The sequence below is a fragment of the Muscardinus avellanarius genome (genome assembly GCF_963383645.1).
Source record: "Muscardinus avellanarius genome assembly, chromosome: 16".
NCBI lineage: Eukaryota > Metazoa > Chordata > Mammalia > Rodentia > Gliridae > Muscardinus > Muscardinus avellanarius.
Genome location: NC_137802.1, coordinates 23,940,410 through 24,011,311, shown reverse-complemented (window position 1 = coordinate 24,011,311; position 70,902 = coordinate 23,940,410). Strand labels below are relative to the sequence as shown.

Sequence of the window (70,902 nt, the reverse complement as noted above, 5' to 3'; positions counted from 1 at the left end):
CCTTATTTTATTTTATTTTTTTGAAACAAAGTCTCACTAAGTTTCTGAGGCTCTGTCCTTGAAGCTGCAATCCTCCTGCCTCAGCCTCTCAAGAACTGGGGTTACAGGTATAAACTACCACACCTGGCTTAGGAGGACTTCTTTATTTCAAGGATGTACTATATTGTCATAAATTGAATGTCATTGATTGTGGCATAAAACTTTATCTCAGCCTAAAACTTCCTGAAATCCTCCATTGAAAAAGTGGCAATTTTTTAATGAATCAATCCACTAGTGGTTCAGCAGCTAAGCTTTTAAAATTATATTTTTACATCAAAATTAATGTCTGTTTATTGTAGAAAATATGGTCTATTACTCCAGTGGTCTATATGGCTGTTGTCATTGCATATTTTTATTTTAAGTGTCCCAACACATGTATAGTTGTACACACAGTTGGGACCCTATGGTACACACAGTTGGAACCCTATTCTACACACAGTTGGGACCCTATGGTACACACAGTTGGAACCCTATTCTACACACAGTTGGGACCCTATGGTACACACAGTTGGAACCCTATTGTACACACAGTTGGGACCCTATGGTACACACTATCTTGCACCTGTCTTTTTAGCACACAGCCTCCCATGGCGTCACTTTTTTTGGGAGGGGGTCTGGGGGTGGAACCCAGGGGCATTCAACCTCTGAGCTACAGCCCTTGCCCTATTTTTTATTCTTTATTTTGAAACCAGGTCTCACTGAGTTGCAGAGGGCCTCACTAAGTAACAGAGGATGCCCGCGAACCACGATCCTCCTGTCTCAGCCTCTTGAATGCTGGGATTACAAGCATGCGCCGCCATGCCCGGCAGGCGTCACATCTTCACATGCAGCGTGCTCTGCAGTGGCTGCATTGAATCTCACTAGGCAGATGCCCAACCCTGGGTTAATTAACTGTTCAAGTATAACCAGCAGCCTGTATTAACTATAGTTTCCATGAAACATTTGCTTTTGCTTTTTAAAAATCTTGAATACAATATACATTCAGCTAACTCCCAGTCTACTAAGTCTATAGCCTTATGATCTTTCTGGGCATATGGTTTTTGGTGTGTTTTGTGAATCGAAGACCCAATTGAGCTCTCCAGTTTGCCAAGAGCAATGTTTACATTATTTATTTTCTTGCTTTTTTTGGTACTAGGGAATGAACCCAGGGGTATTCTCTATTCAAGCTGTACCCTAGTCCTTTTTGTTTATATATTTTTTATGTTTTTATTATTATTTTTTGGGGTGGTACTGGGGGTGGAACCCAGAGGCTTTCTACCTCCAGGCTACACTCCCAGACCTTTTTTAAATTTTATTTGGAAACAGGGTCTCACTAAGTTGCTGAGAGCCTCACTAAGTAACTGAGGCTGGCTTCGAACCTGTACGATCCTCCTGTCTCAGCCTCCCAAGCGTGGGGATTACAAGTGTGTGCCACCACGCCCAGCATGTTTATATAATTTTTTAAATTTTGAAACAGGATCTTGCTAAGTTGCTGAGACTGGCCTCAATCTTGCAATCCTCCTGCTCCCATGTACTAGGAGTACAGGCATGTGTTGCCACGTCAGGCTAATTGTTTCTTGAATTTGTGGACATACTAAGAGAGGCCAAGAAGGATGGTCCCAAAATGGAAAAATTAGCCTTTTAGAGGGGCCAGGAATAGTTTTCATGGAAGAAAGGTGGAACAGGCAGAGCTAAATGACCTACCCTGTAAGTTTTATTTTATTTATTTATTTATTTTTATTTTTGAGGTATTGGGGATTGAACCCAGGGGCATTCTGCCTCTGAGCTACACTTCCAGCCAAATTTTTATTCTTTTATTTGAAACAGGACCTCACAAGTAGCTGAGGCTGGCCGAAAACCTGTGATCCTCCTGTGTCAGCCTCCCAAGTACTGGGATTACAAGCGTGCGCCACTACGTCCAGCTTAAGCTTTCCTTTAAACTCAGAGTCTCTGGTCCCCAGTGCTGCCTGTCTTTGGGACACTCCCCCTTCTGTTTCTAGATTCATTACTGCAATGTTCCCGATCCTTGTTACACATTAGAATCACCTGCTCAAGTGGGTCTAAAAAATAACATCAGCAATAGTGCTGGACTCTATTTCCAGGAACTCTGATCCACTTAGGATAAAATGGAGCCATGACATTGCATTTTTGGCTTGGTTTGGTTTAAGCTCTTAGGTGATTCCAACCTGCAGCCAAGTGCTTAGTTTCTAGCAGAGCCTGGGTCGCTGGCCATGGTGCTGAAGATCTCCCAGCCACAAGCTGCTCCCAAAGAGACCCCATTTCCCACCAGGCTCTGCCAAAGTCAGAAGCAGCTATTTAAAAAATGCTGACCGGATATGGTGGCTCATTCTTGTAATCCCATTACTTAGGAGGTTTAGACAGGTAGATCACTAGGTTCAAGGACAGCCTCTGCAAAGAAGTGAGATTCTCAGCAATTTAGTAAGACCCAGTTTCAAACCAAAAAATAAAATAAGACCAGGGATGTAACTCAGAGGTAGAATACCCCTGAGTTTAAACCCCAGTACCACAAGACAAACAAACAAACAAATTGAGAGAGGAAACAGGTTCAAGGCCAACCTGAGCAACTCAATGAGACCTTCAGCAACTTAGACCCTGTTTCAAAATAAAAAGAGAGCGCCAGGCATGCTAGTGCATCCTTGTAATCCCAGTACTTGGGAGGCTAAGACAGAAGGATCTCGGGTTTGAAGTCAGTTTCAGCAACTTAATGAGACTCTCCACAACTTAGGAGAAACTGTTTCAAAATAAATAATAAAAAACGTAAGCCAGGCATGGTGGCACACATTTGTAATCCCAACATTTGGGAGGCTGAGAAAGGAGGATCACAGTTCTTGAACAGCCTTAGCTATTAATAAGGTCTTTTGCAACTCAGTGAGACCCTGTTTAAAAAAAATAAAGAATAAAAAATAGGGCTGGGGTATAGTTTGGATGGGTTCTATCCTCAGTACCACAAAACAAACAAACAAAACATAAGGCTGGGGTAGCTCAGAGGTAGAACACCCTTGGGTTTTACCCCTAATACCACAAAATAAAAGTAAAAAAGAATAAAAGAGGGATGGAAGTGTAGTTCAAAGGTTGAATGCCCTGGGGTGAGCCGGGTGTGGTGGCGCACACTTGTAATCTCAACATGTGGGGGGCTAAGACAGGAGGATCGCAGTTCACGGACAGCCTCAGCTACTTAGGCCCTCTGCAACTCAGTGAGACCCTGTTTCCAAATAAAGAATAAAAAATAGGGCTGGGGGTGTAGATCAGGTAGAATCCCCCTGGCTTCTTCAATCCCCAGTACGGGGTGGGGGGGGGGATGCCCTGGGTTCCAGTACCAAAAAAAAAAAAAAAAAAACAGCAAATGACATTCTTTGAGGAAGAATAATTCTGCAGGGCTCATTCTACAATTAATTACAAGACTTCTCATAAAATTACAGTAATTAAAGACAGGCATGGTGGCGCACATCTGTGGTTGTAGTACTTGGAAGGCTGAGACAGGAGGATCACAGCTTTGAGACCACCTTCAGCCCTTCAGGAAGACATTCAGCAATTTGGCAAGACCCTCTTTTAAAATAAATAATACAGCCGGGCGTGGTGGCACACGCTTGTAATCCCCGCGCTTGGGAGGCTGAGACAGAAGGATCGCACAGGTTCAAAGCCAGCCTCAGCTACTTAGTGAGGCTCTCAGCAACTTAGTGAGACCCTGTTTCCAAATAAAATATAAAAAATGTCTGGGAGTGTAGCCCGGAGGTAGAAAGCCTCTGGGTTCTACCCCCCAGTACTACCAAATAAAATAAAATAAAATAAAATAAAATAAAATAAATAATACAAAAAGAGCTGAGGTCTACTCAGGCAGAATTTTCTAGGTTCAATCCCCAGTACCACATACAAGAAAAAGAAAAAAGAAAGAAAGAAAGAAAAATATTACAGTGATTAAGATCGAGCGAGGCCAGGTTTGGTGGCACATGCTTGTAATCCAGTAATTTGGGAGGCTGAGCCAGGAGGATCCCAGGGAAGTCTCAGCAAGTAATGAGACTCTCATCAATATAAAAATAAAATAGGGCCGGGGGTGTAACTTGGAGGTAGAATGCCCCTAGTAACACACACACACACACACACACACACACACACACACACACACGTGATAGTAAGACCAGGGTAGAAAGAAAAACAGACCAATGGAGATGAGTGAGGGCTCCAGAAAAAGACCCACGGACATGCAGATGCTTGGTGGTCACACTGCTGACTCTGGTGCAGTGAGGAAAGGATGGCCTTCCAAGTGCTGGGACAACTCACTAAGTAGCTGATGCTATCCGCGCGCGAACCACGATCCTCCAGGCTCAGCCTCCGGCATGGTGGGATTACAAGCGTGCGCCACCACGCTATGACTTCCTACCTAAAATAGAAAAGACAGACCTACGTGCCAGAGACAGCGGTGGCGGCAGTGGGGGTGGCGGCCAGTATTGCAGAGAGGTAGATAAATCCAATCCAACGCGCCTTGAATTGTTGGAGAGATCTCCCCCAAAAGACTGCTCCTGCCCCACATGCTCAGGAATTCTGGACAACATACTAAGAGAGAGTGGAAAATGGCAGACAAGACGGCAACACAACGCCTGCCACTTTCTGATCTTGTCGCGTCCCTAAGGATCCGACCTGCAGAGACCCAGGAAAGAAGACACAAACGCCGAATCTGTTGATGATGCTTCCTCTTTAATGCTTTCCCCTCAATGCTTCCCCTTTAATGCGCACAGCAGGCAAATATATATCAGTCTCATAACCCCTCCCTCATCACTCCACCAACCCCAAGCTTCCCACAGCTAGGGCATGCACATTTCTAACCCTCTCATAGGCGGGCTGGTGGTAGCATGAGGCGCTGCGTCACTGATCATCCGTAGGGCGCCTGATAGGGCTCACTGCACAGGCTCAGGGCACCCCAGCCTCTTGAGCCTCGTGACTTGGCAATATGCCTAGGCGCCATCTTGAGCCACCGCCCCATCCCGGTCTAGCCGAAAGGGCCCCGACATGATCTCTTCTGGGATATCCCTCCAAAAATCACTTTTCTTGCAGTGGCAGGCGCTGTGCTGCCGTCTTGTCTCTAATGGCCATAAATGTCTCTTTATGTTGTCCCAGTCAGATATTAAACCAAAATCTGATGTCCGGGGTTTCTCAGAGGAATACATGTTCTATTTGGCCACTGCCAGCTATCATCGCTGCGACCACGGTTTCCCTTATCCTCCCTCTTATCCCCTCAGATATGTCACCTTCATTGCTCCTCTATAGGGTCCCTTCTTCATCTAGAGTTCCTCCTGTTACCCATTTCTCCCTAATATTTTGCACATTAAGAAAAGCATCTGCCGGGTGTGATGGCACACGCTTGTAATCCCCGCGCTTGGGAGGCAGAGACAGGAGGATCGCACTGGTTTGGAGCCAGCCTCGCTGGCTTAAGAGACCCTGTTTCCAAATTAAAATATAAAATAGGTCTGGGAGTGTAGCCCGGAGGGAGAAGGGCTTCCAGGAACCCCAGTACCACCAAAAAAAAAAAAAAAAAGAAAAAGAAAGAAAAGCATATGATTTCTTATTTTTTGTGACATTTCACTGTAAATGCCATAATTTTGTTCTCCCTTATGGCTGGGAAAAATTCCATTGTGTACATATCCCATAGTTTTGAAATCCGCTCATCCATTGAAGGACATCTTGGCTGGTTCCACAGTTTGGCAGTGGTGAACTGTGCAGCTATGAACATGCTTGTTCATGCCTTCGTTTGGTATTTTGGTTTCCATTCTTTTTGGTAGATACCCAGAGGTGGCATTGCTGGGTCATATGGTAAGTTCGTTTTCCTTCTTCTGAGGATCTTCTATACTGTTCTCCAAAGTGGTTGCACCAACTTGCAATCCCACCAACAATGCATTAGGGCTTCTATTTCTCCACACTATTCCCACTTACTGAAAATCTGAGAGCCAGAAGGTGAGTCACTTTGATGATCCACTCACAACCAGTTTTTTCTAATAGAGGTCACTTTAAAGCACATGATGTACTTAAACACATCAAAGTCAATCAGGAAGCCATGCATGGGTGGGTGGGGTTAGAGATTGGGCAGGGGCTGATTGGGTGATGTGTGCATGTATATCTCCACAGGTTTTTTTTTTTAATCCCATTGAAATGACTACAATGCACCAATAAAAATTTATTAAAAATATTAATTATAAAGGGAAAAGATCTGGGAGCCAGGTGTGGTGGTGCACGCTTGTAATCCCAGTACTCAAGAGGCTGAGACAGGAGGATCACAGGTTCGTGGCCAGCCTCAGCTACTTAGTGAGGCCCTACGTAACTTAGTGAGACCCTGGTTCAAAATAAAGAATAAAAAATAGAGCTGGGGGTGTGGCTTAGAGGAAGAGTGCCCATGAGTTCCATTCCCAGTACCACAAAGTAAATAAATAAATAAATATAAAGGGAAAAGATGGGTAGATTGAGTGATACTGGCGAATTTGAGTATTTTACTGGGGATTGAACCCAGAGGACTTCTACCTCCAAGCTCCACCCTTAGCCCTTTTTTTATTTTTGGTTTTGAAACAGAGTCTTCCTAAGTTGCTGAGAGTCTGCTAAATTGCTGAAGCTGGTCTTGAACTTTTGATCCTCCTGTATCAGCCTCCCAAATACTGGGATTATAGGTACGTGCCACCACATCCAGTAGTCCTTGGCATTTTTACATAAATTGCAGAATCATTTTGCTTCCTAGAAAAAAAACGGTTGGATTTTTGCTTGGGTTGTACTCACCGTGTAGATCAGTCAGAAGAGAACGAACACAGTTACAATATAAAATCTTACAACCCATTTATTTGGATTTTGTTAATATGTTTTTTTCACTGCAGGTCCTGAGGTCTGTGTGATCAATGCGATATGTCTGTTCCCTTTATATCCTCCCTCTTATCGGGGACAATGAGCAGGATATGAAACTATGGGCTTACAACTTAGTCATTAGGATAACTATTATTAAAAATAAATCAAAGCTGGGCGTGGTGGCGCACGCTTGTAATCTCAGCATTCGGGAGGCTAAGATAGGAGGATCGCGGGTCACGGACAGCCTCAGCTACTTAGTGGCCCTCTGCAACTCAGTGAGACCCAGTTTCAAAATAAAGAATAAAGAATAAAAAAAAAAAAAATAGGCCGGGCGTGGTGGCGCACGCTTGTAATCCCCGTGCTTGGGAGGCAGAGACAGGAGGATCGTGCAGGTTCAAAGCCAGCTGCACTGGCTTAAGAGAGCCTGTTTCCAAATAAAAAAGTATAAAAATAGGTCTGGGAGTGTAACCCAGAGGTATAAGGGTTTCCAGGAACCCCAGTACCACCAAAAAAAAAAAAAAAATAGGGCAGGGGGTGTAGCTTGGAAGTCAAATGACCCTGGATTCCATCCCCAGAATTGCAAAAATAAATAAATCAAACTGGGCATAGTGGCACATGCCTATAATCCCAGTACTTGGGAGGCTGAGACAAGAAGATCTCAGGTTCATAGCCAGCCTCAGCAATTTAGTGAGGCCCTCTGCAATTTAATGAGACTCTGTTTCAAAATAAAAAATAAAATAAGACTGGGAATGTAGCTTGGAAGTAGAATCCTCCTGGGTTTAATACCCAGTACCACACACACACACCAACAACAGCCAAAAAAATTCAGCTATAATCCCAGTGGTTTTTTATTTTTATTTTTTGCGGTACTGGGGATGGAACCCAAGGGCATTCTACCTCCAAGCTATACCCCCCAGCCCTATATTTTATTCTTTACTTTGAAACAGGGTCTCACTGAGTTGCAAAGGATCTCACTAAGTAGCTGTCTATGAAGCGCAATCCTCCTATCTCAGCCTCCCAAATGCTGGGAGCTGTAATCCCAGTATTCAAGAAGCTGAGATGGGAGGATTGCGGGTTCAAGACCAGCCTCAGCAACTTGGTGAAATCCTCAGTAACTGAGCAAGACCTCTGTTTCAAGATAAAAAGGGCTGGGAGTATAGCCCAGAGGTAGGATGCCTCTGGGTTTAATCTCCAGTACTACACACACACACACACACACACACACACACACACACACACTCAGTTTCTTAAATAAATAAAATAGAGTTGGGCCTGTTGGCGCACACTTGTAATCCCAGTAATTGGGAGGCAAGACAGGAGGATTGCAGGTTTGTGGGCAGCCTCAGCTACTTAGTGAGATTCTCTGCAACTTAGTGAGATCCTGGTTCAGAATAAAGAATTAAAAAAATAGGGAGCCGGGCGTGGTGGCGCACGCTTGTAATCCCCGTGCTTGGGAGGCAGAGACAGGAGGATCGCGCAGGTTTGAAGCTAGCCCCGCGCGCTGGCTTAGGAGACCCTGTTTCCAAATAAAAATGCAAAAAATAGGTCTGGGAGTGTAGCCTGGAGGTAGAAGGGCTTCCAGGAACCCCAGTACCACCAAAATAAAAATAAAAAAAAAATAGGGATGTGGGGTGTAGCTCAGAGTTAGAATGCCCCTGGGTTCAATCCTCAGTACTGAAGAAATAATAATAAATGAATAAATAAATAGGTTTCCATGAGTGTCCAGTGAGAGACAGGAGAAAGTAAGAGGTACACAGTAGATATTCAGTAAACATTACTTGAATATGAATCTGCTAAAGCAAAGCTGCGCTTCCGAGAAAGGCGTGGCTGCGCTCCTGATCCCCGGGGCGCTGCGCTGAGTCAGGCCGCGCTCCTGAGGACCCGGGCATTGGCTTCTCGCTGTTAACTCCATACTCACCTGTCTCCCACCGCCAGCTCTATGTAGTGGGATGACTTTAATCTGTTTGTCTCCAGTCACGAGCCCAGCCGTGCCCCCAGCCCTGGGGTTTTCCTACCTCCTGCGTCACTGAACCCCTCCTTTCAGCAGGGAGAAGCTCCAGGGAGGTAGTTTTCCTTCCCCTCAGGACCACCTGGTCTCCGGGGATTAAGCCTCCAGGGCAGGCTTCCCGTGGTCTGCCCCCAGAGAGGCCTCTGAGCAAGGGCGCCAGGGGCCTGGGGCTCAGGAGGGCTGGGCCTGCTGCACCCGGGTTCCCTGGGGAGGCTCCTTGGGCAGAGGACTTGGCACTCCATGTGGGAGGGTGCTCAGTACCTCCAACGGGGCCAGGACGAGCTTAAAGAAACGTTCAGGTTCAGACTCCCCAGAAACATGAGCAAGAGGACCTCACGGCTTCTTATTAAAACTGGGCTGGGAGGTCGCTCAGTGTTAGAGCACACACTTAGCACAAAGCCCTGGGTTCAGGCACCAAACATTAAAACGATGGTTTGGCCTCTGGAGTTAAGTCCAATCCAAATATAGTTCTGACTGGGAACAGATGGCTCCAGCTGTGGGTGACTGGAGGAAGACCGGCTACATGGGGTTCAGGGAGGCTGTGGCCAACTCCAAGACTGGATCTTAAACTGGAAGCTGTGGAGGCTCTGCATTGCTGCGCACCCCATGAACCGCTGCTGGTGGAGGCAGCAAACAGCAGCTGTCGCCTCCAAAGCTGCTCTGAGCCAGCGTGGTGGTGCACACCTGCAGTACCATTACTTGGAAGACTGAAACAGGAGGATATCAGGTTCAAGGCCAGCTTCTGCAACTTAGCAAGATCCTTAGCAATTTAGCGAGACCCAGGTTCAAAATAAAAAATAAAATAGGGCTGGAGAGGTAGCTCAGAGGTAGAATGCCCCTGGATTCAATCCCCAATACCACAAAAAGAGAGTGGGGGAGGGAGGGAGGGAGGGAGGGAAGAAGGAAGGAAGGAAGGGAGGGTACCCTAAGGTATTTGTAGTTTTGAAAGAATAAAGACCAAGAAAGGTGGGATAGTTTGTTTTTAATTATCAAGTAAAAGTAATATTTAAACCAAGGTGGTGAATAGATGAACTGTTAACAGTCTCCTACCTTAACCCCAATGCTTTCACGATTATCTACAAGAAGTTTTGCAAACATAGAGCTTTACGGTTCAGATGAATAAAGGCAAATTCCTATTAAGACAGACAGCAAGAGTCCTTCCCTTCCTAGGCTGAACAAGAACAAAGGGTTGCCCATGGCCAGCTCCCCAGAGACCTCAGAGGCCTCAGTTAATTAATTGGTCAGCCACTCTATACTGAATCCACTCTTATGAAACCAGTTTTCTTCTCTCTTTCTTTCTTTCTTTCTTTCTTTCTTTCTTTCTTTCTTTCTTTCTTTCTTCTTTCTTTCTCCTTTCTTCTGTGTGTGGATGGTGGGCACTAGGGATTTAACCCAGAGGTATTCTACCACTGACTTACACCCCAGCCCTTTTGTCCCCCTATGGTACTGGGAATGGAACTCAGGGGCATTTTACCTCCAAGCTACAGCTACAGCCCTATGTTATTCTTTTATTTATTATTATTTATTTATTTTGTGGTCTTGGGGGTGGAACCCAGAGGCTTTCTATCTCCGGGCTATACTCCCAGACCTATTTTATATTTTATCTGAAAACAGGGTCTCACTAAGTTGCTGAGAGCCTCACAATCCTCTGCAATCCTCCTGTCTTCGAACCTCTGCAATCCTCCTGTCTCAGCCTCCCAAGTACTGGGATTACAAGGATGTGCCACCACACCCAGTTTTTGTTTTTGTTTTTTTTTAACAGGGTCTAAGTTACTAGGACTGCAATCCTCCTGTCTCAGCTTCCTGAGTGCCAGAGTTACAGGTGTCACCACCGTGCCTGGCAGAGGAAGATTGGAAGATTTTGACTGAACAGTATACAATCGCAAAGGGCATTCAGGTCCCCTGAGATGTGCTTCTGCGCTTTCTTGTTAATTGAAAGCCATCTTATATGCAACCCATATGTCTGATTTCATAGTTTTTTCTAAAGACAATGCTCCATCATTGCTTCTCCACTTCCCATCCTTTTTTTTTTTTTTTTTTTTTTTGAGGGTCTGGAGGTGGAACCCAGGGGCATTCGACCTCCAAGCTACAGTCCCTGCCCTATTTTTTATTCTTTATTTTGAAACCGGGTCTCACTGAATTGCAGAGGGCCTCACTAAGTAGCTGAGGCTGGCCGCGAACCGCGATCCTCCGGTCTCAGCCTCCCGAATGCTGGGATTACAAGCGTGCGCCACCACGCCCAGCCTTTCACTTCCCATTCTAACTCCACTGCTGGCCAGCTTTGAGATCTCCAGCAAGGTCCCTGAATGCCTCAAATTTCTGTTTCTTTTTTTCTTTTTTTGCGGTACTGGGGATGGAACCCAGGGTCATTCTACCTCCAAGCTACAACCCCTGCCCTATTTTTTATTCTCTCTTTTGTTTTTGTTTTTATGTTTTGCTTTGTTTTGTTTATTGGTGGTACTGGGGATGAAACCCTTCTGCCTCCGGGCTACACTCCCAGACCGATTTTATATTTTATTTGGCAACAGGGTCTCTGAAGCCAGCGCGGCTGGCATCGAACCTGCGCGATCCTCCTGTTTCCCCCTCCCATGCACGGGGATTAAAGCGTGCGCCACCACGCCCAGCTTTATTCTCTATTTTGAACCAAGGTCTCACTAAGTCGCAGAAGGCCTCACTAAGTAGTAGTGGAGGCTGGCCACGAACCCAGATCCTCCTATCTCACCTTCAAGTACTGGGATTACAAGTGTGCACCACCACTCCTGGATAATGCCTCAAATTTCTGTACAAACCCGGAAGATGAGGAACCTATGAGGAGGTGGCCTTCCCTCCTCTCGGCCTGCCCCTCCGTGGTGCGGGGTGATCCCTCGCCTCTGTGCCATGGATCCTGGAGCTCTGTGCCTCCCTGGCCCTGCCCCACCCGGCGTAAAGAACAGTCAAGTTCAGGAATAGAAATCAGAGGAGGGAGCAGGACGGGCGTCCCAGCTGAGCAAACCGTAGGCACGGCTCACTGGCTCAGCACCAAACCTGCCATAAAGCACCCACTGTGGGCTGGGCCCCTCACGCTAAATGCGCACAGACAGACATCACCCCTGCTCTCATGGGACTGAGGAGAGAAACAGACAGTAAACAAGTCAGCGGGGCGAGTTCAGACAGCAGCGATGGTGTCGGCTGCTTGTGTGAAGGGAGAGGCCCCTGTCTGTGCACGAGGGGACATTTCAATTTTCTTCTTTAGTCTTTTGCATTTTCCAGCTTTGCTCCAGTGGGGCATATTAATTGTGTAAAGACAATGAAATGAAGACAGAAATAAAATGCTCCCCAGCCCTGGAGAAAATCACTCCGCAGGTACACGCCGAGCAGAGGAACCTGGCGGTGCGGGCAACGGAGAGACGCTCCCCTTTATCCCCCCCATCCTGTGTCCTGTTGCCATGATGAGGCACTTATAATTAACCCCACTGTGCCAGGCGCTGAGTCCTTGCTCGCCTGGGTGCCTGTTTACCTCCCATCTGCTTAACCAGCCCAGCTCCCGAGGGCCAGGCCGCGATCAAAACACGAGTTCATAGAGCTTGGCTTCCCTGGGGGATGGCACCGTCTGGCACGGCGTGTTCCCCTCTCTGGGGAAGACCCTGAGACCCTAGAGGTGTCTGCCTGCAAGCTATGTGGAGGGACTCGGGCCTGGGGCCTCCCAAAGCCCCCAACAGGTGGATGAGTTTGGGGAGAGCTATGGGGTCTGCTTTTAGCAGTGAACACAAGTCACACTGGCCCGCTCTAAAACAGAGGTTCTATCTCGGTACACTGACTTTTCTTTTCCTCTTTCTGGTACTGGGGATTGACCCAAGGGGCATTCTAACTCCAAGCTACATCCCCAGCCCTATTTTATTTTTTATTTTGAAACAGGGTGTTTCTAAATTGGTGAGGCTCCTATCTCAGCCCCACAAACACATAGATTTTCCTGCTTCCATATAGCCCCATAAATGGACTTCTTGCTCCAGCCACTGGCCCTGAGGATGTCTCAGCAGGTGGGAAAGGGGCTCCGACTTCCACAGGGGAAGGAAGAGGACCGGGGGGCCCAGTGCCCCAGTTAGATGAGCAGGGGCCAAGAACCCGCCTTCAGCTCCTGCCTGTGTCTAGGGCAAGACCAGCAATTTTTGTGTGTGTGTGTGTGGTGCCAGGGACCTTCTACCTCCGGGCTATACTCCCAGACCTATTTTATATTTTATTTGGAAACAGGGTCTCGCTAAGTTGCTGAGAGCCTCACTAAGTAGCTGAGGCTGGCTTCGAACCTGTGTGATCTTCCTGTCTCAGCCTCCCAAGCGCGGGGATTACAAGCGTGCACCACCACGCCTGGCCAAGACCAGCATTTCTGAAGTGGACAGAAGGAAAGAGAAGGGGCCTGTGACTTAAAAGCTCTTCTAAGTCCGGCTGCATCGCAAAGAGCACTTAGCTGAGCCCTTTTATTATAAAGTGACTGCTGCTGTATATTAAAAACAAATTCCTTTTTGAAAGCCTGGAGGACAAATGCTCATATATTCATATTGATTGCTTCAGCTAATGGATGATGGGGAATAACTTTTCTCCCTTCTACATCCCTATTTTTAATTAATTTATGAATTATAAAAGTAATACAGAAATAAAACCTGTTGTAAAAGTTCAGTGATACAAGGTATATAAAATAAAAACCCAAGCGCTGTCTTTATCACCTTTCCAATCCCAGGGCTCACCATGTGACTACTGTTAGCAGTTTGGTGTATATAACTTGCATTGTTTTACGTAGGGTTTGGCTTGGTTTGTTCGCAATGCTGGGATGGAGCCCAGGACTTTATGCATGCTAGGCAAGTACTCTGCCATTGAGCTACGTCCCCAGCCCTTTCATTTTGTCTTAATTAAAAAATAAAGCCAGGTGTGGTGGTACATGCCTGTAATCCCAGTACTTGGGAAGCTGAGACAGGAGGATCAAGGCCAGTGTGTGGTAGAGAGACTCTGTTTCAAAATAAAAAGTAAAATAGGGCTGTGAGTATAGCTCAGATATAGAATGCCCCTGGGTTCCATCCCAGTGCTATAAGTAAATTAATAAGTAAAAATTTTTTTTTTTAACAATTTTTTTTATTGAACATAAATAGTATACATTTACACTATATTTGGTGCCCTCTCCCCCCGCCCAATAAGTAAAAATTTTAAATGACTGGCATGGGCCAGGTACACAGCAGGTTCTGGTGGAACTGGATGCAGGTCGCACCATCCAACAGGGGCCTCTGGGCCTGGCCCTTGCCCCGCAGTGCCCCGCTGGCTGCACTCCTGGGAGAGTCCCCAGAACACCAGCCTCCTTTTACCCAGAAACTCCAACAGTCAACTCTGCAAAAGAGGTCCTTGTTACAAATTCCTTAAGGAATATAGAATTCAAACCAAATCAAGACATTTCTAGAAGAAAATTTTTCACCCAGTGAGAAAGCACTGAAGGGACTTTGGAGGCAGGGTACCCACTGAGGCACTAATCGGCCCAGGCTCTGGCTTCCCAGCCTGACCTTGGTCCCAACACGCATACTTGTGGGAAGAAGGAGGCTTCTGATTGAAAACCCTGGGAGCCTAGCACTCCCTAAAGCCATGAATAAAGGCCATCATCCCCATGGGGTCCCCCAACAGTCTGGGCTGGCCAGCCCCGGGGGGCCCTAGCCACTGGGCCTGGCCCTCTTTGTCTAGTCCCATCCTATGAGCATCATTCTCATTCCTGACTCCTGTGGTTGCCATGGCAACCTAGTCAGGTGCCCCTGTGGGGGAAGGGGCTCTGTTTGTTTGTTGTTACTGGCTTGAGATGGGAGAACCCAGGTGAGCACCAACAGCAAGAGCTGCCCAGAGCCCCGTCAGAATGTGCTTTCCTAAACCAGCATGGTGGCACACATGTGTAATCCCAGGACTTGGGAGGCTGAGATGGAAGGGTTGGAGGTTCAATACCAGCCTCACCAATGTAGTGAGATTCTCAGTAACCTAGTAAAATCCTGTTTCAAAACAAAAATAATAAGGGCAGGGGTTGTATCTCAGAGGTAGAATGCCCCTGGATTCAATCCCCAGTACCACACATAAAAAAGAAAAAAGATAAAGCTTCCTTAGTACTTAAGGTCTATCTTTAAATTCTAGACAGAAAAATAATCGGAAAAAGCAAACCTGGTTGCTGAAATATTCAGCAATGGGAGAATGTCAAGTAAATAAAAAAGTTGTGACTTATACAATTTATATAGCCATTTTAGAAGGATATTCACAAAGGGTTTCAAATAACAGGAAAATGCTCAGATCAGCAAGTCTAAAGTAGGTTTAGAAGAAAATGTCCCTCAAAGAAAGGGCCTGGCAGGCCATTAAATTTAGGAAGTACAGAATAGTATCTACTGTTTCTTGGAGATCCGTGGTACGCTGTAGCTTACTCAAGGGCTGCGAGGTCTCTTGGGCACACCACTGGACCTGGCCTGCTCGCTGCAGCGTTTTCCTGGCCTGGGGATGGCAGGGCCTTTGTCTATAGAAGTCCCTTTCTCAGCCACAGGGCTGCAGCCTATCTCCTGCCTCCCTGTCCCCTGGTGGGGTGGTCACTGTGGATCCAGCAGATGGCTGGCTCCCCACACCTCCCTGGAGACTCCAGGAGCTCCTCGAAGCCGGAACTATACTTCCCACCCCTCCCTTCCCCTGTGCCCACCATGGCTGGCACAGGGGAGCTTTCAGTAGGAGCTTTTACAATTGGACTGAGTTTGAGTCCAGGTTTATTTCCAATTTAGATACTTATGATCTGACTTTTCTTTCCTTCCTTTGTTTCCCCTTCTTTTTTTTCTCTGTACTGGACTTTGAACCCAGATATGCTCTACCACTGAGCTACACCCCAGCCCTCTTTTTATTTTGAGACAGGGTTTCAGTGAATTTCTGGATCTAAGCCTCCCGAGTACTGGGATTATAGGCAAACCCCACCCTGCCTGGCTGTGTAACAAAGCTCTACAAAGGGACCCTTTGCCCCCCACACACTTTCTTGCTACCTGGAGAGGCCGGAGCTGCCGCAGCTGTCCTGTGTCTACGAGGTAGGATACAGCTGGACAAAAGCATTAGTCCAGGATGGTGCGGTGACAAGACCGAAGGCCTGGACGTGGGTGATGGCACTGTGGAGGCCGCGCCCTGGGCTGCCGCATCAGAGTGAACCCAGGGCCTGGCGCGCACTAGGCAAGCGCTCTACCACACAGCTACATCCCTAGCCCTGGACGTCTTGTTAAATGAGAAAAAGTAACCCCATCTCGTGTGTGTCTGTTGCGCTCAGCCAAATCTGTCTCCCGGTGAATTCAGTAGGAAACGACTGCTGTGTCCCTGAGCATATGGGGGGACAGAGCAGAAGCTGGGAACAAAGGCCAACTCTGGGACTAAGGTCAATGGAATGAGGACCCGGCAGTAACCACAGCGAGGACCGGCTGTTGCCGCGTTGGCCTGCTCGGACCCCAGGGAGGGAGGGAGGGGTCTGAACTGGCCACGCTGAAGCTTCTGCACCTGGCAGAATGGGAGCAAAGGACACATTAAATTTAATTATAAATAAAAGAAGTTAAACTGGGTGTGGTGGTATGTGCCTGCAATCCCAGAACTTGGGAGGCTAAGACAGGAAGATCACAAGTTCACAGCCAGCCTCAGGAGCACAGAGAGGCCCTCAGCAACTCAGCAAGACCCTGGTTCAAAATAAAAAAGTAAGTCCAGGCACAGCGAAGCACTCCTGTGATCCCAGCATTTGGGAGGCTGAGATAGAGGATCACCGGTTCAAGGACAGCCTCAGCAACAGCGACTTAATAAAGGCTTTCATCAACCTAGTGTAAGACCCTGTTTCCAAATAAAAAGTCAAACAGGGCTGGGGTGTAGCTCAGAGGTAGAATGCCCCTGGGTTTAATCCCCAGTACAGAAAAAGAAGCAAAGAAGAAAGAAAGAAAAGTGAAAGAAAGAGAGAGAAAGAAAAGAAAGAAGAAAAAAAGGAAAGAGAAAAGAAAGAAAAAGAGGAAAGAAAAAGGAAAGAAATAAAAAGAGAAAAAAGAAAGAAGAAAAAGAAGGAAGAAAAAAGAATTTCTTTCATATCATACCTGTTTGACTCTAGATTCATACTTTGTACATTACCCTTGATACATATGAGTTCAGTGGAACTGTTGAACAGAACTGAGCACACATTAGGGCTGAACTGGGTGCCAGAGCCTGCTGTCCCCATGGTGTCCCTGTGCTGTGTACGTTCTGCCTTTCCAGCCTGCTTGGAGGCTCCTGAGACTCTAGTTTGAAAAAGTCAAATGGGAAAATCACTCTAAGATTCTGGTCAGTGTGTGTGTGTGTGTGTGTGTGTGTGTGTGTGTGTTGTTGATACTGGGGATCGAACCCAGAGGCACTGCCACTCCAAGCAACACTCCCAACCCAATTTTATTTTTTTAAAACAGGGTCTCACTGAATAACTGAAGCTGGCCTGGAACCGGTGAAGCTCCTGTCTCAGCCTCCCCAGAACTAGGATTACAGGCATGCACCACCACACCCGGATGGACAATTTTTTTTGCTGTCCTCCCAATCTCCACGCCTGCTCATCTCTGCAGCTAGGTATCGCTCACCCTCACCTGCACCCACTCGCCTGAAGCCCTGACCATGCACGGGCCCCTCAGCTGCCCGGCTAGCTCTCCTTCCTAAGACCGTGGCAAGAGTGAGAGCTACCACTTGTTACAAGTCACCCACAACAGCTTGCGTTTGCAGAGCATAGGCTGTGGCCAGGAGGAGCACAGCTCAGTCCTCCTAAGGGCATTGTCCCCGATGTTTACTGATGAGGAAGTGGAGACTCAGGAGAGACAGTTCGGTGAGGCCGGGGCACCCTGGTCTAGAGACCGCAGGCAGCTTGAGCAGACTTAGGCCAGGTTCTTGCGATCCCGAGCCTGGGAGGCCGTTCCTAGGGCCTCTCAGAAGCCCATTAAGCAAAGAGGAGTGAACACTGAGCAAGATCAGGCAGAGCCGGGATGCCTCCGGCTTGCGAAACGCAGGGCTTCCTTGCCCTGATGAATTATTCACCCCACAACCAGGCAGCGGATCAATAATGCAGGAGGCAGGAGCGGTGGCAGGCCCAGCTTCCAGCCAGCGGGTTCCTGCCAGCCCTCCCCCAGCGGGCAGCCACAGGCTTGTGCCCAGGGCTTCTGAGATCCAGTTGCCCTCAGCACACCAGGCTGGCGCTCCGCTGCACGCGGCCCCAGGAGGGGGAGCCTTTTTGCAAATTCCAAGACTTCCTCTTCCTGTAGGGGACCATTCTGAGATCCCTGCAGACTATGGGAGTGGGAGTTCCTGCCCAGCACAGGGGTGCAGGAGACTCAGGACACTCCCACATGTTTGTTTGGTTGTGAGTATAAGTTTCTATCCGAGCAGCTCTAAGACACCTGCTCGGCATTCCTCCATCCCTAAGCAGGTTCCAGACGGGCCGCCATACCTCAGGAATTATGCTTTTGGGACATCCACCTTGATCCTCCTCCCCTGGGTGTAGCCTCACAGGGAACGCTTTAGAAGGTGGGGTGCAAGCCAGGCATGGTGGCACACGCTTGTAAACTCAGCATTTGAGAGGCTGAGATAGGAGGATCGTGGTTCGGGACAACCTCAGCTACTTAGGCCCTTTGCAACTCAGTGACACCTTGTTTCAAAATAAGGAATAAAAAATAGGACTGAGAGTGTAGCTCGGAGGGAGAATACCCCTGGGTTTCATACCCTGGGTTTCATCCCCAGGACTGAATGAGTGAATGAATGAATGAACAAATAGTGGGATGCGGGCCTCTGCTGCTGTGTGGCGTCCCAAGCGTCTCTGAGGTTTCGCTTGCCCTTGGCCGCTCAAGCCGGACATTCCTGAAGAGCCAGGGAGCCAGAGGGAGGCGACCTCAGCATCTCACCTGGAGCTGGTCCAAGTTGAAAGTGCGTGGGAACCACTTCCCGATGGGTAAGGTAAGGGGTATGGGTGTGGCCTCAGCTCCGCTCTCCTGACAGCTCTGGGGACACCCACGCTGGTGATCCCAGGGCCCACTTTGAGTAGCAAGGCTCTGAGGTCTGGCCAGTGGCTCTTGTCCACTAATGGCCGCTGGGATCACCCAATCAGCTTCTAAAGCATGGATGCACAGGCCACATCTGGGCCAACCAAGCCAGTGGTGCTAGGCAGAGGGCCTGCGGGTCAGGACGTGAAGGACCCACGGGTGATTCCTGTGTGGCCAGGTGAGAAGCCTGCTCTAGGCTGGCTCACTCCTTCCCATGAGGAGACCGAGCCCCCTTTCCTGGGGTGGGCTCCCCAGAACTCTGGAGCAGACCCCGGAGCACCAAGGCTGCTGCTTCCTGCTGCCTATGCCAGCCAGGGCACCCACTGCAACACACAGGTCACATGGTTCAGGGAGCCTGTGCCCAGGGTCTAGTGCAGGGCCTGGCACTTAGTAGTAGAGGAAGGGGGGACCCAGCCCCAGGGTGCCATGTGGGAGCCTCCTCTGCTGCCAACTGCTCCCTCTGGCACTCCGGGGAGCACCTGCCCACATCCCACGAGTATCTGCCATGTGCTGGTTCTACAGGGGGCTCTGGGAAGCCAGGGCCTGCGGCTCACACGCCCCCGCCTGCATGAATCCTGAGGCGAGATGGAAGCACACACAGTCGCTTCTCACCCCTGAGTAGTGGCTTTGGGAGGTAGAAGAGGCCAACCACATGGCACCCCACTTAGTGTTGCCCCACTTCACCCCCCACAGGTGGCAAAGCCAGAACTGTGGGTGTCCAAACCTGGGCAAGAGGAGAGACAAGGCCAGCCCTCAGGTGCGGGGGGGCCTGGGTGCACGCCCAGAGAGGAGGGGGGGCGGGGGCAGGGCTCAGCTCCTCGAGAGCACGCCAGCCTGTGTTCTGTAGTGGAGGGAGGGGTCCGGCTGAGTGGCCCTGGAAGACGGTGTGCTGGAATCTTCACGTGGACCACGCCATTGCATCTTTACATTTCCAGATCTGATGAGATACAGAGACTCAGCTAGTAACTAGCCGGGAGAGATTTGAAGCTGGGTGGGCTGGTTCCAGCTTCCAGGCTCCGATCCCCTCTGCCCGGGACCCTCCCTCCCCTCTCCCCTCCCCCCTCTCTCTGTGCCTCCACACCCCGCCCTGCCTCTGCCTCTGGTTCTCAGTGTTGGCAACACCTCTTTTCTTCCCCACTGACCCCAGCCTGGTGGCTCTGCCCACCTCCTGCCCTGGCCCGCCAGGAAAGCCACCCTGCCTGCCAGGCACTGCCAGCTACACCCTGAAGCCCACTCGCACTCCTCCCCTCCCCCAAGCCCCTGACAAGCACTCTCCCCTGGGGATTTCCCTTTCTGAGCAGCAAAACAAGAGGGCAAGAAGCTAGCTGGGGTCAGACAGGCTACTGAGTCATTTCACCAGTGTACATGTAGTACCGTCTGTGTGCCGTGCACACTGTGACCTTGGGCAAGGCCCAGAACCTCTCTGAGCCTTAGTTTACCCATCTGAACCCAGATATAACACTACTAGTGACCTCCTAGGACGGCCATGTGGGTTTACCACTGTGTGCAGAGGGCTGTATGTGGCTGGGACCAGCAAGAGCTGGTTTCCTGCTGGGCCTGGTGGCTACACCTGTGATCCCGGTACTTTAGAGGCCGACACAAGAGGATCTCAGGTGTGAGGCCAGCGTGCGGTAACTTAGCAACACCCCATTTCAAAGCAAAGCAAAACAGCTGGGTGTGAGAGAACACCCCTGGATTCAATTCCCCCAGCAGAAACAAAACACACAAAAATGGTGTTTTCCTGCCCTCTTCTCTCCAGCCAAGATCTGTTTATAGGAAGAGAGAACCACAGGGTTGGGGCCAGCTTTACCCACTCGCTTGACAGTGGGAGAAACTGAGGCCTGGCGAGGACAGCCGGCTTGCCCAAAGGAAGGCTTCACATTGGCCCTGGAGCCCCAGCGTGCCCAGGGCCCACCCCGACACTGGGACCCAACAGGCTGAGTGGACGACACCCCACTTACTGGCCGGGAAGCCCTGGGCCCAAGCAGTGCACACACGGTGGGGTGAGCATGTGCTCGGCTTTATTTCTCTCCATGCCAAGAAATACAGAGTCACCGGTGCATGTGGTGATGGCGGTGGGAGGGGAGCCTGGGCTGTCCCTCAAGGGACCGGGGAGAGGCTGGGGCAGCACCCCAGCCAGGGCACTGTGTTCATGCGTCTGGCAGCTGGACGCGAGGCGGGGCTGGATGACAGGATCACAGCCCCTCCCACCACAGCGGCTTGGAGCTGGGCCTACCGAGGCGGAGGCTGCGGGCCTCCCTTAGTCTTCTCTCGTGGAGCTTGACTCCTCCTGTGCTCCCCTCCGCCTCTGGGGGCCTCTGAGCTTTGTCTCTGGCACCACTAGACGCTCTTGGGTTGCACGGAAGAACACTCCAGGTGGCCATTCCTGGGGCCGTCTGCCAGGGCCTTCACCTGAGCGGGGCTCGACTGTCCTGGGCTGAGTGTGGAGGGTGTGTACGTGTGCAAGGGACGCCCCACGGTGGCAGCTGTGCAGGTGTGACAGCAGGGCAGGAAGGCAGAGGCTACTGATAGAGACCCAGCTCGGCCTCATTTTCCCCATGTGACTCCCTAAACCACATGGTTTCTTTTCCACTCCCCCAGGGTTGCTGAAGCCGGGTGCCAGGGCCTGGTGGGAGACCCATGACTGACCAGAGCCTTGAGTGGCCAGTCCCACAGACCTAGCATGTCGCTGGCCTGACCTGGCCTTCCAGGTAACACGGATACTCTGGGCCTACTCCCTCCCCCAACAAACAGAAATATCTCAATTTTGGCTCTAAAGACCCCATAAAATAAAACCCAACCAGTTCCTGCTTTAGGAACGGGAGGGGCTGGAGTCTACTCCCAGTGGGGGCTGATGCAGGAACACCAGCCCCAAAGGGATCCACCTAAGCCAGGGTCCTCCCAGAGGTCACATGGGCCCTATCAGGAAGGATCCCAGGACCAGGAGCCCCTCCTGCAGCTGGAGAGAGCCTCTGAGAGGGTGGGGAGCCAGGCAAGGTCCCTGGAGAGGGGCAAGGGTCCTGATGGGGCACAGGCAAAACAGGCTGGGCTGGGAACCTGCACTCCTTTGAGGGCCGTGACCCCAGCTACAGGGAAGCGCAGCGGGCTCCAAGTCTGAGCTGAAGCCAGGGGAACAGGCGGGAGTAGGCGAGGCCGCTGTGGGTCCAGTCTGTGCCAGGAGAAAGCGAGGAGGAGGCAGAAGTCCCTGCGCGGCTCCTTTCAGGTGTCTCACAAGGCCCTACGACACAGGGCCATGGGGCCCAGGCCCCTGCCTTCCGGCACATGAGTGTGTTCCCAAACCTGGGGCCTCCTGCTCTTCAAAGATCGGAGCCTTCAACTAAGCCCTGCCCTGTGTCTTGGTACGCTAGATCCAAGAAACAATAAGCCTTCATAAAAATCCTCTAGCGCACTCCCTTGTAGGCAATGCAAACACCCCCACAGCCTGGGAGCTCACTGGGGTTCCCAGGGGTGGTCCCAAAGCCCTCCACGAAAAACCCTCTCTGCTTGTGGATGGCCAGGAGCACAGGGCCAAAGGCAGAGCGTCAGAGGGGGCTGGGCTGGGAGCCGAAGCCACACCCCACCGAGCTTGCCCTCAGATTGTGGCCGAGGCCTTGGCCCCACCCTCCCCATCGGCTGACCCGGGTGGGTCCCACACTATACGGGTGGGAAGCGAGAGACAGAGTGGGACCAGGGTCCTCAGCAGAGAAGCTCCAGGGCTGACACGTTTGGGAAGAAGTCATTTTATCACGCTGTCCCCATCTCTGTCTTCATCAATATTCCACTCAGCGCCTCCATCTTGGAATGGGAGAGCCAGGTGTGGCCATGGTCTCTTTACAGGTGCCAAGGGGCAGCGTCACCCGCGGACTCAGGCCGGGATGGCAGCACACCTGCCTCCTCCCCCTCAGGAAAGGTACAAAAGATAACGTCCTGCATCTTTGCTGCTGTCCGCTGACGCAAAGGGCCTGTGCTGTTTCTTTCCCTGCTATAGCTGGTCTTGTTTGTGGAGCTGGTTTTCTTCTCAGTCTGGCAGTTTCTGCTGCAGGGTAAGTCCCAGGACATTGTAGGGGTGGGAAACAAGCCAGAGTATCGGGTTAAAGATGCTGGGATGTGGCCATGAGATCAAACCACACTGCCCAGTGACTTCACAGAAAGGTTTCTTTCCTTCCTTCCTTCCTCCTATTCTTCCTTTCTTCCATCTTTTCTCCAGATTTTCCCGTCTGATGTGGGCTGACAGTGGGTGACTTGGGATTTGCTCTCCAAGTTTGTGCTTTTGGAGCCTGGGGACAGGTGCGCACTTGACAGTCACTATTCTGTCCATCTGTGGTGTGTAGGGTGTGTGGGTTCGCAGCTCTCCAGCTGTCCAGGCTCTGCCTCTGCTGGCACAGCTCCCTCGTTACTTTTATTTGCTCTGGACTGTAAAGAAAAGAAAAGGTATGGCAGAACAGAACTTCAGAACATTGAGTCCTCAAGTCCCCAATTTGAGGATTTGTGGGAAAGGGTAACAGGGATAAGGTACAGGGGTAGGGACTTTTTGGTTGGGGCTCTTGGTGGAACAGATGCTCTGACAGTGAAAAAGAAGACTGTGGCCTCAGTGATAGGCTCAAGGGTGAACATGGGACCCTAATTGGGCCAATCAGAAACATTTGCTGTAACATTGACCAATAAGCATTTTTTATTTTTTTTTTGATACTGGGGATGGAACCCAGGAGCATTCTACCTCTGAGCTACACCCCCAGCCCTACTTTTTATTCTTTATTTTTGAAACAGGGTCTCACTGAGTTGCAAAGGGCCTCACTAAGTAGCTGAGAGTGTCTGCAAACCACGATCCTTCTGTCTCAGCCTCCCAAACGCTGGGATTACAAGCGTGTGCCACCACCCCCGGAGACCAACAAGCGTTTTTGATGGGCACGGTGGCACACACCTATAATCTTGGCTACTCAAAAGCCTGAGGCAGGAGGACCACAAGTTCAAGGCCAGTCTGGGGAACTTAGCAGGATCTTGTCTCAAAATAAAATTTAAAAAGGGATGGGAATGTATTTTAGTTGTAGAGTACACCTGGGTTCAATCCCTAGTATCACCAAAAAAAAAAAAAAAAAAAAAGGAGGCACTTTGTTTCCTGCTTAGTTTACTGTACTGAATTGATCAAACTGTACTGTACTAATTAAGGACACTATTAAAACTGCTGTCTTCATCTTGCCTTCACAGGGAGAGATCCTACATAGGAATGAAGAATTGTACGGTGACACTGAGCCGCAGAGCCTGTGCTAGTGGCTCCTGCCTCTCACATGCTTGTAAAGCCACCGGATTCTACACTACCACAGTAAACGGAGGCTCTGAGGGGTTAGGGAACGCACTCCAGACCTGACAGGGAGATCATGAAGGGCCTGGTTCTGAGCCCAGGCAGGTTGACCACAACCCTCAGCACGTCGCCCTCCCGAGTGGCCGGGGCTGTCCACGGCCCACCTCTGAATCCTAGACTTCTGCCCCAGCTGAGCACTCCACATTCTGGACCAGTGTGCTGCTTTGGATTTATAATGTCCCTGAAGACCTCATGAGGAGTGGACAGCTATGTTAGAGGTGGGGTCCCTGGCGGTGAGCCCTTGGGAATTGTGTAAGGTCCCTCTTCCCCTTGCTTTCTCTCTCGCCTCTGCCCTCCATGATGTGAGAGCAGAGCCCTTGCTCTCCCCCCCTCTCTGCTTCCCACCATCATGCCTGAGCTCTGTGGACCTGGCCTGGAATGGACTAAACTTCTGAAATCTCCAAAAAGTGTGAGCAAATAAATCTTTCTTACTCTGAGTTGTATGGTCAGTCATTTTGCATTATCACTGTGAGAATGTTGACCAAGACAACTAGTGACTCACACTTTAATGACTAGCCCAGGAATCTTACTAACATACACATTCCTGCCACTCATTATGGGGTGATGTCTGAAATTCTGCATTTCTGACATGGTCCCAGGTAATGTCCTTGCTGCAGGTCCATGGAGCATCTTCCTTTCTTCTTTCTTTCTTTCCTTTTTCCTTTCTTTCTTTCTTTCTTCTTTCTTTCTTTGTGTGTGTGATGCTGGGGACTGAAGTCAGGGGCATTCTAACTCTGAGCTATACTCCCAGACCGATTTTATTTTTTATTTTTATTTATTATTTATTTGCATTACCATTACCAGGGATTGAACCCAGAAGCATTTTACCTCCAAGCTACATCCCAGCCCTATTTTTTTTTTTTTTTTTTTGGTGGTACTGAGGTTCCTGGAAGCCCTTCTACCTCCGGCCTACGCTCCCAGACCTATTTTATATCTTTTATTTGGAAACAGGGTCTCTTAAGCCGGTGCGGCTGACTTCGAACCTGCGCTATCCTCCTGTCTCCACCTCCCAAGCGCAGGGATTACAAACGTGCGCCACCACGCCCGGCTTATTCTTTATTTTGAAACAGGGTCTCCCTAAGTTGCAGAGGGCCTCACTAAGTAGCTGAGGCTGGTCACAGTCCTGTGATTCTCCTGTCTCCGCCTCCTAAGAACTGGGATTACAAGCATGTGCCACCACACCTGGCTTTATTTTTTAAATTGTTGTTGTTATCGTATTGGGGATCAAACTCAGGGTCATTCTACCTCCAAGCTACACCTCCAGCCCTATTTTGCCCTATTTTTCATTATTATGAAACAAGGTCTCACTAACTTTCAGAGGGCCTCACTAAGTAGCTGAGGTTGGCCAAGAACCTGCGATCCTCTGATCTCAGGCTCCAAGTACTGGGATTACAAGCTTGTGCAGCCACACCTGGCTCATTTTTATTTTAAAATGGGGTATTGCTAAGTTGCTGAGAGCCTCACTAAGTTTCTGAGGCTGGTCTTGAACCTGCAATCCTCCTGATTCAGCCTCCCAAGTACTGGGATTACAGGTGTGTGCCACCATTCCCAGCCTATAGAGCACATTTTGAGCAGCAAGGTCTTTAGAGGAAAGGCTTCACTTGATCGCTGAAATGAGCAGAGGTGTCCCAGTGTGAGGGCAGGAACAGCTCTGAGCTGGGTAGCCCCCAAAACTCACAGGGCTGCAATGGCTTTATGAGCGGTTGAGTCTCCTCTGAGAAGAGCTCTTCTGCCAGGATAACTTCCCAGGGCACCTTTGGGTTCACAGAGTGTTGCTCTTTGACTTTGTCCACATCCACTATTTGCTTCTGACCTGCCCCGGCCACCTCAGTGGGGAGGCTGAGCCCACTGTTTACAAAGCAGTCCCATCCGACATCTCATGTGATGCTCACAAAAGCTTCCCTGCTGGCCGGGCATGGTAGTGCACACCTGTAATCCAAGTACTTGGAAGGCTCAGACTGGGATCATAGGTTCGAGGCCAGCCTCAGCAACCTAGCAAGACCCTGCTTCAAAAAATAAAACAGGCCGGGCATGGTGGCACATGCTTGTAACTTGGGATGCTGGAGACAGGAGGAACACAGGTCAGTCTCAACAACTGAGTGAGGCTCTCAGCCACTTAGCAAGACCCTGTTTTCAAGTAAAAAATAAAATAGGTCTAGATGTATAGCCCAGTGGTAGAAGGCCCCTGGGTTCCATCCTCGGGACTACCAAAAAAAAAAAAAAAAATTGCTAGCAGCTCCTTCCTGGCTCAGCCAGACAGGACACTGGCCCAGGCCCAGGGCCATCAGAGCTGAGATGGAGCTCTGAACTGTGTCCTCGCCTTACTCTTTGAAATTGACTAATGATCACCGGGAAGTCGCTGCAGGACACGGGGCCACTTTTCTGGAGTGAAGGGCTAAGCCTGTAGCACACTCTACCCTGGCCTCTGCCCCGGGGCCGCCCTCGCTCCACGCAGCTGGCCCTTACCTACGAAGTTGACAGTGACGGCCACAACGATGATGACGACCCCCATGATGATGAGGGTGATGCTGAGCAGCCGGGCCAGGCGGCCCAGCCTCCGGGCCCCGTCCAGGTCCCCCTGCTGCACGCTACTCCGAGACTGTGGAGAGAGCACATCAGAGACCTCAGGAAGGTTCCCACCGACCCTGCAGCCCCCCACAGTCCCCCAGGGGAGAGGAAGAGGACTCCTCCCGAGAAGTGGCCTGAGCCCTTACCACTCGCGGGACCCCCTGGCCAAGCCTGCCCCTCACTGCCAGGGAACATCTGGAGGCAGACCAAGCAACACACGGCCGGTCCTCTCAGGAAGGCAAGGGGCAGGTGGCGCAGTGGAGACCCAGGACCTGAGAGGCCCAGGCCGACTTGCCGGAGTAGACAGGCCAGGCCCGCCGGGACCCAGCCCCAGGCTCAATTCTGCAGCCACAGGGGGACCCGCAGGCTGCCCAGGCTTCTCCAGCCTCCCTCTGCGAGCCTCCCTCTCACTGCAGAATGGAAATAAAGAAGCTGTCCTCCCTCCCGCCCTCGAATTCCCACCCAAGACCACATCCTTCTTCAACCAAGTGTACTTTCTGGACCACATGAGAAATGTGAGAGGCCTTAGGATTGTCCTGGAGAGTAGGGGCTAGTAGAGGGGCCCTATTCTCTGTATCGCTCCTTGGTAAGCTCAGAGTTTCTTTTTCTCTTTCTTCTTTCTTTCTTCCTTTCTTTTTGTGGTACCGGAGGTGGAACCCAAGGGCTTCTCTACCTCCAGACTATATTTCCAGACCTGTTTTATACTTTATTTAGAAACAGGGTCTCACTAAGTTGCTGAGAGCCTCACTGAGTAGCTGAGGCTGGCTTCGAACCTGTGTGATCCTCCTGTCTCAGCCTCCCAAGCGCTGGGATTACAAGTATGTGCTAACATGCCCGGCTACTTTCTTTTTTATTTTATTTTATTTTATTTACTGTTTACTTATTTATTGGTAATAGGGATTGAACCCAAGGGCAATCTACCTCTGAGCTACACACTAACCCTATTTTTGCACGTGTGCATGTGTGTGTGTGTGTGTGTGTGTGTGTGTGTGTGTGTGTATTACTGGGGATTGAATCCAGGGCATTCTACCTCTAAGCCACCCCCAGTCCTATTTTATTTTTATTTTGAAACAGGGTCTTACTAAGTCGATGAAAGTTTCACTACTTGCTGAGGTTGTCCTTGAACCTGCGATCCTCCTGTCTCCGCCTCCCAAGGACTGGGAAGACAGGTGCGCACCACCATGCCTGGCTGGGTCAGTAATCTGAATGTGTGTGTTGCAGGCGGCACATGGTTCGTGGTCGTAGGGACTGTATATGTCCACGGGCTCCCTCCTCCCTCCCTCTCTGCTTCCCACCAAGATATCCTGAGCCCTGCAGATGTGATCTGGCCTAACATGGACTAAAACCTCTGGAACCTGCAGACCTGTGAGCCCCAATAAGTCGTCCTCGCTTTGAGCTGTGCTGCCAGGCATCCGGATCACAGCGGCAAGGACCCTGACTAAGACACGTGCTGGAGCGTCACACGCTCAGCGTCAGCAACCTGCTCTGAGAGACACTGAAAAGAGCCAGCGTGGGGACGGGCGGAGGGAGGGATGTGAGATAAGCCAAGAAGAGCGATAATTATGCGCTTCAGATAGATGCATGGGTGTTCACCGTGCAATTTTTTTTTTTTTTTTTTGGTGGTACTGGGGCTCTTGAAAGCCCTTCTACTTCCGGGTTACACTCCCAGACCCATTTTTATATTTTTATTTGGAAACAGGGTCTCCTAAGCCAGCGCGGCTGACTTGGAACCCGCGCCATCCTCCTGTCTCTGCCTCCCAAGCACGCGCCACCACGCCCGGCTCACCGTGCAATTCTTTCAACGCTTCTCCATGCCCGATACTTTTCATGAGAATCTTATGGAAAAAGACTGGTGTTCTCCAAGCTTCTGTTGCCCTTCCTGCTCTTCTCCCCTCCCCGACTCTATTTATCCTCCAGGGAGAGGTGTGGGCTGCAGCTCTGCCTCTGATCTCTCCTGGACCTTTCACCTGAGCCAGCGTCCTGAAGACCCGGCTTCCAGCTCTGTCCTGGCCTCTGCTCCTGCTCCTCTTCCTGGATGCTCAATAAGTCTCTGTTGGCCGAAGGAAGCAGGGGGACTAGCAAAGGCCAACGCGGCTAGAGCGGAGTGAGAGGAACCGTCAGCGCTGGCGGCCGGCAGGGCGGGGTCTGCCAGCACGAGGGGTCCCGGCCCCAAGGCAGAGGGAGCCAGGGAAGGGTGCGCGAAATGACGGCATGCAGGCTCTCCTTCCTTCCTTCCTTCCTTCCTTCCTTCCTTCCTTCCTTCCTTCCTTCCTTCCTTCTCTTTCTCTCTCTTTTTGTGTGCGTGCGTGTGTGTGTGTGTGTGTGTGTGTGTGTGTGTGTGTGTGCTGGGGATTGATTTCAGGGGCATTCTACCTCTGAGCTACACCTCCAGCCCTATTTTATTTTTCATTTGAAAATAGTCTCACTAATTGCTGAGGCTGGCCTCAAAATTGCGATCCTCCTGTCTTAGCCTCCCAAGTAGAGGATTACGGGCATGTGCCACCGAGCCCAGCAAATACTGGTTTTTCTAAAAGGCCTCTCTGGCTGGTGTGCGGAGATCAGAGGGGAGGCAGGGAGGCCAGTCAGGAGCTGTGGCTGAAGTTCAGAGAGGCAAGGGGCCGAGGTGGTCTCTCCTGCCCCGCATCTTCTATGGCTCTCCCTGGTCCACAGAACTAAGTCCAAACTCAGGTTAGCTCACCCTGTTCTGTCTTAAATCCTCCGCTACTCTCTTCCACAACCTCCAAGCACTGACTGACCTCTGGGTGCCTTTGACCTCCCCACATTCCCGCTTCCCCACGACACCCCATATCAAGATCCTCCCCACTCTTCAGGGGCTGGCTCCGCTCCAGGGTCACCTCCTCTGGGAAGCCCACCAGGGTTCCTCCACCTCTGTGGGAATAATAATGAACACTCATGTTATTTGAGCATTTACCCTGGGCCACCCATAGCACACTCTATCCTTTAATCCCTCCTATGAGGCCGGGTGGAGCTGATCATCAGCCTCGTGTGTCTGTGGTAAGAGAAACAGCTGGCGGAGAAAGGCCAGACTGAGAAGGGCCCTGACTGTTTTGCATAAGAGGTTTAGATTTGGGAGCCAGTGAGGGAGTGTATGTGTGTGTGTGTGTGTGTGTGTGTGTGTGTATGTGTTACTAGGGTTGAACCCAGGGGTGTTCTACTTCCAAGCTACACCTGCAACCCTGTTTTAATTTTTTATTTTGAAACAAATTATATTTCAAATTATATTTGAAATTATCTTGCTAGGTTGCTAAGGCTGGCCTCGAACCTGTGACCCTCCTGTGTCAGCCCTGAGTGGTTGACGCAGGGTTTGAGTGCTGTTACGATTCAGGACCCTGGAGAGAGGCACAGCTACGCTTGCCTGGGCAGAGGAAAGAGAAAGCCTTACTTTCAGCCGTGTTAAGTCCCGTCTCCCCTTGGTCCACACATCTCTGCCACGCGTGTCCTCTGGGAACGTCACTGCGAATGTCCCTGGCCCGCACACTCGCCCATGGATGAATGAGCGCAGAAATGAACGCAGGTGTGAGAAACCGCTGCGGCTGCCACACACCAGTTAAATAATTAAGTTACCGAAAATGCCTAAGGAAGGAAGCGTCAAACCGCTCGGATCTCTGCAGCGCTCTGGTGTGACGCGGGGACGGGGAAGGGGCTGTCGGCAGCCGCCACTAAAACCACAGACAGGGATGGGAACCTCCCCGGGAACCAGTGGTGTAATCCTGAAGCTGATTAAAGTCAGAATTGATCAGCCATGAGGGATTTGCCCTTTCTTCTGATACTGCGAAGTTTCATTCGGTATTAATAATAACAACAACCGCCAAGCAAGCATGAGGACACGCACTGTAATCTAAGCTACTCAGGAGGCCGGGGCAGGAGGAGCGCAGGCTTGAGGCCAGCGTGGGCAGCTCAGCCGGACCCTGTCTCAAAATAAAAACTTACGGGCTGGGAATATAGCTCAGTGGCAGAGCACCCCTAGGTCCCACTGCCAGCATGGAAAGATAAATGAAGCCACGCATGGTGACACATGCCTTTAATCCCAGTTCTTGGGAGGCTGAAGATAGGTGGATCATAGGATTGAGGCTAAACTTGGCAACTTAGTAAGACCCTGTTTTATGTTTTTTGGGGTTTTGTGCACTACTGGGGATTGGTCCCAGGGGTATCCTATCTCTAAGCTACACCCCACATCCCTATTTCTTATTTATTGTGAAACGGGGACTCACTAAGTTGCAGAGGGCCTCATTAAGTAGCTGAGGCTGTCCTTGAACCGCAATCTTCCTGTCTCAGCCTCCCAAATGCTGGGATTACAAGTGTGCAGCACCACGCCTGGCTCCCAGCTCTATTCTATTTTTTTTTTATTCTTTATTTTGAAACAGGGTCTCACTGACTTGCCAAGGGCCTCACCAAGTAGCTGAGGCTGTCTGTGAGCTCTCATCCTCCTGCCTTAGCCTCCCGAATGCTGGGATTACAAGCATGCGCCACCATACCTGGCTAAGACTGTTTTAAAATAAAAATAAAAATCGCCGGGCATGGTGGCGCACGCTTGTAATCCCTGTGCTTGGGAGGCTGAGACAGGAGGGTCGCACAGGTTTGGAGCCAGCCTCAGTTACTTAGTGAGGCTCTCAGCAACTTAGTGAGACCCTATTTCCAAATAAAGTTAAAAAAAAACAGGTCTGGGAGTATAGCCCAGAGGTAGAAAAGTCCCTGGGTTCCACCCCCAGTACCACCAAAATAAATAAATTTAACTTAATTTAATTTAAAAAGGATGGAAGCCAGGCGTGGTGGCACACACTTGTAATCCCAGCATTCGGGAGGCTGAGACAGGAGGATCACGGTTCGCGGACAGCCTCAGCTACTTAGTGAGGCCCTCTGCAACTCAGTGAGACCTGGTTTCAAAATAAAGAATAAAAAATAGGGCAGGGGGTGTAGCTAGGAGGTTGAATGCCGCTGGGTTCCATCCCCAGACCCGCAAAAAAAAAAAAAAAAAAAGGGATGGAGATATAGCTTGAAGGTATATCTGGGTTCAGTCTCCAATACCAAAAAATAATAATAATGAATGAACACATGAATGAATAAATAAAGAACAGCTATTAGTAAGCATTTTCTCTGTGCCAGGCTTGTGCTAAGTGCTTCACACATGTTGGCTCAGTTAGTCCTTCCAACAGCCCTACTGGCAGATAGTTTTATTGCCTGCATTCTGTTTTGGGGTGTGTGTGTGTGTGTGTGTGTGAGTGATACTGGGGATGAAACCCAGCAGCATTCTACCTCTGAGCCACACTCCCAGCCCTATTTTATTTTTTATTTGGAAACAGGGTCTCACTAAGTAGCTGAGGCTGGCTGCGAACCTGCAATCCTCCTGTCTCGGCCTCCCAGGTATCAGGACCAGGCGTTCGATACCACACCCAGCTTATTGTGTGAGTTTTGTAAATGAAGAAACCTGCTAAGCAAGGAGGTTGACAGATGGGAACAGGGCCACTGGGCTCAAAAGGGACGGAGCGTCTGTTAAACGGGACAAGCACGTTCTGCGCAGTCACTAGTGAGAGGGGCTGTGGGCGCAGGGTCTCCCTCCACCCCCGGGCCAGGCCGCGGTCCTGCCTTTGGTAAGCAGGGGCCTTCTTGGATTCTGGAGCGCTGCCCAGGGCTGGGAGCCACCAGAGCAGGAGCCCTGCTCCGCTCACACAGCCTGACCCTCCTCTCCTAATGCTGCTCAGAGGGACGCCGTGCGCCCCCTCCAGCCCTGGGGAATGGGAGCGGCTTCCAGAACGGGAGAAGCCTGTGGACACACCCAATCATGCTCCTCCAGCTGACTTCCAGTAAAAGAAAGAAGAAAGGAAAGGTTCCCAAGAAGGTAGCCTGTGTGCTGGGTAGGAAGGTGCGGGCTCCGGCCCCAGGCCTCTCGTTTACTTGCAGGGCACCTGTGCATCCGGGCTTCACTTTCTCATCCGTATGATGGAAGAGTGACGATACCTAGGGCTAGGCGTGGCGGCGCACACCTGTCATCCCAGTACTTGGGAGAATGAGATGGACGGATCGCAGGTTCAAAGCCTCAGCAATTTAGCAAGGCCCTCAGTAACTTAGTGAGACCCTGTTTCCAAATAAGAAATAAAATTGGGCTGGCGTGTAGCTCAGAGGTAGAATGCCCCTGGGTTTGATTCACAAAGATAAAATAAAATAAAGTAATGTATGAACCGAAGCCAGGCATGGTGGTGCATGCCTGTAATCCCAGTACTTGGGCAGCTGAGGCAGGAAAATCACAGGTTTGACGCTAGCCTGGGCAACTCTGTGAGACCCTGCTTCAAAATAAGAAATGAAAAGGGCTGTGGCATAGCTCAGAGGTAGAATGTCCCTGGGTCCAATCCACAGTACCACAAAATAAAATAAGAACTGACCACATCATGAGTCTGTTTCAAACTCTGCAGGGCCTCTTCAGAACCACTAGGACAAGACTTATTTATTTTTTAGTTTTTTTGCGGTACTGGGGATTGAACCCAGGGGCATTCTACTTCTGAGCTACACCCCAGCCCTATTTTTTTTTTTTTTTTTTTTTTTTTGGTGGTACTGGGGTGGAACCCAGAGGCCTCCTACCTCCGGGCTATACTCCCAGACCTATTTTCTATTTTATTTGGAAACAGGGTCTCACTAAGTTGCTGAGAGCCTCACTAAGTAGCTGAGGCTGGCTTTGAACCCATGTGATCCTCCTGTCTCAGCCTCCCAAGAGCGGGGATTACAAGCGTGCGCCACCACACCCGGCCTCCCCAGCCCTATTTTTCATTCTTTATTTTGAAACAAAGTCTCACTAAACTGTAGAGGGCCTCACTTAGTTGCTGAAGCTGGCCTCAAACCTGCAATCCTCCTGTCTCAGCCTCCCAAGTACTGGGATTACAAGCACGCGCCACCACGCCCGGCTTAGAATAAAACTTTAAATCCTTAGAGCGAGTCTCTGCTTCTCTGCAGGCCCAATCACACTCTTCATCTTTTTGCCTTGCCAAATAGACCATACTCACCTTAGCCAACTCCTCCCAAGACACCCAGCACAACGCCTGGCTCATTAAAAAGGCACGGCCGTTCGTTGGGAGGGGTCGTCATCGAGCTCTTAGTTCCTTCAAATCAAGCCACTTTCCGTCCAAGCTGAGTGAATGGACGGTCCGGATAACCAGCTCTTACGGGGTGCCCAGAAGCTCCCTCTGGCCCTGGCCCTGGCCCTGTCCGAGCCTCTTCACCTCTGATCTGCACTCTTGCGTGAGCGCCAGGCTCACGGTCTTCAGTCCCTCCTCTACCCCCCACCAGGCCAGTCTTCCAAAATGGAAATCTGGCTGTACAGCCTCGGCTCAACACCCTAGGACGTGCAGCGGGGAGGAAGCTTGACGACGCTGTGCCGCGTGGAAAAAGCCAGACACAAAGGGCCACATATTCCCTGGGCATGGCGGTACATACTTGGGAGGTGGAGAGAGGAAGGTCACAGGTTTGAGGCCAGACTCGGCAACTCAGAGAGATTCTGTTTGGAAATAACAACATAAAACAGGGCCGGGGGTGTAGATCAGGACTAGAACGCTCTTGGGTTCAAGCCCCAGTACAAAAAACAAAACAGGAGAAAAAAACACAGGGCCATACAGCCTATGACTTCGTTGGTACGGTGTCCAGGCCAGGCAAGTCTACAGAGATGGAAAGATTCGTGTTTGCTTGGGGCCAGGAGGGGCCGTGGAGGACAAGAGCTGCGGCACAGGGTTTCCTTTGGCGGTCAGGGAAATGTTCTCATATCGACTGTGGTTACGCTGCAGCTGCCCGTGAGCGCACCAAAAACCACTGCATTGCTACTCAGCCATTAAAAAGAGAATGAAGTCCTGTCATTTGCAACAACGTGAACAGAACCAGAGATCATTACATTAAGTGAAGTAAGTCAGGCGCGGGAAGGCAAGGTCAGCATGATCTCTTCTAGGTGGAATCTACAAGAGTTGATCTCAAAAAACTCGAGAGTAGAACGGTGGTGAGCAGGGCTGGGGCGGGGAGCCGTGGGGCCCTCCCTGGGCGCCAGGCTGCAGACACGGGCAGCAGGGGCTGCCGCACAGCTGGGTGGCTCTGGATAACAATACTGTACTATTTCAAAAAGCCAGAGAAAGGATTTTGAAAGTTTTCACAATACAAAAATGATAAATATTTTAGGAGATGGGTATGTCTACCTGATATAAACATTATATGATGTATACAACTATTGATGCTGATATGTATGGTGTTTTATATATCACTTAAAAATAATTTTTTTTGCCGGGCGTGGTGGCGCACGCTTGTAATCCCCGCGCTTGGGAGGCGGAGACAGGAGGATGGCGCAGGTTCGAAGCCAGCTGCGCGCGCTGGCTTAGGAGACCCTGTTTCCAAATAAAAATGTAAAAATAGGTCTGGGAGTGTAGCCCGGAAGTAGAAGGGCTTCCAGGAACCCCAGTACCGCAAAAAAAAAAAATTTTTTTGCGGTACTGGGGATGGAACCCAGGGGCATTCTACTTCTGAGCTACACCCCCAGCCCTATTTTTTTTAATCCTTTATTTTGAAAAAGGGTCTCACTGAGTTGCAGAGGGCCTCACTAAATAGCCGAGGCTGTCCGCGAACCGCGATCCTCCTGTCTCAGCCTCCCAACACTTAAAATAATTTAAAAACACACATAAGGCAGGCAGGTGGTACATGCCTGTCATCCCAATACTTGGGAGGCTGAGGCAGGTGGATCACAAGTTCGAGGCCAGCCTCAGCAACTTAGTGAGACCTTACTTCAAAATAAAAAATAAAAAGGACTGGGGGTATAGCTCAGAGGTTGAATACGGCTAGGTTCACCAGGCATGATGGTGATCATTTGTAATCCTAGTACTTGAGGGGCTGAGACAGGAGGATCACAGGTTCAAGGACAGCCTCGGCAATATATTGAGGCCCTCAGCAACTTAGCAAGACCCTGCTTCAAAATAAAAAATGCAGCCGAGTGTGGTGGTGCACACTTGTAATCCCCATGCTTGGGAGGCTGAGACAGGAGGATCGCACAGGTTCAGAGCCAGCCTCAGCTACTTAGTGAGGCTCTCAGCAACTTAGTGAGACCCTGTTTCCAAATAAAATGTAAAAAAATAGGTCTGGGAGTATAGCCTGGAGGTAGAAAGCCTCTAGGTTCCACCCCCAGTACCACCAAAAAATAAAAAATAAAAAAATAGCCGGGCGTGGTGGTGCACGCTTGTAATCCCCATGCTTGGGAGGCAAAGACAGGAGGATCACGCAGGTTCGAAGCTAGTGTGCTGGCTTAAGAGACCCTGTTTCCAAATTTTAAAAGTATAAAAAAATAGGTCTGGGAGTGTAGCCCGGAGTTAGAAGGGTTTCCAGGAATCCCAGTACCACCCAACAAATACATAAATAAATACATAAACAAATACATAAATAAATACATAAACAAATAAATAAATACATAAATAATACATAAATAAATAAATAAACAAATACATAAATAAAATAAATAATAATAAATGTAAAACAAAGGCTGGAAGTATAGCTCAGAGGTAGAACATTCATGCATTCCATCCCCAATACCAAAAAAATAAAACCAAAAATGAAAAAAAGAGCATTGAGTCATACCCTTTATTTTATATATTTATTCATTCATTCATTCATCTGTTTTAGTAATACTAGGGATTGAACCCAGGAGCATTCTACTTCTGAGTTATACCCTCAGCCCTACTTATTTTTTATTTGGAAAGAGGGTCTCTCTAAGTTGCAGAGGACTTCTCTAAATTACTGGAGCTGGCTCTGAGCCTGTGATCCTCCCGTGTCAGCCTCCCAAGTACTGGGATTGCAGTGTGCCATCACACCCAGCTGAGTTGTATAGTTTAGATGGGTATGTATGGTATGTGAATTATATCTCAACAAAGTTGTTTTTTAAAAAAATACAAGCATGGTGGCGCACGCTTGTAATGCCAGCATTTGGGAGGCTGAGGCAGGAGGGTTTTGCAGGTTCAAAGCCAGCCTCAGCTACTTAGTGAGGCCCTTTGCACCTCAGTGAGACCCTGTTTCAAAATAAAGAATAAAAATAGGGCTGGGGGTGTAGCTCAGAAGTTGAATGCCTCTGGGTTCCATCCCTAGTACTGCAAAAAACAAAAACAAAACAAAACAAAACAGGGCTTAGCCAGGCATGGTGATGCATGCCAGTAATCCCAGTACTTGGGAGGCCTAAACAGGAGGATGGCAGATTTGAGGCCAGCCTCAGGAACCTAGTGAGACCCCATCTCAAAATAAAAAACAACAGCTGAGTGTAGTGGCGCATACTTGTAATCCCAGTACTTGGGAGGCTGGGGTAGGAGGATCATAGGTTTGCAGCCAGCCTCGGCTATTTAGTGAGGCCCTCTGCAACTTAGTGAGACCATGTTTCAAAATAAAGAATAAAAATAGGGCTGGGGTTGTAATTCAGAGGTAGAATGCCCCTGGGTTCAATCCCTAGCACCTCAAAAAAAAAAAAAAAAAGGACTGGGGTGTAGCTTGGAGGTAGAATATCCCTGGGATCAATCCTCAGTACCAATAAAAATAAAAATAAAAATAGCTGGGCATGGTGATACACACCTGTAATCCCAGTATTTAGGAGGCTGAGACAGGAGAATCACAGATTTAAGCTTCAGCAACTCAGTGAGACCCTGTTTCCAAAATAGAGTATAAAAAATAGGGCTGGGGGTGTAGTTCGGAGGTAGAATGTCCCTGGGTCCCACCCCCAGTACCGCAAGAAAAAAATAAAATAAAATAAAACAAAAATCAAAAAACAAACAAAAAGAAAAAAGAAAAAAAGTGAGCAAACAAAGAAACCCATGCTGGCTTCCCGCTCCCACTAGGGAGTCTGGCTGTACTTAGTCCTGTGCCGTGGACTAGCACTCAGGGCGGCCCGCCTCATCTGCCCTTCTGCTGTCCCTCCGTGCAGGCATTACGGTTACACCCATTCTTGAAATGGGTAAACTGAATATAAGAGAGCTCTGAGTTGCATCTGTGTGGGTACTTCTTGCAGTGTCTCTAAAGCCCTGGAGTGCAGGCTGCTGGGAATTGGCCATCACTGTCTGGCTCAGGGTTTGTGTTCCCTCCTCCAGCCCAGCAACCATCTTCCCCAACGCAGGAACCTTAGAGGCTGTAGAGATGCTGGAGTGGGTTCAGAATGGCCGCGGTCTTGGGCCATGCTCCCTTGACAAAGGCCGCTCCTACCCAGGCCGTCCCTGCCACCCCACCCCCACCTGGCTGCAGGCCAGGAGACGGCTTTCAGAATCTGTTTTCTCCTGAGCCCTGGTGTGATTTCCCTCCTCCAGCCTGTCTCTCCTCCTGGGACCTTTCCCTGTAAACCAAGAGGTTGGCCCTGCCCAGGGCCACTGGCTGCACCCCTGGGGTCTGGCTCTGTCCTCAAGCGAGCAGACAGCGCGGGGAGCTCTTCTGAAGGCTCTGCCAGCCCTGTCTCTTGCCTGTGCTGAGACTCTCAGACGCAAGACTACAGGGTCCCCTAGACCTTAAAGTAGACAGGGATATCTGAAGACATGTGGGCCTTCTCAGAGGACAGCCAGCCTGGCCACAGCTCCGGGGGGCTTGCTGGTAGATGACTCAGCAGGAATGTCACTTCTGGGGAGGCAGGCCGTGTCACCCCAGCTGGCCTCTGGCCCTGAGCTGGGCCCAGCCTGGGGGCAGCAGTTTGCTCCCCTATGCTTCCTGCCTTGTTCTGAATCAAGTCATCACCATGCCCCCCTTCCAGGACCTCAAAGGCTACTTGGGGCTTGGTGGCACACACCTGTCATCCCAGTACTTGGGAGACTGAGACAGGAGGATCACAGGCCCTCAGCAAATAGTGAGACTCTATTTATTTATTTATTTTGCAAGTCTGGGGATGGAACCCAGGGCATTCGACCTCCAAGCTACACTCCCTGCCCTATTTTTTATTCTTTATTTTGAAACAGGGTCTCACTAATTTACGGTGTGCCTCACTAAGTAGCTGAGGCTGTCTGCGAACTGCAATCCTCTGGTCTTAGCCTCCCCATTGCTGGAATTACAAGCATGTACTACCACGTCTGGCTAAGAAACTCTATTTAAAAATTCAAAAAATAAATAGATCTGGGGGTGTAGCTGGGAGGTAGACTGCCCATGGGTTCAATTCTCAATAACACACACACACACACACACACACACACACACACACACACACACACAGAGTCACTTGCCATCTATGGGATTATCTACCCAAATAGCTTGTCTTGGGGCAAATCTAAGACAACTTATTCAAAACCCTATAGAAGTGAAGACTAGCCAACACACCCCTCCTGGTGAAGCTGGCCAGGCCCTCTGCCAGATTTCCCCGTGTGCAGACTGGCCTCCCCTGCCCTAGAGATGGATGGTGCAGCCACGATCCAGAGGGCTCCAGGGGGAAGTCACTCCCCAGGAACAGCCTGCCCACCTTCCCTCCCTGTGCCCCAAGGGGAGAGGCCCTGGGGCCCTCGGTGCAGGTGAGGAAGCTGCCGCTGGCCCCTGGAAACCAAAGCCTTCAGAGGCTCGTGGGATGCCCGGGTGGCCCTGGAGGCCTGGCTCCTGTCCTGGGCACACGGGGCCCAAGACACCCCTCTGGCTGTAAGCTCTGCTGATGGAGAGCTCAGCTCAAGAATAGTTCTTTGAGACAATCTCCTCTCCAAGAAAAGCAAGCCCACCAACCCCACTGTTTCTGCACTGCAGAATTTAGCTCTGGGCACTTTTCTCTTTTTAGCAGGGATAGGGGCAAAGTCAAGCCACACTGCCCAGGAGCGGAGATGAAAAGGGACACAGAGAGAAGCCCCGGGCCCCTCCGGAAGGGGCAGGAGGGGCTGAGAGAGGGGCTCTCACAACCCCTGCACCTGACCCTCCTTTCCGCTGCACCCAAGGCAGCGGGCTTGGGTCTGCCCAGGGGTATGCCAGCCCCTCCCCTGCCCCAAGAGCCTCACTTACCATGATAGAAAAGATGAGGGGGATGAGGTTGAGGGGCCACACTGGGCAGAAGCAAGAGGCGATGGCAAGGATGAGGTAATCTTTGGGGGGCTCTTGGTCCTGGGCGAAGGAGGTGGTGGCCACGGAGGATGCCCGCCTGGAGCTGGCCCGGGAGAGGGAGCCGGGGAGTGAGGCCTCCCGGTGCCCCTCGGAGATCACCTTGAAGGGCAGGCTGTGGCCGTTCTGCTCCAGCTCCAGAGCCTCCGACAGGGACTTGGACAGGTCCAAGGCTTTGTCGTCCTTGTCCTGCACCTTGGTGAGGAGCTTCTCCATCTCAGGCAGGTCCAGCGGTGAGGTGGAGCCCAGCTCCTGCATCCTGGGAAACTGAGGCTGCACAGGGCTAGCCATGCTGGCCTGGGCCTTGGGCTGCTCTAGTCCTGGACTGGGACTAGGGGTTCCAGAGGGACCTCAGAGTACCATTCCCCACACCAGACTGGGGACCTTCAGGACAAGAATGAGAGTGTTGCCCAGGGAAGCGAGGTCCAGCTGGGTGCTTGGAGGGCTGGGGGGGCTCCCCAAGCCCGGCTGGGTTGAGAGGCCGGGGCCTGCTGCGGCCCCTGCAGAGCTCCCAAGGAGCTGACGCCTTCAGCTCCCGTAAGTTGTTTGAGGCCAACTTTGCTGTCGCTGCTGACAGCACGGATGGGCGGGGAAGCAACACAGAGCTCAGAGAGCAGAGAGCAGAATGCTCCTCTCAGGACTAAGGCTTAGGCGAGGTAGGGAGGGTGTGTGTGTGTGTGTGTGTGTGTGTGTGTGTGTGTGTGTGTGTCCCCGCCTGCCATCCAGCTTCCCTCCCTCCCTCCCTGCCCCGCCTTGGAGATGCTTTTCCTTTTCAGTTCCACTGTCCCCAGAGAACCGCCCTGGCAGCACACGCCTCTGCCCCAGCCCTGCTCAGCCCGGCCCAGCCCAGAGAGACTTGGGTTGGCCTCGGGTTTCCACTGGAGCCCCAGAACCTGTTCCTCTGAGCCAGGGGCTCTGGACAGGGCCAACCACAGTTGGTCACAAAGGTGTGTGCCTTTAGCTGTCCGGAGAAACGAGCCCTCTGCTTCTGGAGCCAGCAGGTCCATTCTTCCTGCTATCTGCTGGGAAACACGGGGTCCTGGACCTACCACATCCCACCCAGGCCTTGCCCCTCAGCCCCTTAGCCCAGCCCAAAGTGTGTCCTGGCTCCGCGAGGGAAAGGGGGATTGAGCACCAGCGTGGCCACTGGAGGGCCCAGCAGGGCCCCTGGCTGGGTTTCCAAGCAGCTTACCATGGCCTGGGGGAAGAGGCCTGAGGGGGATGTCTGACCCATCCTGTGTCCATGGGGGGGGGGGTCACAGCTAAGAGCAGCAGGTGGAGACCCCCCAGCTCAGCGCCTGCTGGCCAGACGCCAGCTCAAGCTCCGCTGCCCTGCCTCTGGCTCTTTTTTGGGGGGAATGGAACCCAGGGGCATTCTACCTCTGAGCTACACCCTGTCCTATTTTTTTATTCTTTATTTTGAAACATTGAAACAGGATCTCACTAAGTTGCAGAGGGCCTCACTAAGTAGCTGAGGCTGTCTTCGAACCATGATCCTCCAGTCTCAGCCTCTCCAGTGCTGGAATGACAAACCTGCGCCACCACGCGCGGCTTGACTCTTTCTCATCTAGGTTCCCTCCCTCTGTTTCTGCCTCCTGTTAGCTGCACCTTCTCTCTACATTCCTGACTCCTCTCCTTACCTCGGTTTACAAAGGCGACCTGAAGTCACCAGAGGGGTGTGTGTGTGTGTGTGTGTGTGTGTGTGTGTGTGTGTGTACAACTGGGAGGCTGAGACAGTAGGATCACAGGTTCGAGGCCAGCCTTGGCAACTTAGTAAGGTCCTCAGCAGCATATCAAGACTCTGTTTCAAAATAAAATAGGGCTAGGGGTATAGATCAAAGGCAGAATGCCCCTGGGTTCAATCCCCAGTGCCCCTCCTTAGCCCCATACACATAGGATTTTGATGTCTACCAACCAAAAACAAAATGTAAAAAGATTTATTCATGTTTATCCTCTTTTTTTTCTTCTTCAATAACCAGGGATGGAACCCAGGGGCATTCTACCTCCAAGCTATAACCCCAGTCCTATTTTTTATTCTTTATTTTGAAATAGGGTCTTACTGAGTTGCAAAGGGCCTCCCTAAGTAGCTGAGGCTGGCTGCAAACCTGTGATCCTCCTGTCTCAGCCTCCCAAGTGCTGGGATTACAAGCATGTACCACCTCGCCCTACTCATGCTTATCTTGATTGTATGCTGAAATGATGTCTGCATATATGGAGATAAATAAATAATTATTTAAATTAATTTCATCTTTCTTTTTACTTCTTAAAATGTGCTTAAGTCAGGCGTGATGGTGCACACTTGTAATCCTGGTACTTGGGAGGCTGAGACAGGAGGATCACACAGGTTTGAAGCCAGCCTCAGCTACTGAGTGAGACCCTGTTTCCAAATAAAGTACAAAACAGGGCTGGGAGGGTAGCCTGAAGGTAGAAAAGCCCCTGGGTTCCACCCTCAGTACCACAAAATAAATAAATAAAATGTGCTTAGAAAAAATAAATTTGAAATAAAAAATGTGGATAATTTGAAATTTAAGATGTGGCTCATATTAGGTAGCAGTGGTCTAGAAGACAGAATGAAACATTCAGAAAGAAGCATTTTGTGTGTGGGGGGGGGTCTGGGGATGGAACCCAGGGGCATTTGACCTCCGAGCCACACCCCCTGCCCTATTTTTATTCTTATTTTGAAACAGGGTCTTACTAAGTTGTGGAGGGCCTAAGTAGCTGAGGCTGTCCGTGAACTGGGATCCTCTGGTTTCAGCCTCCCGAATGCTGGGATTACAAGCGTGCGCCACCACACCCAGATAAGAAGTATTTTTGATTTAGCAAAAATGGAAGAGAAAAGCCAAGCCCGCGGAGTTCTCCGTGGTGGCAAGGTTGCAGGCTTGGGCTGGAGTACCTGGGAACCGGCTTCTCTTTGCCAGGACAAGATGCTGGGTTCGCAGCGCCACCTAGTGGAGTGATGTGAGGAGAATAAGGAGAGTTGAAAGGGGCGCCTGAGGGAGTAACCAGGGAGTTTGGACTCCAGGTCTAGTGCCTCCAACACGGCCAACTGTGCCAGATCCCTCTCTAATCTGCGTTTACCCCAGTAAGCGTCCCATGTAGCTCGAACATGGAAGCCCATGAATTATATTCATCCTACAAAGTAGGTTTGATCTGTACTCTGAGACCAAACTACAAACTCACCCACACTTTTTTTTTTAATGTTTTTTATTTATTTATTTTATGGTGCTGGGAATGGAACCCAGAGGTTTTCTGCCCTCGGGCTACACTACCAGAGGTTGCTGAGAGCCTCACTAAGTAGCTGAGGCTGGCTTCAAATCTGTGTGATCCTCCTGTCTCAACCTCCCAAGTGCAGGGACTACAAGAGTGCACCACCACGCCTGGCTAGCCCATGCTTGTGTGTGTGTGTGTGTGTGTGTGTGTGTGTGTGTGTGTGTGTGTGTGGTACTAGGGTTCCTGGAAGCCCTTCTACCTCTGGGCTACACTCCCAGCCAGACCTATCTTATACTTTTTTTTAAATTTGGAAGCAGGGTCTCGTAAACCAGCACAACTGGCTTCAAACCTGCGCGATCCTCCTGTCTCCGCCTCCCAAGCACAGAGATTACAAGCATGCGCCACCACGCCCAGCTAACCCATGATTTTTAAAAAGTTACTTCCATATTCCTATAATCCCAGTACTTGGGAGGCTGAGACGGGAGAATTGAAGGTTCAAGACCAGCCCCAGCAACTTAGCAAGGCTCTCAGCAACTTAGTGAGACCCTGTTCCAAAATAAAATAGGGCTGGAGGTATAACACAGAGGCAGAATGCCCTTGGTTTCAATCTCTAGTACATGAAATAAAAAATTACAAAAGTATGGAAAGAGGGTTATGCCTTGGCAGTAGAACACTCCTGACTTCAATGAAATTTTTTTTTCATTTTACATAAAAATTGGGGTTTCAGACTTTAGGAATCCTGTGAATATTTTCTACAGAAATTGGGCCAGCTTTAGAACTAAGACGAGCTTTGAACTCCTGGGCCAGCTCCATGTGTCCAGAGCCACCTGCCTGGGGCCTGAATGGGGAGCCCTGGCCCAGCTAGGCACGTGGACTGGCTTCTTTCCATTCCATGGCTGCCTGGCCTTGCCTCTCTCTGGTGTGGACACAGGGAATAGAAGAAAGGAATTCCAGCCAGACGTGGTGGCACACGCTTGTAATCCCAGCACTTGGGAGGCTGAGACAGGAGGATCGCACAGGTTCGAAGCCAGCCTCAGCAGCTTAGTGAGGCTCTCAGCAACTTAGTGAGATCCTGTTTCCAAATAAAATATAAAATAGGCCTGGGGGTATAGCCTGGAGGTAGAAGGCCCTTGGGTTCCATCCCCAGTACTACTACTACTACTACTACTACTACTACTACTACTACTACTACTACGAAGAGGAAGAAGAGGAGGAGGAGGAAGAAGAAGAAGAAGAAGAAGGAGGAGGAGGAGGAGGAGGAGGAGGAGGAGGAGGAGGAGGAGGAGGGGGAAGAGGAGAATTAAAAGAAAGGAATTCCTCTCTCCTTCCCCTTCCCCACTGGGTGGGGAGTGCCTGAAGGGGGCAACCATACCCCCAGGTTCCTAGACCAGGGCCGGATGAATCAGAAGAAGGCACTGAGCAAGTGCCCGGAGTGGGTGCCTGTGACTCCAGTCCCTCCTCCGCCCGCCCCTCCTGTGCGCTGTAAGTGTGACAGATGCCAAGAAGCTAAGGGTTTCACAGCGCAGAGGGGAAAGTGGCACTGCATCCTGGGGGCCCTTCGAGTGGCGGGGCACAGGGGAGGAACCTCAGGAGTTGTAGGTTAGTTCCAGCCTATCCAATGGGAAGAGGAAACAAAGCCCCTCCTGTCTGCACCCTGCAGCCCTCAGATTCTTGGCATCTCCTTGGGTGTCTGGAGCCACATGTCACAAAGCAAATTTCTCTTTTTCTTGAAGCCTTCCCGAGCCCAGCCAACCCTCTTCAAGGAGCAGCAACAGCCCCCCCAGCATCTGTGGACACACACACGCGCGGAGCATGAGGGAAGCTTGACGTGACCCTACACCCTAGAGTTCCCCATCCAGTGAGTGGGCCCTTCCGGAGAGCACCCTGGGAACACATCATCCTTGCTGCCCTGGCACAGAACGTGGCTCTGCTCTTCTCTTGAGTTGCACATAGTCGAGTATGCACACATCTCCACGAGCACACACATAATGTGTATATGCCAAAAGACCTCAAAGTGCTCAGAAAACACGTATCACCATGCGGACATGTGGAAGTGTGTGCTCAAACACACACCTAAACTTTTGCAGACCCTATCGACTATAACCGCATTCCCATACATCCCTTCCTTCCAAGTCCCTGTGAATAAAATATGTCTTACTAGCTTCTACTTGGCGAGCGATTATGTGGGTTAAACACTATGCCGAGAGCTTTAAATGTACCATCTTATTTAGTCTGCACAACAGCCAACAGCGCCTGTGCTTATGTTGGCCCATTACATGGATGGGCACACTGAGGCTGAGAGGTCCCTGGGCCGGTAAGCTAGGAGAGGGAAGTACTTAGTGGATCCCTCTGGCTCAGCGGCCCTACTCTGCCACACCTCGAGCCTCCACCTGCAGGGGGTGCCTCTTCATTTCTGGGCTAAGACCGCAGCTAAGTGAAAAGAACCCTTTCTTTAAATCCTAGAATTCACACCGGGCGTGGTGGCGCACGCTTGTAATCCCCGCGCTTGGGAGGCTGAGACAGGAGGATCGCGCAGGTTCAAAGCCAGCCTCCGCTGGCTTAAGAGACCCTGTTCCCAAATAAAAAATATAAAATAGGAATGGGACTGTAGCCTGGAGGTAGAAGGCCCCTGGGTTCCACCCCCAATACCACCAAAATAAATAAATAAATAAATAAATAAATAAATAAATAAATCCTAGAATTCAAGACGGGAGTGGTGGCGCGCGCTTGTAATCTCAGCGCTTGGGAGGCTGAGACAGGGCTTGGGAGGCTGAGACAGGAGGATCACACAAGTTTGAAGCCAGTCTCAACTACTTAGTGAGGCTCTCAGCAAAATGGGTCTTGGAGGATATCCCGGAGGTAGAAAAGCCCCTAGGTTCCACCCCCAATACCACACACAAAATAAATAAACAAATAAATAAATCCTAGAATTCAGGAAAACCGGAAGTGCTGGTCACTTTATCATGTTACCAAAGAATATATCCCTGAGGCAAGCATTACCCAGGCTGCTCTAGCATTAGATTATAAAAGTAAACAAAGAGCCATCACGTGTACACACTTCTAATTGCCAGAAAGTATACCTTATGGACCACATCACCTCATAGCCTCCCCAGGATGGGACAGTCACCATTGAGAGCTGAGGCCAGGGGCCAGGGCTCCTTCCCTTCCCCTGTCAGTCGGTGGCACTGTCGGGTGCAGTGGGCAGGATTAAGGCCAGAGTCCTCAGCTGGCAAGAACCCAGCTCTCCAAAGGGCCCAGAGAGCCCCCAGCACTCTCAGCCTCAGCCACAGGCAGCACCTCAAAAGCAGCTCCACTGGCCTGAGCTAGGCCAGCCCAGGACATCCTAGATGCACTGCTTCCCAGCATCCTCAGGGAGGGGGCCCTGGTCCCACCCACTCTGCAGTCTTGGCCCGGCCCCTCCTCCCCCATCCAGCCTGATCCTGAGCCTATGCTCCAACGCAGCTGTGGGTCACTGGGGTACTGGCAGCACTCCCCCAGGCCTGGGCTCCGCCCTCGCTTCCTTCCCCTCCCTGGTCTAGAGTCTCCTTTCATGGCAGTGTGTGCTGTGGCTCACTGAGACAGCAGTTCTCCAGGGAAGTCCAGATGGGGCTGGCCTCATCCTTAGCCCCTCAGGCCCTGTGGACTTTGTACAGATCCCACTCTCTCCCATCCCAGGGACACAGGGAGGAGTGCTGTCTCTGAGGGTCCCTCCTGTGCTCAGCCACGCCTGAGTTCTTCCGTGAACCTGTGCCCCCAGCCCCTACCTGTAGGCCCTGGCCCAGCACTCCAGGGCAAGGCCCCAGTTCTCAGGCTTTCCTGGCACCCCAGGTCGCTGGGCTTAGGGATTGTGGTAGCAGACAGCGAGGACAGTTTTCCTTTTTTATTTGGCGGCTCCTGCTTGCCTCTTGCAGATCAGACCTGGGGCAAAAGCACAGGCAGGGAAGAGGCCGGCGCTGGGCTCTCAGACCAAGGCGGCCCGCGCACCCCGCTCCCACACCCGTCCCCTGTTCAAAAGCAGGGCTCAGGGGCGCAGCAACACCAGGGCCACTTTCCAAGAAGAGTTCAGTCAACACGTCCAGGCCAGGAGCCTGCAGGAGGTGGCTCCTCCGCAGAGCAGCCCTGTCCCCCGTCGGCCGCAGCAGTCCTGCAGTTCGCCCTTCCGTGTCGGTTCTGCAGTTTGCCCTGGTGTGTCGTCTGGCCGGCCTCGGGGGCCGGGTCAGGAGTGGTAGCCCAGCCCAGGGCCGGTTCTCAGGTAGCCCCGCGGCCAGGGAAGCTGCCCGGCAGAGGGAGCCCCAGGACACCTGCGCCAGCTCCCGCCAGGGGCCTGGGCCAAGCCCGGGCTCGCGGCCACCGGCCGGGGCCGCCCCGGGGGCGTGTGCGGGGCGCACGAGGGGCAGCGCGGCGCCGGGGGCCCCGCGGGCGGCTGCGGGAGCCGCGGGGAGCCGGAGCCCGCGTCCGCAGCGCCGCCCTGGCCGCGGCACTCCAGGTGGCCACAGGGCCCGCGGGGCGCGGGGCCGGCGCGCAGGACCAGGGAGAGCGCGGCGATGCGGTGGATGGCCCTGCGCAGCGTGGCGATCTTGGACAGCCGCTTCCCGCCCAGGTCGTGCCGCAGCGCCCGCCGCAGCGCGTTGAAGGCCTCGTTGTAGTCCAGGATGCGTCTGCGCTCCCGCACGTTGGCGGCCATGCGCCGCGCCTTGGACCGCACCGGCCGGGCGCGCCTCCCGCCCGCCGCCTCGGCCTCGCCCGAGCCGCGGGGGGCGCCGTTCTCCCTCAGCACCCCGAAGTCCCTCCCAGGCTCCGGGCAAGAGCGCCCCACGCCCTCCGCAGAGCCCCCGGCCCCCGTCATGCCCCCGAGGCCTGCCCTGCTCCTCCGGTTCAGGGTGGGTGAGGTCCAAGTGTGGGCCCCGCAGGCTGGACACTCCTTGGACAGGCCCTTTCTAGCTGGCTTTATGGCACCACGTGGCTCCCCGCCCTCCGCATCCTTGTCTCCCGCCTCCTGCTTTATTACCTGCCTCCAGGTAAGCTGGCGAGGGCGGAAGGAAGCGTGCAGATTCTTGTACACACGGCGAGCAGCTGGGTCGCCTGGCCAAGCCCGGGGCAACGCTCCAGTCACCACAGGCAACTTGCTCTGCCCCACTGGGGTGGGGAGGCTCCGGGGTGGATGGGACCCACGGCCCTTCTGGCCCCAGATAGAGTGCCAAATTTTCCCGCTGGACAGGAGAGCTGATAGGCTCACAGAAGGGCCCAGTGGGGGGTCAGGTGTGTTTTAATAACCTTGAAAGTCCTTGTCCTGTGGGCACCCACAGAGCTATCGTTGAGGAAAAGCAAGACAAGGAGGATTGATGGGGCAGGGAGGGCTGACACGGCTGACCCTGCACAGCACGCAGGTAAGCCTGGAAGCTTCTGGCCTCAGCCACCAGCATAAGGACCCGGCTCTGAACTGGGGTTCTGATTGACCCCATGTCCCCCCCCCTACACCCCGACTTCCCTTGGACTCCCCCTTTGGCAAACAGAGCTGGGCTGAGCCAACAGCAGAGGGTGACGGCACTTTCTCTTCCTTCTGGCTCCCCTTGTGTACCAATCAGGGGCCTCCTTTGGACCCCAGGGCCCTCAGGCAGCCCTATCCCTTGATGCTGCAGGAATTTGATGTAAAATCCCCACCACGGCCACCAGGGATTTGAACTTTAAACAGGATCTCAGAAAAAGAATAATGCTTAATCCTAGAGAAAGACCCCGATGGAATGCCAGGTGTCTACAGGTATATCTGTAATTTGGGGCCACAATCCAAATGCCAATGCCTGTCCTGGCATCAGCCGGGATGGGACTACAGCTCACCTCCACCTTGCCAAAGAGTATTTCCAATAACCCACAGAAGAAAAGAACAGGGCACTAGGAAACAAACCATATGCATTTATTTGTGTGATTACTTGTCCATCTGTCTTGCTGAGTAGACTGGCAGTACCCAAAGAACTCTCTATTTCTCAGGGTCTATTCCCCCCAAACTGGCAGCTAGTACCAAATATTTTCCCCTCATACTAAATCGGCTCCTTGCCTCCCCATAACATACACAGCCACACACACCTGCACTCCTCACACAGGACTCCACACAGCGCCTGGGCTCTAGGTCACACCCCTGAGGCAGCTCCAGGGACAAAACCTCAGTCTCACTGGGTCTCAGTGGGAGGCAGGGAAGGGACCAAAACCCAGGATCTGGCTCTTGAGGGTTCCATGGCCACCTCTGCTGCTACCGCAACCATGTTCACTTTCTACCTAGATGCTGGGACCCAAGGCCTTGCCCAGCCCCTCAGAGGAGAGCAGAGCACCCAGAGCTTTCAGTGGCAGCAGGGCCAGGTGGGACAGGAAGTTTGGCCAGTAAAATAACTCTTCCTTCCGCCCATCCCAGCCACAGGCTACTCACTCTGTGACCTGGTACCCGTCATGTCCTTGTCTCTGCACCTCAGCTTCTGTTTCTTTGCATGGAAGATGTCTTCTCTAGGATAGTGTAGGCGCGACTGGCTATATATTTGTGGGCCCAGTGCAAAATAAAAATGTGGAGCACTTTGTTTCAAACTATTTGAACATGGTGACCACTCAGCATTAAGCCATACCCAGGGTGCTCCTAAGACACTGCACAGGTGTCATGCTCAGGAAGCCGGCCTTGAGCATCGGTACCAAGCTCTGCATCTAAACTTACCTGGATACCTAAAGGCCTCGACCTATGATCAAGAGCACCCCTATCTCCATGGAAGGGTGGAGATGACCTATAGGAACCTTCCTTCCCCGTTCACCTCCAGGGCATCTGCACAGGAGCTGTGGGGAGGATGCCAACAGGTGACAAACAAGCTTACTTGTTAGATTATTTCTAGTACATCCTTTCTCTGGCGACTCAGTGTCCTAGAACCCACAGCCCACTATGGATGAGATGCTATTTAGCAATAATCATAGCAATAATAATCTTAGCCCTGATTTCAGCAAAGTGCTTATTACAGGCCAGGCATTGTACTACGTGCTCTTAAACATAAATTACCTTGACCTCACAACCGGCCTCTAAGGCCCATTATTATGATCACCCTTTTCTGGACTAGGAACTGGGACTCAAAGAGTGAGGAAACTGGCCCCATGACAGAAGGCTGAGCCACGGTGTGGCTTCTGCTCAAAGACCAGCATCTCAACCACTCCAGGCTGGGCCCGTATTCTCAGCCTGGGGCGCATCCTCTCCCAGCACCAAAACCCCTACTGACTGCTGGTAGCTATTAGCAGCCTGGCATCTGATCTTTGAAATAAAAGCTATTAAGAAGCCAGGCGTGGTGGCGCATGCTTGTAATCCCAGCATTTGGGAGGCTGAGACCAGAGGATCGCGGTTTGCGGACAACCTCAGCTACTTAGTGAGGCCCTTTGCAACTCAGTGAGACCTGGTTTCAAAATAAAGAATAAAAAATAGGGCAGGGGCTGTAGCTCGGAGGTTGAATGCCTCTGGGTTCCATCCCCAGCCCCACCAAAAATAAATAAATAAATAAATAAATGAAATAAAAGCTATTAAGGGATTGAAGCATTTTCAACTAAGTGTGAAAAATAAGGCTTTGACTGATGTAGAGAAAACCTGGAAGGCTGGCTGGGGGGCAGATGGAGAGAGAACAGGAGCGGGAGGTCAAGGGCGGGGAAGTCCAGCTGCCAGCCTGCGGAGATGAGATTTGCTGCCCCCTGTCTTCTTAACAAACTTTGGCCTGATGGTGCCACTGGGATCCCTGAGAGAGCATGGGAGAGCCGAAGGGACAGCCTGGCCGGCCAGGCTCAGGACCAGCCTGAAGCTCCCTTCCTGCGTCTGCAGGGAAGGTGCCGGGCCGCTTTGCATGCCAAGGTTTGCAATGGAGTCCAGGTGGGCTCAGCTGCTTGCTAGCCTGTAGCCTCTGCAAAGCCAGCCCCAGGAAGCCCCCACAGGGCTCCCATTCTGCGCCTCTGAACTCCACCAAGCTGATCGTTGTCTTTTTGTGTGTATGTGGTACCGGTGATTGAACTAAGGATCATTCGTTTCTGAGGTACATCCCATCCCTTTTTTATATTTCGTTTTGAAACAAAACTCAGCTAGGTTGCTGAGAGTCTTAGCACATTCCTGGGGCTGTCCTCAAACCTGTGATCCTCCTAGCTCAGCCTCCCAACTACTGGGATTACAGATATAACTGTCTTAAAAGTGTGGTGGTAGTGGCCGCAACATTAAGCAAAAACTTCTTAAGCTCCACCTGAGAACTACTCAATTCTAAACTGTCTCCACAGGAAAGCAGTTGGATGCTCAGAAAGATTATATACATAAACACACACACACACACACACACACACACACACACACACACACACGTTCTTCCAGAGTCTATATCTCAGTGGTTATCAAATGTTAGCTTGCATAAAAAACAGTGTTCAGGGTTAAATACACAATGCCACTATATGCTGTCATTTAAGCCCTATTTAAGAACAATTTTGACTACACAATTTTCTTCTTGCTCATCCCCACCCATGCACTGCACGTCGAGAAAATCTATTGTATCTGACGACTATGGGGTTCAAAAGAAAAGAAAAAAAAAACAGTAACAGAAAATCAGTAAGGGAAAAAAAAAAAACGAGACTGAGCCGCAGGTTTCGCTCCTGCCCCCTAACACGATCCCCCAAATCGCCATGGAGTTCAGTAAAAGCTAAGGAAATGCGGAGCCGCAGATTTTCCCTCTCCCAGCCCCTGGCCCAGCTTGGCCTCTCCTTCGCACAGTTCCTACTTTTCCAGACCCGCTTCCCCGCCCTTCCATGCACAGGTCAAAAAAAAGGCCCACAGCTCCAAATTAATAATTCTGAGGCCCTCACACTCTCCTGACAAATGGCCGCCCTCCCCGCGCCCTCTGCGGGGCTGGCGGAAGCCCGGAGCGCCCGAGCCGGCTTCAAAGCACCTGCCGGGGGGCCGGGCTGCGCACGGCCGCCCCTGCCCCGAGCTGCGCGGCGGGCGCGGGGCGCAGGAGGGGCGCCGGTGATTTAGGGCCCGGAGTTCCGCTGGCCGCCGCCAAGGTGCCTATTACCGCTCGCCCGGCCCGGATTTCAGAAATTCCTGCTTTTTGTCTGGAAGTTCCGGCATGGCTCCCCCGAGGGAGGATAGAACTCCCATCTTGGAAGAGAGCCCGGGACCGAGCTGCGGGCTCCCGGCCCCAGACCCTCGGCATTGCAACCCAGACACGGTCTAGTGTACAGGTCGTTAGAAATCCAGATTTGGGCTCAGTTTCAGCCTCTGGCCCTTCGCATGGCCATTCAACAATGTGTGTGCGCGTGCTGGAGATCAAAGCCAGGGCTTCGGGCATGTAGGGCAAGAGCTCCACCACCCAGCTCCACCTCAGCCACCTGTCCCGTGGAGGCCACGTTCTCCTGGTGAGAGAAAATAAGCCATCTATGCTGTGAATAGTGTATTAGAGCCCGCGTGGTGGAGTTGCCCTGGAATCCCAGTACTTGGGAGGTCAAGACAGGAGGATCACAGGTTTGAGGTTAGCATCAGCAACTCAGCAAGGTCCTTAACACTTAGCAAGACCCTGTTCCCTAAAAAAGGGAAGAGGGAACCCGTCGGGGTGGCGCACTTAATCCCAGCACTCAGGAGTCTGAGATCGGAGGATCTTGGTTCGGGGACAGCCTCAGCTACTTAGGCCCTCTGCGACTTACTAAGAGACCCTGTTTCAAAAAATATAAAGAATAAAAAATGGGACAGGGGATGTAGCTCAGAGGTCAAATGCCCCAGGCCCGCAAAAATAAATAAATAAATAAGAAGAAATTTTAAAAAATTAAAAAGGGAAGAGGAAAGCCGAGCTCAATGATAGTGCATGCTTATAATCCCAGCATTCGGGAGGCTGAGACAGGAAGATCCAGGTTTGCAGACAGCCTCAGCTACTTAGTGAGGCCCTTTGCAACTCAGAGAGACCCTGTTTCAAAATAAAGACTACAAATAGGGCTGCGAGGTAGAATGCCCCTGGGTTCCATCACCTAGGTTCTATCCTCAGCACCACAAAAAAAGGGAAGAGGGGAAGAGGGGGCTCCTGGGGTGTAGCTCACAGATAGAATGTTCCTAGGTTCAGTCTCCAATACAAAAAAAAAAAAAAAAAAAAAAGGCAGGGGAGGGGTGGCACGTTTCTGTAAGCCCAGCTATTTGGGAAGCTGAGGCAGCAGGATTACAAATTCAAGGCAGGCCTGTGTGACTTAGCTGCACCCTGTCTCACATTTTTAAGAAACATTTTTTAAGCGGGTTGTGTGTAACTCAGTGGTAGAGCCTAGCATGCACAAGGCCTCGGGTTCCTGTTTCAGTACCACCAACAAAGATTCTCTCTAAGAAAAGAAAAAGGGGGTGACAGGTAAGGTTATACGACTGGGGTGTGATGCCGTCAGACTGCGCTGCAGCTTGACCGCCTTTGATCAGTGTGGAGAATGGAGCGCAGGAAAACTCCCTAGGAGGAAAGGAGCAGGACAGAGGAGACAGCCCTGCAGTGGAGGCCAGGGGACTAAAGTCAACAGCTGTTCAGAAAACAGCTGGCACATGGGGTGCCAGCCAGAGGCAGCGGACAGCAAGACAAAGGGGCTCTGCATGGCCTCTGAGCAGCCCCTGGGTCCACCTGTAGACACGGGCAGCCCCTCCGGGGTAGCTGGGGGCCTCCGGCACCAGGGGCTGAGGCTGATCAAAGCTGGGTATTGTTCCCAGTTGACCACCGGCGGGTCAGCGCCATCCTGCTCCTCCTTTCTTCCTCCCACGCCAAACCCCTACCTGCCATTTGCCAGCTTCAAGAGCGGGGCAGGTGGCTTCGCCCTCTGCCCCTGTTTCCTTGTCTGTAGAATGGATTAGGGAGCTGGGTGTTGCTCAGTGGTAGTGTTGGCCTCACTTGCGTGAGACTCTGCTAAATAAATAGTTTCGTAAATGCCTCCTAAAGTTGTGAGAACCAAATGACACCATGCACAGAAAGGCCTGAGTACAGGACTTGCAAGTAATAAGCACCTAATAATACTTAGTTCTTGTTACTGTTATTATCCTCTTTCAGCAAAGTTACTCAGAACCCCAAGGGTTCTTGCTTCCAAACTCATGTACACATTTATCTCTCTGCTGCCACCACTCCCAGCCCACACAGCAACATCCCTCAAGCAAGCGCTTCCTGACAGCTCGCTGTTTTGGAAAGGGATATAGAGCAAGATCATCCCTTTCTTTTTCTTTTTTCTTTTGCTTTTCTATATTTTTTTTCTTTTCTTAATATTGCTAAATTGTTGAGACTGGTCTTGAACCTGCAATGCCCCTGTCTCAGCCTCTCAAGTATAGGGACTACAGGCCCGGCAGGAACATTCTTTATTAGCTCTATATCTTTGGACAAGATGCATAACATACTCGGTGTAATAGCACGGCTTCAGAGATTTATTGGGAGGACTAAACAGAACAGACCAAGTTAAGCTTTGAGCCCATTGTCTGGCTGCTAGAAGGTCTTCTATAGATATTAACTTTCTCCTCCTGCGGGGGCTCAGCCTGTCCCTGCAGCTGTAAATTATCCAGATAACCCAGAAAGAACATTCCCTGCCCTCCACCCCAGCACAACTCCCCATCGCCTCCACCCACTAATGACCAGGTGATTGGCCTCTCATTAAGGAAATGACAAAGAGGCCTCATGTTTTAGCAGGGAGTCTAATCAGCTAGATCTGCCTCACAGTCAGTGGGGGGTAAAATAGGAATTCCAGGCCTGGGTGCTGGCTTGGTGTGGATGGGGAGTTCTGCCCTGGCCAGGGCTACCCAAGGCCAGGGCCTCTCAGGAAAGGGCTCTGCTATCATGGTGAGGGAAAATAGGGCTTCTAGCCTTGCTCAGGAAACTTAGAGGCAAATGTGAGTCCAAGAAGTCATCTATATCCTCCTGAGGTCTGGTTTTCTCCTCTGTCAAAGGGGAGTAATAAATTATCGTACTTGCAGGGTATGGTGATATACACCTTAGTACTTAGAAGGCTGAGACAGGAGAATCATAGGTTTAAGACCAGCCTCAGCAACTTAGTAAGACCCTATTTCCAAACAAAAAACTAAAAGGGGTAGGGATGAAGCTTAGAGGTAGAATGCCCCAAAACAGAGCAAAAATAAAAAAGCAAATGATAATACCTTGTATGAGAAGAAAATGGGATAACTCAAAAGTAAATTTCTAGAACTTCAAAGATGCCAATAAGTGGTGTCCATTATCAACACATTGCTGTCATTGTTATTACTATTATTATTATTATTAGAACCCAAATATTAATTTTTCCAATTTCATTTGGTAAATACTTTATCCTGCCTCCAATGATTTTTTTAAATATTTTATTGGTGCATTATATTTATATATCATATTGGGGTAAAAAACTTGTGTGTACATACATGTACACATCACTGATTTAACCCCTACCCAATTCCCACCCTATTCCCTCCCCGTCCCTCCCTCCCTTGCTTGGCTTAGGGGTTGACTTCGATATGTTTAAGTACATTGTGTGTTTTAGAGATTTTCCTTCTTCCCCCCTTCTTTCTCCTCCTTTAGGTTGTCTTGTTTGCTCCTCTATAGGATTTCCTTTTTCATCTAGAGTTCCTCCTATGACCCATTTCTCCCTAACTCTCACATATTAGGGAAAGCATCTGATTTCTAATTTTTTGTGACTGACTAATCTCACTTAGCATAATGTCCTCCAGTTCCATCCATTTCCCTAAAAATGACGTAATTGAGTTTTTTAAATGGCTGAGTAAAATTCCATTGTGTACATATCCCACAGTTTTGTAATCCATTCATCTGTTGATGGACATCTTGGCTGATTCCATAGTTTGGCTATGGTGAATTAAGCAGCTATGAACATAGATACACATGCATTAGTTTGGTAGTTTGGTTTCCTATCTTTTGGGTAGATTCCCAGAAGTGGTATTGCTGGGTCAAATGGTAGATTTGTTCCCATTCTTCTGAGGATTCTCCATACTGTTTTCCAAAGTGGTTGCACTAATTTGCAATCCCACCAACAATGTTTTAGAGTTCCTACTTCACCACATCCTCACCAGCGTCTGTTGTTGTTTGTGTTTTCAATGATGGCCATTCTAGTTGGAGTTAGGTGAAATCTCAGGGTAGTTTTGATTTGCATCTCTCTGATTGCCAGTGATGTTGAGCATTTTTTAAGCATTTATTGGCCATTTGAATTTCTTCTTTTGTGAAGTGTCTATTTAGTTCACTTGCCCATTTTGTTATTGGATGCTTTGTTTTCTTAGTGTTGAGTTTCTTGAGTTCTCTGTATATTCTAGATATTAGTTCTCTATTGGAGGTGTAGGTGGCAAAAGTCTTCTCCCATTCTGTTGGCTCTCAATTGAGGTTCTTGACAGTTTCCTTTGCTGAACAGAAGCTCTTCAGTTTCATGCAATCCCACGCGTTGATTCGCCTTTTAATTTGTTGTGCCTTTGGGGTCTTGTTGAGAAAGTGTTTATCTGTGCCTGTGTGTTACAGTGTTAGACCCTCTTCAAGGAGCTTCAAGGTCTCTGGTTTGATTTCCAAGTCTTTAATCCATCTTGAATTGACTCTTGTGCAGGGTGAGAAAGTGGGATTAATTTCCAATTTGCCTCCAATGATTTGTAGTGCCACATTTCTGCCATGCCACCTCTGCCCTCTATATAATGTCGATCTGGTTGGGTGATCCTTCCATCCCCTCACACCCTTTAGTGCCAGGGATTGAACCCAGAAACATTCTACCCCCAAGCCCTCTTTTATTTTTTATTTTGAAACAAGGTCTTGCTAAGTTGCTGAGGGTAGCCTCAAACCTGCACTCCTCCTGTCACAGCCTCCCAAACCTTGGGAATTCAGAAGCGTGCCATCATGCCCAGCTGTTTGTTCACTTTAAAAAAATATCTTGAGCCGGGTGTGGTGGTGCATGGTAATCCCAGCATTCGGGAGGCTGAGATTGGAGGATCGCTGTTCACAGAAAGCCTCAGCTACTTAGTGAGACCCTGTTTCAAAGTAAAGAATAAAAAATAGGGCAGAGGGTGTAGCTTGGAGGTTGAATGCCCCTGGGTTCCATCCCCAGATCCACAAAAAAAAAGAAAGAAAAGAAAAAGAAAGAAGGAAAGGAAGAAAGAAAGAAAGAAAAGAAAAGAAGAGAAGAGAAAAAAATTATCTTGGGTGCCAGGCATAGTGTCGCACACTTGTAATCCCAGCATTTGAGAGGCTGAGACAGGAGGATCCTGGTTCGCAAACTGCCTCAGCTACTTAGGCACTTTGCAACTCAGTGAGACCCTGTTTCAAAATAAAGAACAAAAAATTGGGCTGGGGGTGTAGCTCGGAGGTAGAATGTCTCTGGGGTTCCATCCCCAGTACCGAAAAAAAAAAAAAAATCATGATTCTCTTGAGCCAACAGGTTTCCAGGGATGGTCAAGCGGCCAGGGGTAAGAAGCGCAGGCGTCGCCACTGCCCAGCCTTTCCTGCAGGGGGCGCGTTCTCCTTGGGTGTGAGCGTAAGTGCCCACACCCTCTCCAGGGCGCCTCTAGTAACTCTCACACGCAGTCTCGGGGCTCCTCCTCCTCCCTGCTGGCTCAGGGACTCCTGGGGCAGCCATGGGAGCCAGGTGCTGAAGACTGCAGGCCAGCAGGGGTATGAAGGCTGGGCCCTCAGCACGCTGGAGGAAAGCTTCCTGGCCAGGAGCATCCACGCTGAACACAAGAAACAAGCTGCAGCAAGAAACAAGCCTTCATGTTTAAGCCACTGAGCTTCAGGGATTTATCTACTACACTTAAAATCACTTAACAAATACCCTTTGGACTTCAATAATTTTAATGTATATAAACTACCTCTGAATTTGATCCTCCAAACTCCTTGTGAGGAAGACAGGACAGGGGCTTTGGCCAACTGGGAGAACTAAGGCCCAGAGAGTCTACGGCATTTGCCCAGTGGCACACAGCCCGTGATGGAGCAGGAAGACAGTGTGAGAGGCAAGACAATCTAGTGAAAATAAAATTACGCGTTGGAGACAGATGGCCTGGTGTATGAGTCCTGGACCTACCATTTATTAGCCAAGTGACCCTGGACAAGTCATTGCTTTGCTCCTTGCCGGATTACTCCATCTGCAAAATGGAAGCCTTGATAACCAACTTTTAGGGCTGTTTGGGGATGCTCAGGGGATAATATTTGCAAGACTCCGGGCATCTAACTGGCATGTAGTCACTATTTGACGAAAGAATGAATTGATAAAGTGTTTGGCACACAGGAGTCATCAGTAAACATATTGCAGTTTATTACCAGAGATTGTCATTTCAACCAGGCCCTGCGAATCTGGGAGCCTGTCAGGCCTCCCGGCCCCGCCCCCACCCGGGCCTGCCATAAATCAGACCCGCCGGCCTGTAATCCACCAAGCCGCAGCCCGCGGGCCTGGGGCGCCCCGCCTCCACCCACCCCCCTGGTCCCAGGGGCTTCCTGCGCCCGCCCTCCCCAGGATGGGCAGGCAGGGGTGGGAGCTGGGGGGTCCTTCCACGGCCCCTGATTTATGGCTCTCTGTGTGAAGGATATTTACGACCCTAGATTTGGAGCCGGTGCTCTCGGGGGAGGGGTCGTGGGGAGCGCCCCAGGCAAAGGGCCCTGGTCGTCACCGGCAGGCTCTGAGCTGGGGGTTCGGGGCAGGAACCGCCCTGGTCCAAAGCTTCGTTTCTCCCCAGGTTTCCCTCCTGGATGTTTATTTGAGGTTGATTTCCGCGGGCTCAGCTTTGCCTGGAACAGGCGCCGGCTTGGGGTGGGGTGTGGGAGGGGAGAGGAAGGAGGGAGCCACCTACTCCAGGCACTTAGGTGCAGGGTGTGTGTGTGTGTGTGTGTGTGTGTGTGTGTGTGTGTGTGTTACTGGGAGTTGAACCCAGTGACTTTCTATCTGGGAACTACACCCCCAGCCCTTTTATTTTAAAACATGGTCTCACTAAGTTGGCGAGGCTGTGACCTGCAGTCCTCCTGTCTCAAGTATGCATTAGTATTTTTATGCCCATTGTATTGATTTGGAAACAGAGTTTCCTGGAGGTGAAGCGCTCTGAGCAGCCCACTGCCAGAACTGGGCGTGTTTCTGAAGTGCTTTTCACAGTGGGGCTGTGGGGTTGCTGGAAGCCTGACCTGCACCGCCCTACAGGAATTCCTGACTTTGGGATGATAGTTCTACAGATATCTGAACCCAAATCCAAAACTCTTCTTCCTGCTCCTCATCTGGGTGAATGAGATGAAGAAAAGAACATGAGCGGGCACGGTGGTGCGCGCCTGTAATCCCAGGGGCTTAGGAGGCTGAGGCAGGAGCATGGCAAGTTCAAAGCAATTTAGCAAGACCCAGTACCCCAGACATAAAAATAAAAAACAACAGACCCCACCAAAAGCAAAAACAAACAAACAAAACCCCACAAGGACAATATCATCATTGACCTAGTTAGTTCAGTCCAAACCTCCCATCCTGAGTTCTGATTGCCCGCCCTCCACGTACCCCAAGCCCGTGGCCCACCAAGACTGGCCGTGTACCTCTGAGTTCGCTCTCCAGACTGTATCCTCCTCTTCAGCCTCAAGACCATTTGGAGGATGGTAGAAAATTTGGGAAATGCTGAGTTTGAACAAAACCCAGGCAGGTTCTCTGTGACCTGACTCTGTGTCCTCCAATGTGGTAACACACACAGAAATTGAAAGAGTGGCCTGGGCAGGGCTGCATGCCTGTAATGCCAGTACTTGGGAGGCTGAGACAGGAAGATCACAGGTTCCAAAGCAGCATGGGCAATTTAGAGAGACCTTGCTTCAACATAAAAAACAAAAAGGACTGGGTATGTAGCTCAAGGGCAGAATACCTCTGGGTTTAGTACCCAGTACAAAAGAAAAAAGAAAGAAAGAATTTGCAGGCCCCCAGCTTGCTAACACAGGATCCTTTCTTCCCAGAGCACCCCAGGGAGCGCTCCAGCACAGACACCTGTTGCTATTAATTGGCTGAAATGAATAGGAATAGAGCTTAGCTTGGGGTCAGGCAGACCCCTTCCAGTAACTTCTGATCTGTGACCCTGTTATAGGCAAATTAACGGAGTCACGTTGAGGACTCCCTCAGGTGTGCTCATGAGGATTCAAGAAGGCAGCCCTTGGAACAGCGCACCGCACACAGTAGGTCCTCCTTATGATGGTCATGATCTCTCCAGTTTTTTCTTCTTGTTTTTGCTATTGTGTGTGTGATACTGGGGATTGAACCTGTGGCATTCTAACTCTGAGATATACCTCTGGCCCTATTTTAGTTTTTAACTTAAAACAGTGTCTTGTTAAATTGGTGAAAGCCTTGCTAAGTTGCTGGGGCTGGTCTCAAACCTGTAATCCTCCTGTCTCAGCTTCCCAAGTACTGAGATTAGAGGCGTGTGCCACCACACCCAGCTATGCCCTCTCTTTTGCCACCTCTTTTTGAGGAGGTTGTGTGGGGGAGAGGGGGGGGGACAAATAAAAGAAGTTATCTGTCAGATGCTTAAGTAAATTCCTTCTCTTCAAAGGTGTTCTTTTGTTCACAGTTTCTCACCCTTTAAACATGGCTAATTTTCACTCCTAGAATTTAAAAGTTTGGAACTCAGAAATTTAGGGTGTGAAACCGGGTGTGGTGGCCCATGATTGTAATCCTAGTACTTGGGAGGCTGAGACAGGAGGATCACAGTTTCAAAGCCAGCCTCAGCAGCTTAGTGAGACCCTGTTTCCAGATAAAATATAAAATAGTTCTGGAGGTGTAGTCCAGAGGTAGAAAGGCCCCTGGGTTCCATCCTCAGTAACTACAAAGAAAAAGGAAGAGAAGAAAGAAAAAGAAATTTAGGATGTGAAAAACAGCAAGAGAAAATGGGGTGGCATTTCTGCACCCTCTGCTGGCCAAAATATGGAACTCCAAGGAGACCGACTTGGTAGGCCCCCCCAGGCCTGGGGCACAAGCCTTGCAGCTCCGGGTTTTGGGGGCCACCAGCTGCAAACATGGACGTTTTACTCTCTTCTGTGAAGTAAGGGGAAATGGCTCATTGGCTTCCACCTCCTACCCTCCTGCCCCCCTCCCCAAGCTGACCCCTGTGCCGGATGAGGAGAGCCCTCGCGCCATCCCTTGTAGATGCCAGGCCGGCTCACTATCACTCCCCTTTTCCAGTTTTTTAGGTTGCTGCTTGTTTATTTTTATGCTACTGGGGGCTGAACCAGGCACACTCTCAGTCTTTAGGTACACTCTCTTAGGTACACTCTCAGTCATTTTTTTTTCTACTTTTTTTTTTTTTTTTTTTGGTACTGGAGCCCAAGGCTATTCTAACTTTGAGCTACACCCCCCCCAGCCCTATTTTTTATTCTTTCTTTTGAAACAGGGTCTCACTGAGTTGCAAAGGGCCTCACTAAGTAGTAACTGAAGCTGTCTGAGAACCTCAATCCTCCCATCTCAGCCTCCCAAATGCTGGGATTACAAGCATGTGCCACCATGCCCAGCTATTTTTTTACTTTTATAAATGTATGTATATATGTATGTATGTATTTTATAGTACTGGGGATTGAACCCAGGGCATTCTACCTCTGAGCTACACCCCTAGCCCTTTTTTTTTTTTTAATTTTGGAAACAGAAGCTAGGTGTGGTAGCATATGTTTGTAATTCTAGCATTTGGGAGGCTAAGACAGGAGAATCATGGTTAGTGAGACCCTGTTTCAAAATAAAATATAAAAAATAAGACTAGAGATGTAGCTCAGAGGTAGAATGCCCCTGGGTTCCATTTCTAGTATTGAGAAAAGAAAAAAAAAATGGAAACAGGGTCTTGCTAAATCGCTGAGGCTTCCCTCAAACTACTATCCTCCTGCCTCAGCCTCCCAGGTATTGGGATTACAGGCACCATCCAGCCCAGCTAGTATTCTTTATTTGACTTTATTTCTTAGAATTACTTTAGATTTATAGCAGAATTGAAAAGCTAGTATAGAGAGTTCACATATACCCTGTAGTAGTAGAGATTGAATGCAGAGGCATTTTACCTCCCACCTACAGCTATTTTACCTACTTACTTGCTTACTTATTTATTTACTTATTTACTTATTAGTGGTGCTGGGGATGACACCCAGGGGCATTCTACCTCCGAGCTACACCTCCCAGCCCTATTTTTTTTTTTTTTTTGGTGGTACTAGGGGTGGAATCCAGAGGCTTTCTACCTCTGGGCTATACTCCCAAACCTATTTCCTATTTTATTTGGAAACAGGGTCTCACCAAGTTGCTGAGAGCCTCACTAAGTAGCTGAGGTTGGCCTCAAACCTGCAATTCTCCTGTTTCAACCTCCCAAGATCTGAGATTTACAAGTGTGTGCCACCACACCTGGCTAAAAAAAAAAAGTTTTTGTTTTTGTGGTGCTGGGAGTGGAACCCAGGGGCTTTTCTACCTTGGGGCTATACTCCCAGACCTATTTTATACTTTATTTGGGAACAGGGTCTCACTAAGTTGCTGAGAGCCTCACTAAGTAGCTGAGGCTGGCTTCAAACCTGGGCGATCCATCTGTCTCAGCCTCCCAAGCGCGGGGATTACAAGTGTGCACCACCACGCCCGGCTCCCCAGTCCTGTTTCTTATTCTTTATTTTGAAACAGGGTCTTAGCCGGGTGTTTTGGCATACACTTGTAATCCCAGCACTTGGGAGGCTGAGACAGGAGGCTGAGACAGGCAGACAGCCTCAGCTACTTAGTGAGGCCCTTTGTAACTCAAAGGACCTTGAGTTCAAAGAAGAGACCTTGTTTCAAAATAAAAAATATAAAATAGGGATGGGGGTGTAGCTTGGAAGTAGAATGCTACTGGGTTCCATCCCCAGTACTGCAAAAAAAGAAAAAAGAAAGAAAAGAAAAGAAAAAAGAAAGAAAGAAAGAAAGAAAGAAAGAAAGAAAGAAAGAAAGAAAAAGAAACAGGGTCTCACTGAATTGCAAAGGGCATTACAAAGTAGCTGAGGCTGTTGGAGAACCCAGATCCTCCTGTCTCAACCTCCCAAATGCTGGGGTTACAACCTCGTGCCAACACACCCGGGTTTACTTTATTTTTATTTTTAACATGGCCTTGCTAAGTTGCTGAGGCTAGCCTCCAACCTGCCTCAGCCTCCTAATAACTGGGATTATAGGCACGCACTGCCACTCTTGGCTATTTTTATTATTAATGTATTAAATTACTATGGTACATTTTTTACTAACTAAAGTCCATAGCTTACACAGATTTCTTCCTTAGGCTGTTCCTTCTCTTTCAGGTTCCCATCCAAGGTGACATAAGTTTAGTCATCCTGTCTCTTTAGTTCCTCTTACCTACGACAGTGTTTCAGACTACTCTGTAGATGGCCCTGACGGTTTTGAGTAGCACTGGTCCCACGGTTGGAATGCCTGTGATGTTTCTCGTGATTACATTGGTGCTGGAGTTTGGATCTGGAATGTCCTCAAAAGGCTTGTGTTAGTCGGGCGTGGTGGCGCACGCTTGTAATCCCCGCGCTTGGGAGGCTGAGACAGGAGGATCGCGCAGGTTCGAAGCCAGCCTCAGCTACTTAGTGAGGCTCTCAGCAACTTCGTGAGACCCTGTTTCCAAATAAAATATAAAATGGGTCTGGGAGTATAGCCCGGAGGTAGAAAGCCTCTGGATTCCACCCCCAGTACCACCCCACCCCCCAAAAAAAGGCTTGTGTTAAAGGTGGTGGAGGCTTTAACAGGCGAGGGAAGGCCCAGTGAGAGGCTTTAGGCCAGTATGGGTGTGCCATAGAAGGGGACTGTTGGTGCTCAGACACCCCCTTTCTCTTACTCTTTTTGTGGTACTAGGGGTTGAACTCAGGGGTATTCTATCTCAGAGCTACACTCTCAGCCCTTTTATTTATTTATTTATTTACTTATTATTTTATTTTATTTTTATTTTTTGGTGGTACTGGGGGTGGAACCCAAAGACTTTCTACCTCCAGGCTATACTCCGAGACCCATTTTATATTTTATTTGAAAATAGGGTCTAAGTTGCTGAGAGCCTCACTAAGTAGCTGAGGCTGGCTTCGAACCTGCACGATCCTCCAGTCTCAGCCTCCCAAGCGTGGGGATTACAAGCGTGCGCCACCACGCCTGGCCCTTTTATTTTTTTTTTAACAGGGTCTCACTAAGTTGCTGAAGACCTAGAGCCTGTGACTCTCCTGTCTCAGCCTCCCAAGTACTGGGAGCACAGGCATGTACCACCATGCTCAGTTTTAGAGTATGGTTTCGTTTTATTTATTATTTATTTATTTTGTGGTACTTAGGATTGAACCCAGGGACATTCTACCTCTGAACTATACACCCAGCCCTATTTTTTATTCTTTCTTTCATTATTATTATTATTATTATTATTATTTTTGGTGATATTGGGGATGAAACCCTTCTGCCTCTGGGCTACACTCCTAGACCTATTGTTATATTTTTATTTGGAAACAGGGTCTCTTAAGCCAGTGAGGCTGGTTTCGAACCTGCCTGATCCTCCTGTCTCCGCCTCCCAAGCGCAGGGATTACAAGCGTGCACCACCAACACCCGGCTTTTCTTCTTTATTTTGAAACAGGGTCTCACTAAGTTGCAAAGGGCCTAAGTAGCTAAGGCTGGCTGTGAACCTGCGATCCTCCTATCTCAGCCTCCTAAGTACTGGGATTACAAATGTGCACCACTACACCCGGCTGCGGTATAACCATAAATAGCAAATATTGCGAATAACCCACATGCCCATCAACTGGAGAGTGGCTACATTGTGTGGAATACTGTGTAGCCCCCTGTGCACCCCCTGCCACTTTCTTTCCATGAAGTAGATCTCCAAGTACATAGGTGAAAAACTGTAGTGATTAAGCTGATAATCAGCTGAGTTCAAATCCTGAAGCTACAGCCTTGGGTATGCTCCTTGAGCGCTCTGAGCCTCGGTGTCCTTATTCATCCAGTGGTGACTGCAAGTCAGCCTGTCTCAGAGGACCGTCATGAGGACTGGATAGTGCACGTAAGTACTCAGAACTGTGCGAGGTATATGTAAATGTCAGTCAGTGTTGAGTCTTATTGACACTAACGTTTGTGTTGAATGAAAAGTGCAAGTTGCAAGAAATACAAAACTCATTTTGCCACATGCATACCAAACGGGAGACGTGCCTAAGCCGTTCCCATATGGGGAGGGGCCTCTGGTTTGTCCTGCAGCCCAGCTGTGCTCCTAGGAAGAATAATTTCTAATTATACCTCTTTTCCCCCAGGAACTTTGAAGAGTGTAGAATAATAATAATAATAATAATAATAATAATAATAGCAGCAAAACCAGGGAATATTTACTAGTCTTTTACCATGAGATGCTGCTATTACTCCATTTTATAGATGGGAAAGTAAGGCCGGCCAAGGTTAAATTTAGAGCCACAGTGAAGTGAGATTCAAGCCCAGGCCCTTGGGGCTCCTATAACCCTTTATCCAGATTCACCAATTTTAAATATTATTTTCCCGAGCAGTTGAAAGTTGCAGATTTCCCCCCCTGAAGATTTCAGTGTGTATTTCCCAAGAACAATGACATTTTCTTATATAAACAATACAAACTGTCAAGATAATACCGTTCTCCACTCTGTGGACCACATTCATATGTTGTCAATTGCTCAGACAATGTCTTCAGTAGCTGTATATGTTTCCTTTCTGGTCCAATGCTCGATCTGGGATCTTGCGCTGCATTTGATCCTCATGTACCTTTTGTCTCCTTTAATTGGGAATAGGCTTTGTTAGTCTTTCTCTGTCTTTATCACGAACCATTCCAGCTTTACTTTGCCGCGATGATGTGGGGTTTATTCAGAAACTGCTACAGAGGCGGGCGTGGTGGCGCACACTTGTAATCCCAGCATTTCGGAGGCTGAGACAGGAGGATTGCAGTTCGCGGACAGCCTCAGCTACTTAGTGAGGCCCTCTGCAACTCAGTGAGACCCTGTTTCAAAATAAAGAATAAAAAAATAGGGCAGAGGGTATAGCTCAGAGGTAGAATGCCCCTGGGTTCCGTACCTAGTACGGCAAAAATAAATAAATAAATAAATAAATAAACTGCTACAGAAAACTTCCAAAGCAATAACAACTTTAGGCATGTATAATTTACATGGTTCCTACAAAGAATCAGAAAAGTTTTCCCAATATGTATGAAATTGAGGCAAATGGATATTATCAAAGATAACACAACTGGCTGGGCGTAGCGGCGCACGCTTGTAATCCCCGCGCTTGGGAGGCAGAGACAGGAGGATCGCGCAGGTTCGAAGCCAGCCGTGCGCGCTGGCTTAGGAGACCCTGTTTCCAAATAAAAATGTAAAAATAGGTCTGGGAGTGTAGCCCGGAGGTAGAAGGGCTTCCAGGAACTCCAGTACCACCAAAAAATTTTAAAAAAAGATAACACAACTGCCAGGTGTGATGGCCCAAACCTGTAATCCCAGTATTTAGGAGGCTGAGACAGATCACAGATCTGAAGCCAACCTTGGCAATCTAGGGAGACTCTCGCCAACCGAGTGAGACCCTATTTCCAAATTAAAAATGAAATAGGACTGAGGGTATAGCTCAGAGGTAGAATGCCTCTAAGTTCATTCCAGTTCCACAAGAAAAAAAAAATAGTTAAAAAAAACTGCCGCAGAGCAGCCTGGCGCGCGGCACGCACTTCTAGTCCCAGCTGCTCGGGAGGCTGAGGCAGGAGGACCACTGGAGCCCAGGAATTTCATTGGCCTGGGGCAACACAGTGAGACCCCAGCTCAAAAGAAAAGATGAAACAAACAAACAAAAACTGCTGCCAAGAAAGGAGATTGGGAATAAATAAAAAGAAAGTTTTCTGATTTTTCTTTTTGGTGGTATTGTTTTGTTTTGTTGGTTTTTTTGCTTGCTTGTTTTTTGTTTTGTTTTTTGGCAGTACTGGGGATGTAACCCAGGGACATTCTACTTCCATGCTATACCCCTAGCCCTAGTTTTTCTTCTTTATTTTGAAACAGGGTTGCACCAAGTTGCAGAGGGCCTCACTAAGTAGTAGCTGAGGCTGTCCGCGAACCATGATCCTCCTGTTTCAACTTCCCAAGTATCAGGATTCCCAAGTACCACGGGCCACCATGCCTGGCTTGTTTGGGGTTTTTTGTTTTGTTTTGTTTCGGTTTGGTTCTGGAAATCAAAAACCCAGAGCACCACGGCAAGTTCTCTACCACTGAGCTACATCCCCAACCTCCAAAAGGAAGCTGTGTGTGTGTGTGTGTGTGTGTGTGTGTGTGTGTGTGTGTGTGTGTGTTAATGGAGATTAAACCCAGGGGCATTCTACTTCTGAGCTACACACCCCTAGCCCTATTTTATTTTATTTTTTAATTTTTATTTATTTTTTATTTTTTTGGTGGTACTGAGGGTAGAACCCAGGGGCTTTCTACCTCTGGACTATACTCCCAGACCTATTTTTTTAAATATATATTTTACTTGGAAACAGGGTCTCACTAAGTTGCTGAAAGCCTCACTAAGTAGCTGAGGTTGGCTTCGAACCTGTGCAATCCTCCTGTCTCAGCCTCCCAAGCGTGGAGATTACAAGTGTGTGCCACCGTGCCCAAGGCCCTATTTTATTTTTAATTTTGAAACAGAGTCTCACTAGGTTTCTGAGGACCTCATTAAGTTGCTGAGGCTGACCTCAAAACTGATCCTCTTGTCTCAGCCTCCCAAGTACTAGGATTATAGACATGTGCCACCACACCCAACCCAAAGTTTTGACTGGCTTCTGAGATATCAGCAGCCCAGGGAGTCAGGTCTTCCTTCATCCTCTCCTCTCATGAAGCTGGGTGGGCCCAGGTCTCTGTGGTCTCCAACTCACACCTGCAGCTCTTGCTGCCCTCCGGGGCCAGATGTCAGTGAGACGGGTACAGGCAGGAGCCACTGCTCCCAAGGACCCCAGCCAGCCGCAGAGGAACTGGTCTGCGTGCTGGAGATCGCTGCTTGTTTTCCTGGCATCTGCCCCCCTTTCTCTCACCAAAATGATCCTTTCTGTTGGAAATTACCACTCCGAAATTCTCAGCATTTTGGATGGATTCAGCTTTAAACCTGTCAGGAAATGCTATCTTGTTGGCCACAGAACACAGCCCAGGTATGGGCATTTGCTTCTCAAAGATAGCAAAAGGCAGCCAGGTGCAGTGGCACACAACGGTCATCCCAGTATTTGGGAGGCTGAGACAGGAGAATCACAGGTTCAAAGCCAGCCTTGGCAATTTAAGGAGACCCTGTTTCAAACTGAAAAATAAAATCAGGCTGGGGGTGTAGCTCAGAGGTAGAATGCCCCTGGGTTCAATTCCCAGAACCACAAATAAATAAATACAGCAAGAAGTTGTCAGTGTGGTGGAGCATGCCTGTAATCCTGGCACACGGGAGGCTGAGACAAGAGGATCACAGGTTCAAGGACAGCCTCAGCAATGTAGCAAGACTCTAAGCAACCTAGTGAGATTCTGTTTCAAAACAAAAAATAAAAAGGGCTGGGGGCGTAGTTCGGAGGTAGAATGCCCCTTGGTTAAATCCCCAGTACCAAAAAAAAAAAAAAAAAAAAAAAAAAGTCTAGCAAGAGGCCCTGAGATGCTTGCTGGAGCTCCGGGACAGAGCCAGTCTCCTTGTGTGGGGAGGCCCGCCCAGGCTCTGGCCTGCTGGATGCACAGGAGCAAGGCTCCAGCTCTAGGAAGTGGCTCTTTTCATCTGGTAACTGTGAAGGGAAGAGCCAGCCTGAGGATGGAGCTGGCAGGAGAGAGCCGGGAAATGTGGCAAGAGTCAGTTATCTGAGGACTGGATCTATTATCCCTAGAGGCCTACCCCACGCTGCTCAGTTGCAGGAGCCAAATGTTCTCGTTATTTCAGCAGAGGATTTAGCTGTTACAGGAGTGGTTGTTTGCAATGTAAAAGTCCTCGTGAATACAGAGGGTCAGATTCCATTAGGTTCATCAATGAGTGTGTCTTCATCCAAAGGGTTTGCATGAGCCGGGCGTGGTGGCGCGCGCGCTTGTAATCCCAGCATTCAGGAGGCTGAGACAGGAGGATCGTGTTCACAGACAGCCTCAGCTACTTAGTGAGGCCCTCTGCAACTCAGTGAGACCCTGTTTCAAAATAAAGAATAAAAAATAAAGCTGGGGTGACGCTTGGAGGTTGAATGCCCCTGGATTCAATCCCTGATACTTAAAAAAAAGGTTTTGCATAAAGCTGGGCGTGGTAGCATACACCTGTAATCCTAGTACCTAGAAGGTTTAGATAGTAGGATCACAGGTTTGAGGCCAGCCTCAGAAACTTAGTGAGACCCTGTTTTAAATTAAAAAAGGGGGGGGGGCTGGGGAGTGTAGCGCAGAGAGAGAGAGAGAGAGAGAGAGAGAGAGAGAGAGAGAGAGAGAGAGAGAGAGAGAGACGGCTTTCCATGTGGTACAGGGCAATGCAAAGATGAGCAAGAAGGCCGGGCGTGGTGGCGCACGCTTGTAATCCCTACGCTTGGGAGGCAGAGACTGGAGGATCGCGCAGGTTCGAAACCAGCAGCGCTGGCTTAAAAGACTCTGTTTCCAAATAAAATAAAAGTATAAGCCGGGCGTGGTGGCGCACGCTTGTAATCCCCGCGCTTGGGAGGCGGAGACAGGAGGATCGCGCAGGTTCGAAGCCAGCCGCGCGCGCTGGCTTAGGAGACCCTGTTTCCAAATACAAATGTAAAAATAGGTCTGGGAGTGTACCCCGGAGGTGGAAGGGCTTCCAGGAACCCCAGTACCACCAAAAAAAAAAAAAAAGGGAAAGGGATGTAGTTCAGTAGAACACTTGCCTAGACCTGGGTTCATTCTCCATTAAACACACACACACACACACACACACACACACACACACACACACATAAAAGGAAGATGGGGTTCTTCAAGAGCTCTTTCTCAGTCAGGAAGAGAAGGGTAGATTGAATTTGAACTCTGCATTATTGGATACAAATATTCCCAAGAAGTAATCACATATATCCTGCAACCAAGAATAGCCTCCCGGCTGGAGCCCAGCGGGGAAAGCGTCTCGGGCCATAACGGAGCTGCTGCAGACAACAACAATGGACATCAGACAGCTTCGCTCTGAGGACAGACCCAGAAAGTCAAGTGCCCATCAGTGAAACAGCAGCCTTTGAAAACCCCAACCCCACCTGGGTCCGCGGGGCTTGCCTTGAGCTTAGGGATGAGCCTCCAGTGGTGCATCTGAGGCTGCAATGTGTGATCTCAGCAGAGCAAGAACTTCCACCCACGCTGACTTCTGGACTGACCAGATGCTCATAATAGGCACTGTCCTTCCAGATTCACCCAGCTTGGTGTGTGTGTGTGTGTGTGTGTGTGTGTGTGTGTGTGTTTCTGGGGATGGAACCAGGGACATTCTACCTCCAAGCTACACCCCCAGCCCTACATTTTACTCTTTATTTTGAAACAGGGTCTCACTGAGTTGCAAAGGGCCTCACTAAGTAGCTGAGGCTGTCCTCCGGTCTCAGCCTCCCAAAGGCTGGGATTGTAAGTGTGCGCCACCACGCCCAGATCTATTTGTGATTTAAAAAAAAAAAAAACACTTATGGACCTGGGTGTGGTGGCGCACACTTGTACTCCCTGTACTTGGGAGGCTGAGACAGGAGGATCGCAGGTTCGAAGCCAGCCTCAGCAATTCAGTGAGGCTCTCGGTAACCTAGCAAGACTCTGTTTCCATATTAAAAAAAAATAAAAGATAAAAAAGTCTGGGGGTGTAGACCAGAGGTAGAAGGCCTCTGAGTTTTTATCTTATGACTTTATTATTCTTTCAAATATATAAGTTTTTAAGTTTCTTAAAACATCGACAAGTTAGA

At 50.1% G+C, this 70,902-nt stretch overlaps 2 protein-coding genes across 2 annotated transcripts; both read right to left on the bottom strand.

Annotated features, from left to right (window-relative positions):
* Positions 1–21,240: 21,240 nt before the first annotated feature.
* On the bottom strand, positions 21,241–40,177 carry TRARG1 (trafficking regulator of GLUT4 (SLC2A4) 1; the record flags this gene model as incomplete). The annotated part of the gene is made up of 4 exons (XM_080713995.1): positions 21,241–21,386; positions 25,938–26,072; positions 26,726–26,858; positions 39,791–40,177. The coding sequence occupies 4 exons, from the start codon at positions 40,175–40,177 to the stop codon at positions 21,241–21,243; spliced, it is 801 nt and encodes a 266-aa protein (XP_080570121.1).
* Positions 40,178–47,312: 7,135 nt separating this feature from the next.
* On the bottom strand, positions 47,313–52,208 carry BHLHA9 (basic helix-loop-helix family member a9; the record flags this gene model as incomplete). The annotated part of the gene is made up of 2 exons (XM_080713994.1): positions 47,313–48,306; positions 52,153–52,208. The coding sequence occupies 2 exons, from the start codon at positions 52,206–52,208 to the stop codon at positions 47,313–47,315; spliced, it is 1,050 nt and encodes a 349-aa protein (XP_080570120.1).
* Between the last annotated feature and the right edge of the window lie 18,694 nt (positions 52,209–70,902).